Raw genomic sequence first — 60,948 nt, 5'->3', positions numbered from 1 at the left:
ATTTCTAAAATACGCAATCACATTCTGTGTGCCATCAAATTACTGCTTGCTTACTTCAATCATTTCTAAACAGGGAACTATTTAAATTAGCATTTGTTCTGGCCTGCTCAGAAACACCAATTACAGGTCTCTCTCACTGATTACTCCTGGTCTCATGCTCCTAATGACACTAATATCCCTTTTGGCTTCTAATCACCATTATTGTCACTTTTGGCTTTATTAGTAAAGTCAGTCTTTTCAGGAACAATACTGGGATATTATGCCTCTTTGCATTTACGTTATTCTGCTCATTCACTCTGAAGTCTTGGGTCTGAAGCAATGAATTTTTTTCCATGCACTACCCTGCAACCAGTACATCATCTACGGTATTCAACTTAACTCCCGAATTTCTAAATGACGGCACGGTTGTTGTAGTGAACTGTGACACAGACACAGAATTTCATCATCATAAAGCCTACTCCAGAACCGCTGATGAAATCATCTTGTTCCACGGATGAAAGCCTCATTTTTCACCAGCATGTCTGAAATATCCAGGGAAATTATCCAGTGCAAAAGCAGCACAAAAAACATACGCTTCTCTTACTCTGTCTCCTGCCCCTGGCAACAAAAGCTGCACAACACATGTCTGTAGCAGGCTTCATGTGAACCAAACACAACAGCCTCCAAAGCAAGGACCAAGGAAGGCTTCTCAACTACACAACACAGCAATTGCTCGTACCAGAAAACAGGAGTCTCATGAACTACACCATTGTCTTTCATTTGCCCTCCGTATGCTTGGGTTCTCTCTTTTACAGAAGGTTGGTAACTGAGAAGACCCCATTTCCTTTGCTTCTTGTCAATGCTCAGTGGCTTGTAATCCCTGGAGAAACATGTCCATGTAAGTCACTCTGCCTGTGAAAGCTACATGTTCTGGTAAAGGCGCTTATGCACAGATACAATGTTATTCCATCCAATGGATTAAAATAATGCATAGGTAAAAGGATTGAAGTAATGCATAGTTAAAATTCTCCCACCAAAAATTCCAGTTTCACCTAGAAGACCATAAAAATTAATCTGTCTCTCAAAAAGATTGATTTGGGCATCATTCAGAAAGTTGACTGATTCAACCTGAATGTTTTGGCAAAACCTTCCTCAACTGTAGCATTCAAGCAACAGCACAAATGAGGCATGGAACAATGACCGTAGGAGTCTCAGCCCAATCTGCCACCCATCCAAAAGGCTACAAAACCTACATGAGGCCAAACTGGAACACGTCCAGAAGACAAACCTCAGCATCCTCCACACAGGTGATTTGTGACAGACACGGCTTTTCCTCAATGCCAGTCTGTAGCTTCCCATTATACTGCTCCTGTAACAACACAGTCTTGAATAGGAATGAATCATCAATGTCTACATCTCCAGAAGGGAGATAAACACATCTCCCTATCTTACTGGGATAAGGAAAGGAAATAATTGGAAGTTGAGAGATGATCAAATAATATGATTGTAGAAGTAGTCACGATAAGGACTCTTAGAGTATCAGTATGGATTAAGCTTTTAGAAAGTAACAGTGGAACTGTCTGAAGTACTGTGTTTTGTGGGGGTTTTTTTAATACTGTTTAACTGATCGAGATCCAAATCTGATCGGGGGGAGGCGCAGGAAGCATACATAAAGCTATAACCAGGATTTTAATAAGATGGTTTGCAGTTTGCTGATGTTCCAGAAAGATGCAAACTCTGCAAGTTTCCTCTTGCAACTGTGTAATCTTATTAAAGGTAAATTATACTTGAACTAACATCCACTTCTGATAATCTGAATTAAGGACATTTTGTTCCATGGCCTTTTTAAAAACACATCATTAATATAACACAATAATTCTAGTCAAAGGGGAAAAAAATCAAAAAGAAGAGCATAGATCTATTCTGAAGTACTTTATTTGAAGAGTAAATTTTATTTCACGGTCAGCTGCATCAACCAAGACATAATACTTCTGCTTATGAAGAAAAATGAGAACAGAAGAAAACATGTGCCATACACTACATACACTTGGATACTTTTAACAGCTTTGCTACAATCAGCAATACTTTTCTTTCATACAGAAAAGCATTTACTTAATATACTGAAGACAAAAAGCTATCTGAAATCAATTAGTTACCATGTTTATTTTAAGGTCTCTCACTGCTGCAGACTTCATCTCTGTACGAAGAGTTACATGAAGAAAATGCAGCTTATCTTTGCTGAAGTTGCTTCATTCCTTCCTTTTCTTTGTACACTGTAGACCAGAGTACGGCAGTCGACATCTGCACACGTTTGGAGCTATGCATTTTCCTCCATGTTGACAAGGTAGTTTACATACAGCTGAAATGAGACACCAGATACATAGTATGTGTTCAGCACAGCACAGGATCATTTTTCTTCTTTGTCTCACTGTGCTAGCAGAATTGTCCCCTGGTGAGCACACTAGGACAGTATAAATAAAAGCATAATGGAAGAACTCAAAAGCAATGCCTCTCAATTTATTACATCACGGTCTTCACTGGAATACAGCCACAGTCTGTCTAATCTTATTCATGCTTCATTCCCCTTTTAAAATACTATCATTTCTGTTGTTCTTTAAGGCACAGGCTATTTCTGAGATGGATGCCTCCATGAAAGTGAGGGAACAATAAAAATTCCTGCTGAAACTTATTCAAGCTGGTTCTTGGATCCACATCCATGAGGAAACAGTTGCCACATACTAGCTGTCTGTTCCCTCCCCACCCCCAAAAGAGCAGAGGAGGACTGAGCGGACACAGCTTTAGTTGTCCCCTAGCTACACACCAGTTCCAGTAACAAGCCAGGGGCTGTAATTTGCTTATGAGCATCTGTACCAACAGAAGTCAAACTGGATGCATATCTAGTTAGTTCAGGAACAGTGATTATTTTGACATTAAGAACCTGAACATTTCTACTATTGCTGGTGCAGGGAATGGAGCTAAGCATTTTCTAAGTTCTCTGCATCTTCCATACTTACCTTTTAATATCACCCTCTATCTCGATACAGATGATGAATACAAAGGATAAGCATTTTGCTGGGTCAAATGGGAATGTTAAAGTATTATTTGTTAATGTTTGCTTGACTATATATATTGCAGAAGAACTAACACTAGCTGATTCGCATTCCCACAGGCACACAAAAATTTCAGATGCAGAGGACTGAATCTGGAGACGTTGCACCCATGATATCCAGTTCAAAAGCAATGCTTAAATGAGCTTTCTCGCAGTCTCCCAGAGAGCAAACAAAGAAACTTTCCTTTTTACAGTCTCAGGATTATTGCCTTTAGCATCAAGGCGGTGCTGTTATGAGCATACAAGGCCCTGCCAGAGAAGGGTAGGTTAAAGTTTTTATAATCATCATCTGCTTTTGTGAATCAAAATTTGGGAAAATACAAGTAGTTATTCAGCAAGAATGTCAATCAGTACTAATCCTGATAACAGCTGGCTTTCTCTTACTCGTTTAAGAGCACCTGGAGTTGATTCTGCTGACTTATCCTCTAAGTGAGAAACAAGTTTCAATTCTCCATGTCCATAAAATTTAATGAAGTTTCCAATCCACATCAGTAGTGATAGTGTTTCTGTAATGGCCATTTTCAGTTCTTTATACTGGGGTCTCAGTTTATAGAAAATATCTCAGAAATACTGACAAGACATACCAAGTAGTGAATTTGGTGACAACCAAAATCTGAATCTGAATTTACTTGAAGTGGAAAAGTTGTGTCTTTCTGACAAAATTGAAAAGCCATCTATTCCTTACCCATACTTGTAAGATGCTCAGTATGCAGAAGCAGTTCTCATTTACTATTCTAAGATACTTTCCTAGCAGCTTTGTTAGGCACTGAAGATTTGAACACTATATTGGTAAATCAAACAAGTAGAGAAAAGGATAAACGAAAAATATCAGAAGTCATTTACCTAAGTGACATGCTCCACCAACCCATCCAGCTGGACAGCTACAAATCCCAGGAGCCACACAAGCTCCATTATTCCGACAACCCTGGGGACAAATTGCTAGAAGAAAAGAACGGGTAAGTCAGCAGGATTTATAAAACTGATATAAAAGAATCCTGACAGAATTAAAGATTCGGGATGATACAAATCAAAATGGCAAAACACATTTTCTTCCAGACCAGATACTCAACTGGTATAACTCTAAAGGCATTTCCAGGACCATGGAAATGGAAAACAACATTTATGTACTGTGTTAAGAATTTTGGTTTAAATATTAACAGATGTACACTTCAATGCAAAATAATTTGACACTATTTTATCTGAGTATGTACCAATACTGCAGGTCCTTCATTTCTGTAGTAATGCAATGACATTTTTGTAGTTATTAGCCTCTTAATACTTTTTAAATGTTTTTGTTACTGCAGTTATATTTTGAATCAATATCAACATTTTCATGAATGTAGATACCTACCTTCTTGGCATCTTGATCCTGTCCAGCCAGAAGCACAAAGGCACTTCACAACTCCATTGACAGAGATGCATTCCCCACCATTTTGACAGCCTCCTTCACAGCTTACTGCAGAAGAACAGCATACGCAGTGCATTTCAGAAGCAGCATAGGACTTCAGACAATTATCCTTAAACAGCTGGTCTTCCATCAACTGCTTGTTTTATCACATCAGCAAAGACTAAAATTTCAACTATTCAGAGCAAGGCACAGTTCCATAAGGAGTGAGTGAGGATGACAGAACCGTGTCTGCAAATGCCAACTCAAAATGCCATTAAAATTAAACGTGCTTAAAAGCTTGTTGAGCATTTAGCCTGAGAGTACCAACAAACAAACATGAATATCACTATGGCACAGCTCCCCCTGCCCCAACTGTGAACCAACTGTTCATCAGCTACACCACAGTAACTACTAAGATCCATATTCTCATTGATCTTGCCAAATCACAGCTGGTAAGCCAGTAACATGTGGTCAAGGATTCACATATTTCCTTACCTGACAGGACCTACACATAACAAGAGGAAGAAGAGAAGGGGATATTACTTTGACTATAGTCAAGTTGAGTGGTGCCTTCCCAAAGGCCAACTATCTAAGTCAGCCTCCTCATTCCAGAATAGTTCTACACATCAAAGCCCTGAAGGCCTCACTAATGAAGCATTATTTATGCCAGACATATGATCTGAATCAACTGTGGTGTGCACCATCTTTGAAATATGGCATAATCACTGTTCTGTACTATCAAATGCATCCTTTCACAAGCATGAACGTAAACATATACACCGCCTTCACTGTATTGAAGAGAAACAACTGTCCTTCATTATATTTGGGATGTCTGCTTGATACTTGGTAGAAAAAAATCCAAATCTCTGTTCTATCACAAGTTTTGAGCATGATTTCAGCTAACAGATTTTTGGCACAAATGCTGAACACTCAAGGACACGCAAGTCAACTCCAGCACAGCTAGAAAAGCTCTTCAAAGCTTGTTTGCATATTTCTTTGTCACACAGTATAAGTTAATGTATTTAATACTGATTGTATTTGATCAATTGTGGTGACTGGGAGAAGTACCTGAAGATTGGAGGAAAGCAAATGTCACTCCAATCTTCAAGAAAGGTAAGGAGGACCCAGGGAACTACAGGCCAGTTAGCCTCACCTCAATTCCTGGGAAGGTAATGGAGCAGCTGATCCTGGAAACTATTTCCAGACACATTACAGACAAGAAACTCATGAGGAATAGTCAGCATGGCTTCACCAAAGGGATATTGTGGATATTGTGAGGGTGACCAAGCACTGGCACAGGTTGCCCAGTAAGGCTGCGGAGTCTCCATCCTTGGAGATATTCAAAAGCTGTCTGGACAATCGTTCTTGGCAACTGCCTCTAGGTGGCCCTGCTTGAGTGGGAGGGTTGGACAAAATGACCTCCAGAGCTTCCTTCCAACCTCAACCATGCTGTGACTCTGTGCGATTCTGTAATAGCACATTGCACCACACTGCAAGTTTGTACATCCAGGCTCCATATGCCACAGTACTCCACCTTAAAGGTAAGCACAAGAACATCCTTTGCCTTATAGGGATAACATGATAACAAATACAAGTAGGACCTCTACTTGGACACAAACCCAAGTCTAGACTGGCAGACTTTGGCCTCTTCAGGACCCTGGTTGGGAAAGTCCCTTGGGAGGCGGTCCTGAAGGGCAAAGGGGTCCAGGAAGGCTGGGCCCTCTTCAAGAAGGAAGTCTTAAGGGCGCAGGAGCGGGCTGTCCCCGTGTGTGTCGTAAGACCAACCGGTGGGGAAATCGACCGGCCTGGCTGAATAGGGAGCTTTTGCGGGGACTCAGGGAAAAAAGGAGAGTCTACCGCCTTTGGAAGAAGGGGCGGGCAACTCAGGAGGTGTACAGGGATCTTGTTAGGTCCTGCAGGGAGGAAATTAGAAAAGCAAAAGCCCAGCTAGAACTCAATCTGGCCAGTGCTGTAAAAGACAATAAAAAATGCTTTTATAAGTACATCAGCAATAAAAGGAGAGCCAAGGAGGATCTCCATTCTTTGCTGGATGTGGGGGGGAACATTGTCACCGAGGACACGGAAAAGGCTGAAGTACTTAACGCCTTCTTTGCCTCTGTGTTTAACAGCCAGACCGGTCATCCCCAGGGTACTCAGGCCCCTGAGCTAGAGGATAGGGATGGGGACCAGAATGGAGCCCACATAGTCCAGGAGGAAGCAGTTAATGACCTGCTACGCCACCTGGATGCTCACAAGTCTATGGGGCCGGATGGGATCCACCCGAGAGTACTGAGGGAGCTGGCGGAGGAGCTCGCCAAGCCACTCTCCATCATCTATCAGCAGTCCTGGTTAACAGGGGAGGTCCCTGATGACTGGAGGCTTGCCAATGTGACGCCCATCTACAAGAAGGGCCAGAAGGAGGACCCGGGGAACTACAGGCCTGTCAGCCTGACCTCGGTGCCGGGGAAGATTATGGAGAGGTTCATCTTGAGCGAACTCCACAGGCAAGTCCAGGTCAACCAGGGGATCAGACCCAGCCAGCATGGGTTCACGAAAGGCAGGTCCTGCTTGACCAACCTGATCTCCTTCTATGACCTGGTGACCCACCTGGTAGATGATGGAAAGGCTGTGGATGTCATCTACCTGGACTTTAGCAAAGCTTTTGACACCGTCTCGCATAATATCCTCCTCGGGAAGCTGGCAGCTCACGGCTTGGACAGGCATACTCTTCGCTGGGTAAAGAACTAGCTGGGTGGCCGAGCCCAGAGAGTTGTGGTAAATGGTGTTAAGTCCAGTTGGCAGCCGGTCACGAGCAGTGTTCCCCAGGGCTCTGTTTTAGGGCCAGTCTTGTTCAATATCTTTATCAATGATCTGGATGAGGGGCTTGAGTGTGCCCTCAGTAAGTTTGCAGACGACACCAAATTGGGTGGGAGTGTCGATCTGCTCGAGGGTAGGATGGCCCTGCAGAGGGACCTGGACAGGCTGGATCGATGGGCCGTGGCCAACTGTATGAGGTTCAACAAGGCCAAGTGCCAGGTCCTGCACTTCGGGCACAACAACCCCATGCAACGCTACAGGCTTGGGGAGGAGTGGCTGGAAAGCTGCCTGGCCGAAAAGGACCTGGGGGTGTTGGCAGACAGCCGGCTGAACATGAGCCAGCAGTGTGCCCAGGTGGCCAAGAAGGCCAACAGCATCCTGGCTTGTATCAGGAATGCTGTGGCCAGCAGGAGCAGGGAGGTGATTGTGCCCCTGTACTCGGCGCTGGTGAGGCCGCACCTCGAATACTGGGTCCAGTTTTGGGCCCCTCAATACAAGAAAGACATTGAGGTGCTGGAGCGTGTTCAGAGAAGGGCAACAAGGCTGGTGAAGGGTCTGGAGAACAAGTCTTATGAGGAGTGGCTGAGGGAACTGGGGTTGTTTAGTGTGGAGAAGAGGAGGCTGAGGGGAGACCTTATCGCTCTCTACAACTACCTGAAAGGAGGTAGTAGTGAGGTGGGTGTTGGTCTCTTCTCCCAAGTAGCTAGCGATAGGACGAGAGGAAATGGGCTCAAGCTGCGCCAGGGGAGGTTTAGGCTGGAAATTAGGAAATATTTCTTTACGGAAAGGGTGGTCAAGCATTGGAACAGGCTGCCCAGAGAGGTGGTGGAGTCACCATCCCTGGAAGTGTTCAAAAAAGAGGTAGATGTGGCACTTTGGGACATGGTTTAGTCTAGTCTGCCCTTGATTGGTTTAGGTGGGCTTGGTAGTGTAGGTTAATGGTTGGACTGGATGATCTTAAAGGTCTTTTCCAACCTGGACGATTCTATGATTCTATGATTCTATGGTTAGCATAAACTGAATCCTCACTCTGCTTTTTCTATTTAAGTAGTACTTCTCACCTTGCTTCTGATTTAGGCTCTTCTGAGATGGTCAAGTTCCCCCTTCTTGTGGGGTCCCTATCAAGACCCCACAAACCTACACTTTCAGTTGGCTTTTAAGAAATAATAATAATAATAAAAAAAAAATCCTTTTGCTGGAAAATGAAGCTGACTCCAGTTTACCTCACTGCTGTCAACACTGTTATGTATACTCAAAATGAACAGTTATTCCCCAATGCATTACACAACAGTACTGTGTTTTACAGTTCTTCATTAGAAGACACTTCCTTATCTTTCCTATTCCTCTATAATGCTAACAATTTTTATATCAAATTATTATCACTGGCAGTTGAATTCAGTCTAGCTAGCAGCCCAGAGCTACAGCTTAAGCTTCTGCAAACTCAGACTGATGTTACCACGTTAGGTACACTCAGGCCATGCTTTCTTTATAAAATACCAAATACAGCTTTATTAAAAAATAAAACACAACAAAAAAGCCCACAGACAACCCAACAACAAGACTCCGGAGAGCTGCAGAAGCTAGCTAAGTTCCTTCCCCAAGTACCCATTAAGTTACATTCCAAGTAAACTCTTGTAGCTATTTCACATCTGAAGGAAATAAAGAAAATGCCCACAGAATAAACATCAAGCACAAACAGAGAATCCTGTGAGGGGTTGCTAGCTGCTCTGACCACAGTCAGCCAGAATGCTTATTAAGTTCTCAGCACAGTGATGACTGCCCAACTACTTTACCAGTGTCTGTTCTAGAAATTAAGTGACAGGTTGAGGCTTTCTTCTGAAAGGAAAACAATGCTTTCTTTTCCTTCACTCTCTGGGGATATCTTGCCTACCACATAATTTTCTCCTCAAATATTTCAAGTTTGCTTCCCCTTTTATCCCAGAACTCAAGTTATCATCAGTACTCTGATCAGTTCATAACAACATAACAATGTTTTCTTGGATTGCCTTTTCCAATTCATGCATATATTCGATAGGCTTCACAAAACCAGAAAAATTGGTCTTTGCTACTCATCATCTCTGTCATCTCCCATTACCTATCAACAATACATTGCCACGCATATCTTTAGCAACTTGCTCTCACTATCACCATCTTGCAGATACTACACAAAAGTTTCAACCATCTAATACAGAAATATGTATCTATACAGTCATCTTGTTAAATTATTTAGAAAGAGTCTGTTACAGAGCCAAACAGCATTTGAACTACAGAATATTTACATAACACATAAACAAGATATTTTCCAAGGGACCAGATTCTCACAACAAATTTCAGTACATATATTCCACCTCATTCTCCAGCAAGCATGCAGATCCTCTAGGCCATGCATTTTTTGACAGTAAGGTCAGAAGTCTAAGGAATTAAGGTCATTATTTCAAAGAGCATTACATCCTGGACTTGAGGAGTCCTAAACTAATTTTGTCTGGTTTCAAACTTCTTGTGTTTCCAAGCTATCATTTGTTTGGGTTTTACTTACCTTTATGACAGTATCTACCCCCATAGCCAGGTGGACATCTGCATTTTCCAGGTCTGAGGCACTCCCCACCATTTTTGCATTTTGGATAACATGTTGCTGTAAGACAGACAACAAACAAACCTTGGATAAATATTGGTGAAGCTTACCAAAATTACTGCTTAAGTACATAAGAAATTTGCATTATTCTAGTCTCCGAGTACTCATTTTGTCTTCACACTTCCTAAGATATATCTGCCCTACCATCCCACATTGCCAATCAGGTGAAATAGTTTCCCTGCACAGAAACTGATGCTCTACCATTTTAAGCTTTTAAACACTCAAAGCTAAGGAAACCTTTGGACCCTAGACAGAATAGACAAAAGACAGTGCCATATTAAAAAAGAACAAAGGAACACAGCTGGACTGCCAAAGAAGCTTTTGATGACTGAATTCAAGAAATGACACGTGAGAAAACAGGTGAGAAGAAGAAATCTTTAGTAAAAAATGCTGCAACTTCAGTGGCACCTTCTGCTTCTTAAGATGTAATATCAGACTTAACTCTTTACTGGATTCCTACATACCTCTCCAGAAAAACTACATGCTCGTTTCCTCATACCTCTTCTCTAAAATGCCTCCAGAAGTAAGTCAGCACTTCCTTCTCCTCCACCCTCTTTTTTATTTTTCTGCCTTGATTGGCCTCTCAGACACCTTTCTGAAACATACAGTGTTTAGACTTCATCTGAGATAAATGTAACTTTTGTCACAACTGTAATTATCTGTTGGGAGAAAAGCATCTATGATCATCACAAATTCTGCAACTTTTTCATTGCTGACAGCTTGGACAGGCTGGGTAAGGCACAAATAAAAATCTTCATTTTGCAAAATTCTGGGTAAGTCCAGTCAGATTGAAAATAAATTACCTATTACACAGCCCTCCTTGCTACTCATAAATCGTTCCTGAACCAGCCCCGTTGTCTGAGAAAACATTTGTTTATTCACACACAGATTTTAGAAACCCATGTGTTTCAGAGAGTCTCATCTGAATTAACTGCAGGTGTGAGATGAGTTCTCTATATCACATCACTTTATCCTTTGACTGGATGGGTGAGAAGTCTGAAACAGAAGGAAGAAAAGGGAAAAGAGTAGCAGAGAGTAACACCGCACTGATTTTTGTGCTCATATACTCATTGCACTCTCAAGCAATCCAACTGAAGAACAGAGGATTCTTCATGTTAGTATCTGCAGAATGAGTATTTGCATGCAAATAAAGGACACAGGCATGTATGAAAGAACCATTCAGCACTCAGCTCTGCATAACTGTTTTACCAGATGCTTTCAGTTCATTGGAAATGCCATACAAGAGCCTCAATTTAAGAAAAATTCTATTTCTGCGTTACTTCACATGGGTTTATAAGGTTTACTTTACCTATTTATGCTAAAAGATACCAATATGGCAGTAGTATCCCAATGTCACTGTGAAGTCGCATACGCAGAGTAAGAAAGAGAGCAGCCCTGCCCTGAAGACGTAATACTTCAATTTGATACCACTTGCACAAAGAAAGGATACCAAGTGGGAAACACTGGCATGAAACAGGGGGAAAAGGAAAAAACAAACAAAAACTAACCAAACAAACAAAAAAAAAGAGAATAGCAAGGAGATACCAAAAAGTTAGCTGTGTGCACTATGCAGTACTGTAATCCTATTCTACTGTTCTGCTAACTTTTACTATTTGGACTGCCAGATACTTTCCCATGCAAAACATATATTTATAGGAGAGAGCTGAAGAAAGACTCTCCATCGGATACACACCTTTTAGAAAGCAGGACTTCAATAAAGGGCAGTGGCTTTTTGAAAGAATTAAATATTGTCCTGAAATCCACAGCCTCCAAAGCGCACTTCTTTTCCTTATGCTTGTTTTACCCTTTGCCAAAATATCTGCAGCTTCTCACAGACTTTTACGCATAAGGAAGACTCTATCTCCAGTGAATGGGAGGGATCTGACCTGCAGCTTCATAGCACAACATGCTACCAGTGGCTTCACCAGAATAAAGGTTATGCTGAATGCACGCTGAAGTATTTTACAATACACCCATGTTCAGAGACCTCTTAGGACTGCTCACAGGTATTAACAGTTCAGTCCACCAGAACTACTACACTTGACTCACATGTCATTGTGATCCCATTTTGACCAAGAAGACTAAGCAGGAAAAACTCTTTCCTAAGCAATCCAGTCAACTAGAGAGAACCCATCCTACAAAAAGTCTCACCCAACTTTTTTCCTCCATTATGTCCATGTTTTACAATCCCACAGGTTAGGGTATTCCAAAACCTATAATGCACATAGCATCTGTGTATGTAATTAGATCTATTTAGCTTCTAACCACAAATTCAAATAAGTTTGGAGATCATCTACTTAAAACCAGAGTGAATATAATTTTTTTCCAAATTGCCTTCAACTGTAATGAACTTCACCTTTTTTTAACTACAGAACAGATTTTTGCCTTCCCCTCTTAATCATCTCAATAGCCAGAAAAAGCTAGAGGCATCACAACCACTTTTTTATCCCACTATTTCAAGAAATGACACTTCAAGTAAAAAAATCACAGCACAAAATGGGACACCCCCCCCAGTCAGACAGATATGTCCCACCCTTCATTTGGGGGGGGGGGGGGGGAAGAGGAAAAAAAGTTAACTTATCTCAGTGAGTTTTCTTGACAGAACAAGGGATGAAGCTGCATTTATCCATTTTTTTTTCTGCATTGATGACCTTATCAGAGCAAGCATCCAGTGGTTCCCTTAACAATACCAGACAGTTCACCTCTCTAGTTCAAAAACAGATCTGCACCTCTGACAATCTTTCATACCTCCTCTAAACCCCAAAATGTCTAGGATCCAACATTGTTTGGAACAGTGCATACTGCATAGCTATTCATCCCCGGTACGCAGCGCATTAGGTGTACATAATTTGTCACCTGCTAGCCTTGGCTTCTAAATAAAACAACGCTCCCTGAATGATTATGGTGCTGAATGAAATTTTCAGCATCCCATTCAGAGTTTAAAAAAAAAAAAAATCATATTTTAGATGAAAGGCATTGAGAACGAAAACAAATACTGTACAAATTATATTATATTACACCTTCACACAGGATGTGATGTGAGGCAAAAGAACTTCTCCTGATACGGAGTGGTTTTTAGCAATTATTAGCCACAATGCTCTGTCATTAAACTTTTAAAGAAAGCAATGAGAAATTGAGCATGTTATATTAAACAAGGTTTAAACTGAAGCTCTTCTCGCCAGTGTTTACTTTTGCATATTGGGCGACATTTTCAAAAATACTTTGTCTTCCCAGGGAAACCAACAGAAACAGACTTCCATTCACCCTAGCTTTACGCCTCCCACCATGGAAATGCGATGTACAAATGATTCTGTGGGTCTGGCTCAAAAAGCTGTCAAGTTTCTAAAAGCATCATTCCTGACTCAGGCAAGTATTTAAACATGCACAGAATGATAAAAGCAAGCCGATGCAGAAGCCTGTCCAGGAAGTGGAGGTTTACCCAATGTTCAAATGTTCATTCCTGACTCAGGCAAGTATTCAAACATGCACAGAATGATAAAAGGAAGCCGATGCAGAAGCCTGTCCAGAAAGTGGACGTTTACCCAATGTTCAAATGGTAAAACGCTACCTACTGACAATATGTCCGTTTCCGATGGCTGGGTCTACTCGCCTAAGGTGAGTGTCTTCATAAAGGCGCCGGCTCTTGGTTGTGCTCTATCAGTTTGCTACCATTGCCTCGCCTCACCGGCAGCTGGGTGCCTCTACCCATCTTCCTCCACCCCACTACGTCTGCGTCCCCCCCGGCACCTAACCACCCCCGCCTCGCACCATGTCCGAACGCCAGCTCCTCAGCCCTTCCTGGAAGGATTACTTGCAGGAAGGCCGACAGCTCCAGGCGCTCACACACCGGCGCTTGCGCCCAGCGCCTGTTCAGGCCAAGACACCTCCCCGGGGCCCACCGCCTCCAAAGCGGGCCCGGCGGGCTCTCCGGCCGGCCTGGGGCCGGGGCCGGCCGCCGTGCGCGGCCCCGCCCGCGGCGCTTCTCACCTTCCCCCCACGGCGACGCGAGGCGCGGAGCGGCCTCTCGCCATCGCCCCGCGGCCGGCCCACGCCCGCCGAGGGACCCCGCCGCCCCCCGCCACCGCCTCCCCGCCCGCCGGCAGCCCCGTTACCGTGCTGGCAGAGCTCGCCCTCGTAGCCCTTGGAGCAGAGGCAGGTGCCGTTGCCCAGGCAGAGCCCGCCGTGCTGGCAGCGCGGGCTGCAGGCCGCCGGCGGCCCCGCGCCGAAGGAGAGGGCCGCCCCACGGGCGGGCAGGGCGCCGGCCTGGCCGCCGCGCCACAGCCCCCACAGCGCCAGCCAGAGCAGCAGGCGGGGCAGCCCCCCGCCGCCGCCGCCGTCCCGCCGTGCCATGGCCCCGGCGCCTCGCCCGCCGGTAGCCGCTGGCTCGGGCAGCTCGCCGCCGTTCCTCTCGGCTGCCCGCGGCCGCCTTCTCTGCGCTCACTCCCCTTTCGCCCCCCGCTCCTTCACGCCCCCCTCGCTTTTCCCCCTTTTCCGCTCCTCCACTCCTCCTCCTCACCCCCACTGCGGCGCCGGCCTCCCCCCCGCCTCGCCTCACCGCCCCCCGCGGCGTGTCACGGCGGGTGGAAGCCCCCCCCCCCCTCCCCCCGGGTGTCCGCGACAGCCAGCGTGTGCGGGCAGGGCCGCGGCGGCCGGCTGGAATCAAGCGGGGCCGGGGGGCCTGCGGGCCGCGGCCCGGCCCAGGGCCCGCCGCAGGCGAGGTCGCCATTTCCCGGGGCTACACTGTGCGCGGGGCACGGAGTCCGCCCGGGCGCGAAGCCTCGCAGCGGCCCCGCCGCCTCGGCCCTTCGCCCGTTGCCAGCGTGGCACGGCTCTCGCCGTCTAACTGGCCGCCCTCCCTCCCTTCCAGAATCGCGAGTTCTCTATTCACTTTCGTCTTTAAAGTCACCATAGGGCAGGAATAGCGTGGCACAATATTGAAGGGTGATGTGAGGGAGAGGACTGAGGTGCTGAACTTCTGCCGCTCTGCAGGTGGGAACGCTGGAGGGTACGCGTTCGATGGCGCTGCCTCACCCCGCATGCAGTCTCTGGGAACTCACGGCTTGAGTACAGTTCTGTGACAAGTAAAATAGCAATGCATTTCAGTTCAGTTGTGAAAACACCTTCAATTGCAAGAACACAGGCATAGGTGATCAGAAAACATTTTTCCCTCATTATTTCCCATCTTTCACAAGCGCTTCCCATCATTTTAAATGTTTCCCAGAGAAAGCACGCACTTTCAGTGCCACGACTGAACCCAAGGAAATTTTTTCAGATGAGTTCGACTGACCGATAGCAATAAAAGGATAATATAAGCACCTGTGCAAAGTGTCTAGAGAAGAGTGAAATAAACCTCATGCCCTTGGAAATACTAAGGAAAGAACAAGACTGCCTTCAACAGTGAGATTTGACTTTGAACTAGTTTTGCGAGTGGCATAAGACAGCTTAATTTGTTGTCTAGACGAAGCAGTAGTATGATCTGGTCACTGAATTCACTTTGACTGGAAATTAAAATTTGTGTAATTGCTTGATAGAATAAAAGGCAAAAGTACTTCTGTTGGAAAAGTGGCTTTGATCTCTTTTCACGCCTGCAGAGTGTGGAACATAGGCTTCCTAGAGGGAGTAATACACAAGGCAAATCTGTTACTGATCGTATGAGGTGCTGTCTGGCTTCTTGCAAAGATTAAGGCACATGTAATGTGATCTTCGCGAGGCTGTATTTAGCCTTTCAAGGAGCAAAGTAACATGTTAAATGATTAAACAAGAGAAGCCTAGAAGTGCAATACTAAATAATTGCCTAAAATGGGCACAATTCCCCTCTTGCTTGTACCTAGGCAACCAAAGCAACTTTTGCTTATATACATACATACAATTACGTTCACCCTGTGCAACTCCATGTTGCAAATATCCTTTCATGTACTACTGATGCTGCAGAAAAACAAGTGATCTAATTACTCATGCATTAGTTGCCATAGTCAGTAAATTTGTTATCTAGAATAAAAATATCCAAACCCTGTTCGTACCGCAGTTGCCATTGTGGTGGGGAGAACAGGCTCTCCTATTTTCGTATAGAGTATTCCCTCTTGCAAATAGGAGGGTAATTGCACTGTGTAGCAAGAGTACTCTTGGTAAAATTGCTTGTCAGAAATATATTGGGGAATAAATTCTTCCCAAAAGGAATAGCTTGCTTTATGCCAACCCCACAAGAGCAAAAGGAGAGAAGAAAAGAACTGAGACGGTGACTCTGGGCTGTATTGTTCTCTGGGTATATCATAATTTTACACTTCCTTGACTTCTGCCAATAATTTTGACCATACTGAGTTCTTGACAGAATTTTTTTTCCTATTTTTGTCTTTTCTCCAAAAGACAGTTTAATGTGTAAGTGTGCCTTTCTGATACTAATGCCTAGCAACAATTCATTCTTACAGAATTCTTGTCAGGTTTTAACAGCTATTTTTCATTATTCATATAGAGAGTTTGATTTTTAAAGTACTATTTATTTTCAGTCCCATATCCCAGCTTCCCTATTCCAAAGAGATGAATTCTGGTGGCTCGGGTTAATTATGAGTCCTTTTTTTTTTTTTTTTTTTTTTTTAATTTCTCTCCAGGTTTCCGTTGAGGGTCTTGAAATAATTAATAGGAAAGAAAAGAATCATATTTTGAAATATGGCAAGCGCCCCTTCAGCAGAGGTAATTAAATGCAAAGACTATATTAAATAAGTTTGCCCAGGTGTTTCATTGAATGAAATAAATTTGTTTAAACATTATCTTCTGTAGGAAGGATTAGGTTGCTTCACCATCTTTGTGCATCTAAATCCATCTCAGGGCTTATCAAATTTGCTGAGTGTGTGTCTGCATTTTAAAGGGATTGTGTCATGTTAACAGAGGTTCTCACTGGAAACAGAAATGTATCCAAGCATCTGACATGCTTTAGCCTTAGAAGCACAATCTGATAAAAAAAAAAAAGACAGCTGTTAATGGAGTTGCTAAGTATAGAGTTAGACAAAGAGAATTCACGTTCATTCATTCATGTCATAATGGTTATATTTGATACTTAGTTTCAAACTAAAAACAAAATAAAGGAGTTTTAGGACCAGGACATTCACAGGCTCATTTTTTGCTTATTTAAATGCTAGAGGAAGGAGTGTCAACATCCTTCTGCTGTACTGGCTACTTGCATCGTAGACAGCAATATGTAAGAGCCTCCTGAGGGGCACTGTTGTCCAGTCCAGAGAAGACAGGGAAGACATGAAACCTGCATTATAATCTGAGCTAAGGTACTCGGCAATCTATTGTGGGAATAAGGATGCTCACCTGAGTTTGGGATTCTGCACCCTGTAAGGCAGAGCAGGTACAAGGACTGGCCTCTCCCACAACTCCATGGCCACTCCGTAACCCACTTCTGTCCATCCTAGAGCGTGTGCATGTGCCTGTTGCTTATTTCAAAGACTTTTATTTCATTACAGTGCGAAAAATAGTCAATAACTGTAAGCTCAGATCTTCATGTGCCATGGGATTTTATGAGTCAGCCAGCCGTAATACAGCACAACCTACTCTCAAAAGTGACACATCTAAGAAAACAATAAGCCTAGAAATCAGGATATGAAATTTTAGAGGGTGCTTGCACAGTGGTGATGAGCAATAGTTTAATAAAATGTCAGTAGCTCATTAATCAAGTAGATTTGCTGGGGTGGGAGATAATGTTAAGAGGTGTATTATTATCGTGATTTAACCCCAGGCAGCAACTAAGCACCATGCAGCCACTCGCTCACCCTCCCCCCTGGTGGGATGAGGGAGAGAATCAGAAGGGCAAAAGTAAGAAAACGTGTGGGTTGAGATAAGAACAGTTTAATAATTGAAATAAAATAATAATAATAATAATAAGAAGAAGAAGAAATGTAGTGAAAAGGGAAACAACAAAAAGAGGAACAAAACCCAGGAAAAACAAGTGATGCAAGCGCTCACCACCCGCCGACTGGCACCCAGCCCATCCCTAAGCAGCAATCACTGCCCCCTGGCCAACCCCCCCCAGCTTATATACTGAGCATGATCATATGGTATGGAATAGCCCTTTGGTCAGTTTGGGTCAGCTGTCCTGGCTGTGCCCCCTCCCAGCTTCTTGTGCACCTGGCAGAGCATGGGAAGCTGAAAAAATCCTTGACTAGTGTAAGCACTACCTAGCAACAACTAAAACATCAACGTGTTATCAGCATTATTCTCATCCCAAATCCAAAACACAGCACTATGCCAGCTACTAGGAAGAAAATTAACCCTATCCCAGCTGAAACCAGGACAATTATACAGCTAACCTCTTTCCTAGCACTGCGCAGTTCAAAGCTCCGACAATCATAGCTGCAGTTACAGCTGGACTCAGTGCTGTACTTAATTACAGCTAATAACGTGTCATCCAGAGCTGATGCTTTGTTTATCAGTGTAGCATCACAATTAGCACCCCACATTTATAAGCACTTTTCAGCATAATTTGATCTGTATTCTGTCATGTATAGATGAGCCATCAGGTAATGATACAGTTAAGTAGCATCGATCAAAGCTGTATCCCAACTCCAGTCCATGTCAAATCTTTCAGATAATAGGGACTTATGACCAACATCAGTCTTCTTTGTTGACAGTTTGAATACTGATCTGTCTTCCAGTGCAATTGGGCTACAGTGGCATTTGAAAAATATGTATGAAAGTCACTATAATTCTGCTAAAAGAAGGAAAATGATATATGGGTTTATTTTCAAACATGCCCATGTGTGAATTAGGTGAGCAGAAATATTGTGTGTGTACAGGCTGTGTACAAACATTTGTCCACAACTGCCAGGCACATCTCTTGTTGGTGTCCAAAATTAAGGGCCTCTATGGGTTGTATATACCAATTGTCACCATTAGTGCATGTAGCCCCAGTTTCATAATATGAAGCCCTATTTTAATTTATATGAAACAAATATATTAATCTGAAGGATGCCAGACTTGTATGCAACTTCCAAGCCCATTATTCTGATAAGTAATTTTCTTCACCAAATGGCAAACTCTCAGCATGTGATGTTTAGTCAACAAGACTGATGTGCACGGAAGTCCTTTTTCACAAATTTATCTTGCATACTAGGTAGAAACGTGGAAATGGTATATGTTAGTGAGACATTACAGAATTAACACTTTAATCATTGCAATTAATTATAAATCTCTCCTATTGTCACCTTTCCTAGGCATTTCCAATTAGAGTGCAGAATAAATCTGTGCCTGGGGACTCTGGGTATCCCAAAGCAATACAGGAGTATTGTCAAAAGACCAGCCAGCCTCACTAGAAACAGTTCAGCTCTGTTTTATGCAAGACAAGGTCACCCAGTCACTACTCCCTCTTTTGAATCCTGGATGAAAATTACCTGACAGGAAAAGAAACAATGTTTCTTTTGCCCAATAAAAGAGTACTGAGCAAAAAGATCATGGCTTGTCTTATTCCTTGGCAAACAGCTCAGCTTTCAGCTGTAACCTTAATTCCTTCTTAGGTCTGATTCTGTCTTTCGGGAATGTTTGGTGATGTCTAAGCTAAAAACCCTTCCATTTCTACAAAGCGGGTAGGCCAGTGACCTTTTATCTGATTTCACAAACATAAAGCGTTACTTCAAAGTTGCAATTTTATAAAACAAGGCCCTAATCTTCTACTGCAGATCACCTTGGTTAGTTGCTGCAATGAGGAGGGACCAAATGTTTACACAAATATTGCCCAATTTAATTTTGAAAGCTGAGTCCAGACTCGCTATAACTAAGGAGTTTTCTGCTCACGCTATAGGTCTTAAGATCAGCCCCATTCTATAGACGCACCATCTGAAAGATGCTGAACAGATACCCATCAGCAGAAACCAAATCTGTGATTCATATACAAAAATGACTTTTAAGGACCAAAGTCCAGATAAAGCAAGACTGTGAAGCACTTTTAAGTATCATGTCCAGCTTCCTTTACAGCCATCTGGAAACGTCTTTATTTTCTTCAGCACTGTGGTATCAGGCCCTACATCCCAGCAAATAAAGAACATGATATTACAAGACACCAGGTACCTTGAATATTTTATTTGGCCTGGAGTTTAAAGGGCTCAGTATCTCACAATGCCATCAAAGTCAAACTGAAATAGTCCTCTTCCCATCCTCTTTTCTTTCTATACTGTATTCTGCTGAGTTGCTGAAGTGGGCTTGCAAGCAAATGAAAAGAATTTGATTTCCTTGCTACTCGTGAGCTCTCAACCATGTCCCTCATAAATAAATGATTTTTTTTGGTCACTGAATCTCACATTTTGCCCTCAAAGAAATTTGGCATAATATCCAATGAAAAGAATAATTGAATAGCACTTGGTATAACTATTGACTATAACTCAGATACCACACCACTGCACACAGTATAAATACCAGGGGCCTAATGTTCTGTAAATTAATTGAAGTGGAAAGTCCATATTCACAATTCATCCCGATGAACTCGAGGAAAAAACCCAAGAGGATAAATAAGAATTCTAAGATAGGGGTTTTTCAGTACTGAGTAGTGAATTTTATATTGTTCCAGTAGTTAAATCTCTGCCTCACAGAATTCAGCTTTATAACCGTCAACTGTCCACAGTATCAAATATTATTAATAATTTGATATTTATATAGCTATTATTGTACCGTAATCCCTACACACACTTATGCTGCTGTAAGCCAAAGCAACACAACTCAAGCTGCCCCAGGGCAAAACCAGTGTCTGTGGAAGCATTCAGAGAATCATCCTTGAGACATAAAGATATCACTTTGTTTGCCACAAAAATGTTGCCAACTTTAGGGTGAATGTGGCTACTGTTCAACAGGGCACAGCAACACAACCCAGCAATGTGGAACAGGAAATGAATAAAAAAAAAGACCGCATCTAATTGATATTTAGATATGGTAGGATGTAATTACTCATGCTGGAATTCATTCAAAGCATCAGCACTCTGAATGCTCCCTTATTAAAAAAAAAAAAAAAAAGGTACAATCAGTTCTTTACTGTCCACCAACAGAGAATACTTTAGTTTGGCAGCTGATGGTTAAAAAAATTGGTTTAATACAAATTTCTGTGTTTTTCATGTCATTGTTATGTTTGTTAAGTTATATTACCCCAAACCTACCTCTGAACAAAGAAAGAGGTAGCTCAAGTAAATAGTACTTAGAAGTTTAGCAGCACTTTACAAGTTTAAAGTTCATCGTAAATGTTGCCTGCTTGTGCCAATTTTCACAGCACCCCTGAGGGAAAATTAAATAGCAGAATCACTTTACAAATGGTGAGGCAACAGAAAGTTGTTAGGCAACTCACATTTAGAGCTAACAGCAAAGCTGGAGTATACATGGTATTATTTGTTTGGTCCATGTTTCAAATCATGACAGCATGTCTAATACAAACGTGTCTTCATGTGATCTGTGCAAGTCTGGTCAGGAAATGAATATGAAAAAGAAGAAAGTCAGGTAATAGTTTATTTCTAAAGAAAGCTGTCATTCGTCTGAAAACCACTGGTAGACATCATCTTTCCAAATCGCATAGGTACGATCATGTCAGGGGATCCCACCCCTAATTTAAACAGAGCTGGAATCTGGGTCCAAGAAACTTGAAAATTAAGAGTTGCTAACCTAAATCCTTAATGGCAACAGAGCAAACAGGTTGACACTGAATTAAAATTCCTGTTAGCCAACAAACAAAAAAAAGTGAAAATGATCATTAGTGTCAATGAAAATACCTCAAATCTACCTCTGACTCATGTATGTGTGGGTAACAGGTGGAGGAAATTAATATATCCAGGAAGTTTTAACATCTGTTGAAAAAAACCCAGCATCTTTGTTACTGTCATCTGTCTCTCTTTAAACACCCCATTAAATAGGCGATCTCCAGTGGATCAGCTCAGCGCTCTCTGCTATTCTTGTGCTGTGCTCCCATTTAAACTCAGTCCCTTGATGGACACTAATACTGATGGACAATTTTGTCTGCACTGACTGTGAAGATTTTTCATGTAGTATTTAGTAGTAACTGTCATATTTGTGTATTGATAGTATTGCCATTTGTGAAGGGTTTTCACAGTTTGTGGTTTGGTATTGGTTTTTTTCCTCCCCAAAATCCTCAGATTCTGGAATCCTGTGGGTAGTTTTAATACTCAGTTTTAATTTTAAAAGCTGTGAAAAAGAGCTAAGAATGTGATCCTAGAAAACTCAAGCAGATAAACTTCTTAATTTCTGCCAACTTCTTAAAAATAATAATTTTTTTTAAATCAGTATTTTTTTCGTGTCTGTCTTTTGAGTTCCTAGGGTTGGTAATACTGCCCTTAATTTCACTTGTTATAAATGTGAAATGGCAATTTTGTACATACATGCACAGCTCAGAACACATGTTCATGAAAACAGAGCTTGAGGTGGCCTGACATTCTAGCACAGACCCAGTCCAAGAATCCTGAAAATCGGACTTCCAAGACATAAGATTCTCCATTTGCTATTTTAACCATCACATCTGCAAGCATTACTAATGCAATCCCTTGCATTACCTTAGGTGGTTTGGACATTTGGCATTTTTAAAATCAATTTCTTAGGTCGTGGTTCTTCTGGAAAGCTTCCTTCTCCTTGTTACCAAACAACAATTACAAGTTATATTTAATTCTCAAGTGTGGATAGAGGACATTCGTGCTTTCTCATTTTATCACCTAATTATTCTGAGCTGGTTCAAATCCAGCACTAACAAAGCTCACATTTATCAAAGTTTCAGTGTCCTGACCACCACAACAGGCAATTAAATGTAAATAAACAAGAGACCTTTCTGCACCTAATTGTCAACCATTGGGAGACTTAAAACTCAGAGGTCCTTGGGTGAAATGTGCCCCACAGGTGCAAAATGATCACATCACCTCACACAGGCTGATCCTACCTGTAGCTGTATAATGGATGTAGAACCACATATATAGGACTTAGATGCTGAACAGAGGAGCGCAGAGCTGCTGCAAACATGACTCTGGCTTGAAACATGGTAGAAATAAGCTCAGCAAACATGTTTCAGACAATTGAAAACAAAATGTTGACTGTATAAATTTGACTGAGTATACTTGATGAAGATGAGCATAATAAAAGTCCAGCTGCTTAGCACTTAGACTTCCAGCTCACACTACTTAGGCGTAAGATTCTTTTGCTTCCAAATTTAAAGTTACTGGTTGGAGATTTATAAGTAGACTGGACATACTCACTATGTCATGTTTTAGGAGAAAAGACTAACAAAAGTTAAAAAAAAAAATTAAATCTGAAACCCAGCCTGCATGCTGCAAAGAGCTTGCAAGACAAGCTCTTCCTCTCTGCAATGGTTAATATTAATGTTGACATCGTTAATTTTTACTGATGTGATGAAAAACTCCAGTCCTGCATTACGTAACCTCTCCCTTGCCTTAAACAAGATGACTAGACAATGCCAGAACAGACCTTCCCCTTTTTAACATCTTTTTTTTCCCCAAACTTTCATTAAGAGTATTTGCAATTTTTGTAAGGCAAAACAGAATGAAACAGCATAAATATGATTTAATTAATACTGTCAGATTACAATATATCCATCCCCTCTTTAGAACGATGCCCAGTGGCAGCAGTTTCAATTTCTAAAAATAATTCCTAATCAATAATTGTATTTCATCATAGTGACAACTAGTAACAAACACAGTCCTGATAATATTTAGCAGCAAATTCTTTCAAAACATATTATATCTGCATAAGCAATTGTGCAACATTCTTTTATCATACATATTTGCTCATGTTTGGACCATATGGTTCTGTTTTAAGACCCTATTCTGGTTGACTATAGAAGTTAAAAATAGTTCAGTAGAGGATGTCAAGTGTTGCTCTGCAAAGTAATAAAGCCCTGTTAATGAGGATTGCAGAGTTAATGTGGGTTGCAGGACCCTGTTTTAGGACAAATAATTGTTAGAAGGTGATTGACTTAATTATTTTGGGGTTGATAGTTTTCATGCTTTATACTGTATTAGTTTATGGGCTAAAACAAACTGCATGGTGTGTGAACAAAAGGACAAAAGTTTTTGTTTCTGCTGTCTGCTGGAACTTCTAAAGTTGGTCACTCACCTCGATAAACTTGCTATCCTACTGCTCTGACACCTTAAAATAAGCCTGCCCTGGGAGTGAAATCAATATGTATTTGCAAGGAAGAAGGTGACAAAACAGTCATGCTCTTTCCTATAAACCATACTTCCTCCATTTCACTTTCTTTTTAATGGCACTCAGAGGAGCAGCTGGGCTGAAGATCACAAAAGCAGGGCCATCGCTCCCCTCCTCAGCTAGCTCAGAGGTGGCATGCCCGTGTTCCAGGCGTGATTCGTAGTGGCCTTTACACTCAGGAATCAATATGAAACATCAGTAATGTTTGACTCGCCATTAGAAGTGTTATTTTTGTTACATTGCTGAAAGAAGATGAGGCTGATGGGAACCTGCACCATCCCAATGGCTCCAAGGACACCGGGTCCCTACACTTCTCCTTAGCACTCTGAGCCATCCAGCGCCAATACCCTGCACAAACTAAAAGCTCCTAATGCGTAACATCAGCCTCTTAAGAACAGTGCGTTGTTCCTCAGAAAGAAGGCAAAAGATATGAAAGACGTTTCCAAAGCTTTTGTTGTTTACACCTGCATGGAATTTTCTTAGTGAAAACTTAGATACGCCAAATAACCCTAAGAAGGAAATATTTCCCATCATAAAAAAAAGTACCCCACCAGTGGCCCCTGGCCAGCCCAGTCTGCGAGAAAAAAAGGAGGACATGATCTCCTCTTGCGCAGCACAGTTGAAGCCAGGTAGCAATCATTTTGCCTACACAAAAATCATCCCACTGGACTCTACCCACTGCAAAACCAGCATTATTGCTTAGGTACTGGCCAATAGCGGGCCAATGCTACTGTTCCTGGGTATACTTATGGATATTATTTTTGTGAGTTACTTCCATTGCTGCAAAGGCAATGAGACTAATCACAGAAGTAAAATAAGTGGTATATAGTCAAATCCAAGCACGACGGATTTTAAAGTAGCACCAAACAAGGGAAGTTGCAAAATTTACAACATGTATTTACAATTATGTTTGGTTATATTTCTGTTTCATAATAAGAATAAAAATAATCTAATAGTGGTCTGGAAAAAGAAAATTTTATTTCCTATTTTCAGTGCTAGGAACACCTACATGGAATAACAGCATATTCATAGCTATTTTTCTTCTACCACTATTATCTGTAAGCTGACATGGGAGTCAATACACAATACAGTCTAGTGCAGTGAATGGAGTTATTGTGAGACTGTAAGAATTTGTGTCGTCTTTGCAATCGTCACATTCAGTATTGGCCATTATGGTTTTGCAATAGAAGGAGATGACCCAGCAATCTGCACAGCCCATATAGTACATCACATTGTCTCACTGGGGCTTGGTGAGTTTTCACATCTAAACTGTTCACAGTTTATGTATACAAGAGATATAAAATCGCATATAAATACCTTAATGTCTTCCTTGCCTATGTCATTCCTGAGCATTAGCTCTCCATCTGTAGAATATTGTCCAAGCTGCTACAGATACATCTATTCAAATATGTCTTAATTTTTAGCTGACTGTGGCTTTTTGACATGTCCCATCAAATAGCCAATAATGATGTATTTTTTGGCATTCCTAAAACTGTTTCCTGTGTCTCTCAATTACTTGCCCCCAGCAGAATGGCTGCAGTTATTAGCTTGTGCTTCACTGTGTCATTTCTGTTATTCTAGTTCCATGTGAAGTATGACTTCCTGCCATTTATTTGCTAATGGCAACTAGCTGCCTTTCTCCCCCGAGGTTTTTCCCTCTGCCAAATGTACTAAATTATTTGCTGGCCAGAAGCATAATTATTCTTCATTGTCAGTACATTCCTCATTTTCTTTAGGTTCTGTTCACATTCAGCAATATAGGTGCTAGGATTACATAGCAACAATTAAACTTCTAGAGTATAATTAAGAGGTATTTTCAAAGTACCAAATCCAAACAGCATATAATATATTATCCAACATGGACAAAAAATGCAACCTAGAAAAATGCCTTGGGACTTATGATTTTTTTTTTTTTTTTTTGTGATCATCTTATAGTCTTTAATTCTGAAATATAATTGCATATTAGCATATGCACAGTAATGATGCAAACAGCGTTGTCAGGGTTTTTTAATTGGTTTTGTGAAGAAGAATGAATTTTTAATTTAATCTGCTTGGAATCGGCCAAAACTAAAACCCACTGAAATCCACCCCTCTCTGGGTTATTTCCATTTGCCAGAAAAAAATCACAATTTTGTAGATATGTTTACTCAACCTCCATTAAATACTAGTTACTGAAAAAGTCTTTTGTGCATTTCTGGGCATCGCAGATTGCTAACCCGGAGTTTGCTGATGAACTGCTGGTGGGGGATTGAGAAGATTGTAAACCCCTAGCAAGGAATGAAAAAAAAGCCAAAAACCCTCCTGAAAAAAAAAGCTGAAGTCAGAAGGCAGTCAAAGCATGGAGGCAACAGAAGAGTGTGTATCCTATACAGTTGCATGGTCTGGCCTACTTCATTATTCCTTTTACTGTTTTGTGTATGCTCTGTTTCCAAACCGTGCAATTAGGGGATGCTCTGGCACTGTTTGTATATATTATAGGTGGGACTTTAGTATCCTAATATTTCCTGGCCTGTTCAAACAACAAAGTGCACCCAGACCTCTCAGTGTTCAGCCTTGAATCCCCCTGACCAGCCAGTCTTCCCCTCCATATTCTACTTGGGAAAGTGACACCTTTAATCATTCAAATCACAAATGGGTCGGGCAAGATGAATTTGGGATGTGGTGAACCAAGTCTACAGCTCAACAGCAAGAACCGGTATGAAACCGGCATGAAAATCATACTAAACATGTAGTTCTGTGTTAAACAGTGCCAGGGACTATTACTGGGAAATTGGTAAATTCTGTGTTGGTAAAGTGTTCGCGTGGTCTGCCTTGCTCTTGGCCATACCAGCCAGCGCTCTCCCAGGCCACCCCTAAGGACACGTACAGAGTTTGAACTCCTTGAGGACCATTCCCAGCAGGCAGTTTGTGCCCAGCCACGTTGTTTTGTAGGGTAAGACAGTTTACATAGGCAGGGTACATCATGCCTGTTGGTCTGCTTACCAGCAAACGGACCTGGATACTTTCAGTAACCTAATCTAGATGGAGCTTTACAGCCCTAGCAACCCCTAATGCACCACAGGGGTATCTGCCCTATGGCTTAGGCCAAGCAGATTCACTGTTATCCAGTATGTCACTGTATTAGGATTTGGAAAAGAGGAAAATCCCAGCTGTGATCCACCTCTGACCAAAAGAGCCTTTTAGTTCAGTGGAATAGCAACCAGCAGTTTAATTATATGTCAAACGCTATTGTATTTCTATGTTAGCTACACAGGCACGATATTGGGTTAGATGTGTAAAGTGCTAAATCCACATTATGTTGTCAAGGAAGAATTGCTCAGGCATTCAGATGGCAAACTATTTTACACAATGTTTAAGTTAAAAGGTTAATGATGAGAAGTGTGAGAGAAAGTGCTATAAACAGAGAACTGTTTAGAATAATTTGTATTAAGTGTAGCATCCATATGGATATTTGCTTTAATACCATTGCAGGCAATATTCTCCTCTTGTACATTTTAAGCTAAAAATATTCTACTTCTGTCTGGTCTGTCTATTTGAGACTAGATAGTAGGAAAAACATTCAAAGTACATTTTATTTATTACTATGACAGCTTTGAGAGGAACTCCATGGTTTGACATGATTTGGGGGAAAAAAAAGGCATCCACAAGAAAGCTTGCGGAAGAATGAGGGACCCATGATTTACCAGCTATTAACTTGATAATAGAGGCAGAAGAAAAGCACCGTTGGACTGGTTATCACAGCTTTTTAATTTCCAGTCTGTCCTCACAGTAACACACTCTCCACTTATGCTTTGCTCCTAAGATCAAGTTCACAGTCTGCAGCCTAAACATATAAGCAACATAGACAGAGTTGCAACCTTTACAAAAGAACACAGATTACTATTCACAACATTAATCAATTGTCCTATGTTTTATTGGGGGAAAGTCATCAGTGTAGACAATAATCGTTAAAAAAAGAAAACAAATCTGTCTCTCCAGCAGGTTCAGTATCGCTAAAAAGCACAGAAATGAGAAAACAAAACCAAACATTGTGACAACTGTTTATAACCAAGATAGTTGGGAAAAACAAGCAATTTGAATACATTCTGGAGGCAGTAAATGTCCCTCTAAATTGTGTGCATCTGAGAGTTCACATGTATATCCAATTCACATAGAAATCAATGCAAAGCTCTAACTATACTTTCTATTGCTCAGCAACTCGGAGAACCTCAGCATGAGTCTCACAGAAAACAAAGACAGGCTAATACTTTTATCTAGGAGCCTGAAATTTAACGTAGACTATAACCAAAATGGATATATTTTAAAATGTTTTCTTATTTGTTCCAACAAAATCTGAAGACAAAATGTTGTAGACCTCAGTTTGTGTTCAGTCCTGCTAAGTGTTAAGAAAGAAATCCCGGTGTCACCTCTGACACAGCGTAAAACAACTATCATCAACAGGAAACCTCATATCAACAGCACTTTACTCTTTCCAGGGTAAGGCCATATAACTCCTCGGAAGCAAATGCAGCAAAGCTTGGCTTCACTTTTAACACACATAACAAGTACGTGCTATAGAACAAAATTTACCATCTTGGTGCAGTGGGTGGTTTGGCCCCACTTACACCCAGAGCGAGCCCCAGAGCTTTGAGCATTTCCATGTAATGGTACCAAGGGAATAGTTGTTGGTAAGTGCTTCTGAACACGCACCTCTAACTGAAGGCTGCAGAAGCTCATTACAAGCCATACTAAATGAAAAGAATCAGAGGATAAAGTCAGGAGAGGTTAAATTATTTTAAAGCTACCATAGTAAGTTTTCCTATTTCCTAAAAAGGTCCCCTCCCTAATTCTGCAAGGGATGGAAAAATCTGCTTTTCTCTTGGCAAATTATTTCAGCTGTTAATTAACATCAAGGGTAAAACTTTGCATCTTACCTTGACTGTGATTTTTTGGGGGTCTTAAATATCTTATTGCGAGAAGACTCTTTTGGAGTCCTTTCTGCAGCTAAAATAAAGCCAAACAAAATCTGAATGTATATTGATATAGGCCTAGAAACTAGTCCTGGGCAAAGCCCCTACTTAGTTACACAGGTGGTATACCTGTAGCCTTTAAAGTCAGGGCATCTGTCTGCAAGGATTGCTCCTGTTTCTAAAAGCTACACTGTTAATTAAACAAAAGGTTTCAGGCTGGGCATGAAATAATGCAAGAACTAGAAACTCCCTGGCATAGCTCTGTTGCAAATAGCCTTCAATACAGTGACGTTTCAGTCAGGAAAATGTACCGTTTTGGTGCGTGGTACCGATGGTAAGAGGCAAGGGTAGTAATAAGGAGGCTGAGAGCTGCCCCTGACTGATGAGTAAAGCACTTCTCTGTTGTCTAGGAGGCCAGCAGAAATTGAGATGTTAACCCTGAACATTGACAGTGTCTGTGAAATGGCTACAGCTCCTCACCTGTGCAGGGGAGGGCTCTTGTATCCCAACACATTACAGGATGCAATCAGCAAGCCAGTGCAGACCGCAAGACACACCTTGTCCTTATTAATGCTCTGGGCACAATATAATGGAAGAGCCATGCAAACATGAAAGTGAGACTGGGAAAAGAGTTTCCCAGAGTTAACCACAAAAGAACAGGATTTATATTGCCTGCCACTACCATTTTATCTTACTGCCCCTGTGGCTTTGATAAGGCTTTGAGATGGTTATGTGTGACGCTCTCACCAGGAGGCGAGGGAAACGCACCGGGGGAGATGAGGCTGCTGCAGGGTGAGAGCAGAACTGGTTAGAAACATCCCAAGCCCTTACCAAGAGCTCTCTGGCAGAGTGGGAGCATGTTTTGCAGAGGGTTCATCAGTGTTACAGCCCATAGGTCTGTACCTTAACCTAACCCACATAAGCAGCTGTCATAGCCTGAGGGGAATCAGCTATCTTAGAAGATGTGCAAGAAAATTATGCACATGTAAATTGGTGAAGCAGTGGGATTTTGTGTGTCTGGTTGAATTTAAAATAAATAAATGAATAATGGTTTTGTTTGTATTGTGTGGTTTGCCTGATGTAATTTATGGCTACCAGCACATCCAGCAGCTCCTGACGCTGCAGAAGCAGTCCTTGTAATTCTATAGCAGTGTCCAAGTGACAGTAGGTGACAGCAAGTGGAACACATTTTAGAAACCTGCTTACGCTCCACTTGGGACTGCTGACTGCTTCAGCCCCTAGCACAATACAGATTTGGAAAAGGGTGGCTATGCCTTAAGGCCACCTTAGACCACATTCCCTTGAATTTCACCCACATGTTCCAGGGAATCTAGTTAGTGCTTCCCTTCTTAATACTAAAATTAGGTGAGACCTGATTAACCTGCTCCTGGTGGATATTCCACCTCATTTCAATGATTCAAAACAGGTCCAGCAGCTATGGCTTGCACAGTGAGGAGGAAGTAGGCAGTATCTTTCATGTTTAAGGGAGACTGTAGGTTTGTTCTTCTGAAGTAGCTGGTATTTCTGGACTTAAAAATAAAACCTGACGCCATGAAAACTGTGCATGTCCCACATTACTTGATAGATTTTCCATCACTCTATGAATACAGGAAACACTTTCAGCCCATTTACACCTTTGTGGCTCAGTAATGAAAGTCTATGTGAAGGAAAAAAGAAGTGTGGAAGAGTTAAGCCTAGAAGCTAGTCATTACTCTTCTTGTCAGTGGCTGTATCTCTCACTGAACTTTATAAGTAATTCATGATACTCATTTTTTTTTTTTCTTACTGCACAGCATAGTGGAACTATCCATTGAGACTGTGATTCCTTGTTGGGCTTCACAAAGAGTCGATGGTTGACCAAGAAGGGACAAAGGAGGTTTGTGAATCTGTGTTGAACTGAGGGGCTATTACATTTTTAGCTAAGTTTGAGAGGAGGAAAACGTCATCTAGAAACAAAAGGAGCATACTCAATCCATATGTCAAAGCCTAATAAATCCTATTTTTGATTTTGTGATTGTGAATAGATCAATTAAATGGACGTTACGTTCCTGAATGAACCCTTGTAGTTTTTATCCGTTTGTGGCACGAACACGCTTTCCTGAGTGGGAACCAGGGGTTCAGGAAACAAAGGGCTCTTGAACCCACTTTCATTTCCTTTTACCAAAGAGCCCAAGTCTGAAATGGTCTTCAGACGAAACCAGAAATTAGGACTCCACGCTTAGGCAAAGTAATGAATGAAGCCTCTTCACAACAGTCACACATCTGGCTAAATGATAAAAAATGTAGACAAAAGCTTTTCATTTGGAGCATTTCATGAGAGTATTTCTGAAAGGTAAGAGCACTTCAGAAGTTGAAGACCATTTGTTTCCTTCCTCTCACAAGCTATAATTCTTCTGTAGAATATGGAAAAGTGGCCTGGTAGATCATTTTCCTTCCCACCCTAGGGAAGGCAATAGCCACAGATCCAGGAAGACAGGTGAAGCCAAATGCTGACAAAGTGCCTGCAGCTCTGATTCACCTTTACAGAGTTACACCATAAACTGAGCAGTCACAAAGGCCAGAAGAGATGAGCATGCCAGGACCAGCATGAATTCCACTTCACATGATCAAGATGGAAGAGGAGGCTTCAACTGCTGCAGCATTGGCCAGCGGTGGCATATATTTAACAGAAACAGAGCTGGGAAAAAGGAAGGAAATGCAGAGGGCATCGCAGCTAGGCTCTGCCGAGACTCCCGGTGCCATGAGCCAGCCAGCTGGCTGCTCTGCTCTGGCAGCCGCCCTGCCTCAGTGGGCGTGCACATCAGGTCAGGAAGCTCCCCTTTTCTGAAACCAACCAGGAGTGCAACAATCCCCAAAGATGTATGTTAAAGACAGCAACCATGCTCCTGGCACCATGGCAGTTTCTCCCTCCTGTCTACGGCTGATTACACATCTCAAAGGCAGAGATTTCAGTTCCTGCCACTTGCCAGCCCTCTGCCTTCCACATTCCTCCCCAAGACTGGCAAAACACCAGCCACCTCCTCCTCATTTAAGAGCCAAAACTGGTACAGCACATGGATACTTGCACGCTGCAGTGACGAACACAGATGAAGTTAACTTTAATTTTGCTTATTTGTGTGACTGTCTGCTCACCTATGTGATGTCATTAACAACACCTGGGCTCTGTAGGTCCAAAAAGTCACCAACAGAACAGAAGTTTCAGCAGTTCCCATAGGAGACAAGTTGATCAGGACATTGGAGAAGAAAGATTAGTCATACATTGCATTTATATAAGGCTCTTCCCAAGTGTTCAGGCACCAGAAAAAGTGGGTTCATCTTCACCCCTCCCTATTTCAGGTGTTGGAAGACTACAATATAGAGAGAGCAAATGACTTTGCTGAGGTTAGTCTTGAGTCACCAGTGGAGCGGGACACAGATCCCTGGTGCTAGAGCTTATTCATACCGTCCTCTGCCACCAACACACAGTGACTCAGCAGTGAAGACAGTTTCAGAAACCAGGTCCAAATCTGGTTCATCAAAGTCACACTAATGAAAGATGGCTATGTATCTCATAAATAAGCTTGTTCATTCATACTCGCTTCATTACCATGTCCTGTATCTGCAGGGCACTGTGCAGAGAGATTGTCAGGTCTCACACATTCATATGGAGCTCATTTATTTGACTCCTGCATCATATAGAGCCCCATTTACAAAGGAGACTTGCCAGGCTTCTCCAAATCAATGTGATGCAAATCAAATCTATGGAGAAGCAGCTAAAAAGTACAGTCTTAATAAACCAGGGACTATTGGCTTTTAGCTTGGTTCTACAGAAACAAACTTAAGCATACACTCAGTATATCTGTCTGATCCCAACCTGCCTATTGCCTTTGACCCCATTAAACACCACCAACCAAACACAGAAATGAAGTCAGTTGAGATATCAAATCCTTGCAAGTGCGGCAAAAATTGATGGTTGTGGAAAAGAGATCTCAAAAATATCCCGGTTGTAGGAAGGATACACCTTTTATAGAACACTGAAGAATCCACATAGAAATGGTCCCATTACTAAATATCTAATATAAAGGATTTGCTGATTTATCTGACAGAGTAATTACTGCTTAAAAGAAAAATTGGAAAAGAGAAAGTTCCTGACAGTTAAAAAAGTTTTAAGGGAAGGAAAATTAGGGGTGCCTAGATTTCCAAGACCAGCACCCTTCTAAGAAATAAATACCAAATTAGTTTGTGCCATGAATAATCCCATAAGAGCCTATACTTCTGAGATTGTGGGCTCAATTATTTTTGCCATGAGAGTTAAAAGAGATTAAGAGGATAGGGGCACAGCATGCTGATTAAGGAAAAAGAAAAGTGGTTTGCTCAGCAGATGTCTTGTCAAAACCACATCCTTTAATCTGAAATACAAACACTAAGACCAGCATTGCAATGATCTGTTTTAGACATTAAAGCATATAGTATTCTGGGGCACAGCAGTGGGGAAGATGAAGGAAGTACGGTCATTAGGGTGTGGAGGAACTGCAAAGTAAACGTCTTTCTGTGAAAGAGTAAGCATCATTGTCTAGAGGGTTTTGCATCAGGAGGAACTCAAGGAGCTGGGCACAGCCTTCTCCGGTTGTTAACACTCTAGCAGGGAGCGTGGTCCCCCGGGGAGGCTCCAGGGATGGGCTGATCTCTCTGCTAGACCTTTTGCAGAGGAAGAAAGCTTTGTGCAGAACCTGTGAGCCAAGCAGCAGGCTGCACGCAGGATCAGTGGTGTGACTCCTACAGAAACCACTGCAACACCTGGGAAGCTGGAGGCAGAACAAACTCATCTTTCTGTGGAGAGCGTTGACAAGGGTGGCAGAGTGACTTGCATGTTGAGCTCAACTCCGTGGCCAAGACTTGGTGGTCTGAAGAAATCTGTGGCTTGAGAGACTGAAGATGGGGCTAAGAAAGAGGAAATCTTAAGTTCTGTCAGTGTGATTATTCTCATGACACGTAAAATTTTTCACATGAGAAAATCTTCACCTTTCATTTTGCCATCTGTCAGCTGTACTAAAGTGCTTTAAAATGCTTGTTCACACAGAATTAAAAATAGCAATTTTTTTTTTTTTTTTTTTTTGTCTGAATGCTGGATAGATTTAACATGCTCTTCCACAGTTCAACAGTTTGGAGGATGCTTTCTGCAAATGAGTACATGTACAGTCAAGAACCAGAGACTATAGACAGTCTTTTGCAATGTTAATTCACAGTTCCATCACAGTGTTGAAAACATAACATCAAGAAAAATGACTTTTCACAAAAGAGACCTGGGAAAGAAAGCCCACTGACATATATATACGCAAACCACTCTAGGACTTGGTTCAATTAAGCTGGCTGCAGTCAGCACGTTGCATAAAGCTAGCCCGATCGGGGAGGAACCTATGCTATGGCTCTCTGCAAACTCTTAGCCTAACAAATGTCTTTGTTTCTCACCCTAATGTAATTAAATTACATTTACAATTTGTCAGAATTTGCCTGAAGACTTGAATTTATGATGGGACACTAACTCATCCAAGCATATGTTGTTTAACAATATCAAACAGAGTGGGAATTGTATCCGCAGTATGAGCCCCCACAACTTCATCATTTGTCATTTACAAAAATGCAGATACATGGCAAAGAATGTGTTCTCTACAGTATTTTCTCCATCATATCTAACAGTGCAGAAGCCTAATTCATCTGGGGCTTTACAACATAACCCTATTTATGACAGTTGTTTGTCTGGTTTTTGTTTTTTTTGGTTTTTTTTTAAATCTATTCAGTTTTCTGAACAGTAGCTTGGTGGAAGTCTTACTAGGGAGTTTGATTAAATATTAACAGCCTATTACACATACATGTATTTTTCCAGCTAAATGTACAATGACCCAAGGGTACAAGGATGTGAGTGTGCATATAAGAGTGAGTAAACACATGCACAAAGTCACTGCCTTGAATGCAGGCATGGAATTAAGATTAAATAAACAAATCCCCGGAGTGACGGGGCCTGACAGGTGGGGTTTGTCACACTGAGTATAGCAGTCTCCTGAGGAAAGACTCAAGGGACTTTGCTGCAGGATGCTCACGAGGCGTGTAAGAGAGCACGTCTCTCCTGCCACCCCACATCGGTGGAGCATCTGCAGGCACATTCAGAACACCTGCTCAGGAAAGGCAGAAGTGTGTGAAAAGCCATGGGCACACAGGGAGAAGGCACAAAGTAGTGCAAGATGCATCTTAACACACGCCTCATGGGTGCTGTCTGCACCTGAAACTGAATGGACGCTCTGAACCCCCGGCAACGCTGCCCTGTCCTTCAGTCCCTGCGCTTTCCAACAGTGAACTTGACTGACAAGTTCACCAGATGAGCAGGCTTGAAGGTCCTTCAAACAACTGCAAAGCTAAGGGCTATTTTCCAGTTGTCCAACAGGACTGTCACATCCTGTACATGACCAAATGGAACGGGTCAGAGTGTCCGGACAGTACTTCACATTACATTACAACCCCTGGGTATTATTTGGATCTAGCAGCATCTCCTGTTTCACTCCGCCCCAGTTCCAGCTCTGTGCTGCTTCTGAGCAGAAAGCAAATATTATCATAGCTCTGGAGATGCCAGCCTTTCCAAATCACATCAAAATCATTGGCAGAATGATGATTGCCCAAACCAAAAATTTAAATAAGCATATTTGTCTAATCGACAATATTCATTTTGGCTTTAAAAGAAAAAAAGCAACATTTTTTCCTATTTAAATTATATTAAAAACTTTAAGCACTATTTTAACACAACTTTTGACCAAAGATCTAAAGAAAAAAACCATGAACCTCACAAAACTTTTAGTTTAATAAAAGTTATCTTTAAAATTTTAACAAAATAAATAAACAAAATTTTACCAAAAAAGAATTTCCTTGATTCAGGTAAAGTCTGCTCCAAAATCCCAGTTCAGTGAGAGTCTTCTGCTGACTGTATTGAGGCTTGCACCTAGTCCGTAGCTAGTTTGTAGTAGAACAATGAACATTTTATTCTCCATTCACTGTAAAACTTGATGTTTGCAGAATGCGACACAAAAGGATGTTTCTGACTGAATGCTGTAGGTTTGCCAGAGGTGCAGGAATAAGTTTTGCTAACAATTTTTTAATGAATATTATTGACCTCATATTGTTATTTGTGTTTGTTGCTGCAGATCTCCCTACAATCTTGTGTGTAAGTTGTGTGTTCTGAATATGTGCACAGGCATAGGTATTCACAAGAATAAATGAAAACAGACAATATGGAAAACAATGTTTTAAGCAATCTCCTGCCAGAAAAATGTGTAATTATTTTTTCTGGAAATGACAAAAATTTAGTGTAAGGAAAATAATCATGAGATGGCTCTGTTGGAAAGCACCCCAGCACAAAGGGGAACCAGGAGGTTAGAAACCTGTAAGGAGGAACATCTCTTTTCTAATCTAATTTCTTTCCTTCAAGTCTGTTGATGTGTTTTGTGGATATCAAGTAATTAATTCCCAGAACCTAGAAGTTTTTAATGTTTGTTCCTTCCTCCGTCACAGTCCCACTCCAGCTGCCTGCCTGGGCAGCCATTGCGGATCATCTGAAACTGTCAGGTCCTTCATCTTTGTGAGCTAGGCACAAAAAGTCTACCTAGATATGACAGTGTAGGGCCTGCAAGGCTGTAAGATGCATTTTGTGCCTGGACACATGGAAAAGTTTCTTCTGGATATCCCAAGAAGATACATGGGTTGCTTACATACATGTTAACTTTACTATTCACTTGCAATGCATTTCAAATGACAGGTAAGCTAGAAATTGTATTGCCAGCATCATCTGCCTGACATGTCCAGGGTTATGGCCTCCAGGCATTACTGTGGTTTTGCTTAATATGCTTTCAGATACAGCCTACAAGCAAGCCACTTCCATCACACGTCATGAATGGATCCTGCACCATTTGTAGCCAGCAATAAGGTCAGAGGGAAGTGGGAAAGGCTGTTGAATAAACTATGTCAGGAAATTATTTGGATAACAACACACCGAGGAGAGGTAATGTATATCAATATACAGAACCCGCCTTTAGCTTGATATACTGTCATATGAAAACTTCAGTCTGTATGTCAATTCAGTTTGGGCCATTAGCCTTTCTTTCCGCAGTCACCCTGTTCCGGAGGGAATGTCGCTCTAGAGACAACACTGGATGATACAGTCATTATTTATCATCATGACATCCCTCCTGGGACTGTTAACAAATGACTCCCACATGTCTCCTGAAAATCTGTCAAGACCATCAATATATTTCAAAGAAGGCAGAGATAGTCATTATATAATAATTCTTCTGCAAAAATATAGCTTAAAGAAGGCAATATTAAAGCCTAATAGCCTATTCATCAGGAAAAAACAGAATAATCCTTAGACTCATTGATACCATCAACGTTTATGACTTCTATCATGGGTCTTCAGTGCTTAATAACTCAAATGTGTGTTCATGTATGTGTAGATGTACACATATACACACTTCTTCATGTGCCAGGGGTCAAAATTACAGTGCACTTTTACTCACTGAAGAGAAACAAAGTCTACGGGTGAAGGCTGTCAGAACATCAGTAGTACAGGTACCAGCACTCCTCCCATGCAGAAGCTGAATGTCTAGCCTCATAGTTTTTATTTTTTCTAGTAGACAAACCAATCATAATGATTGGTCTCATATTGAAGCCTTTACCAAACTCAAATGCCTCTCATCTTGATTTAACCAACTTTAGGTCCCCAAAATCCTGGGTTCAGCTACACCTAAGAGATTCCTTAGAAACTCTGGTGTCTCTTTGTAAGCCAGATCCCCTGCTCATGAACTACAACAGGGACTGAAGCTGCCTGTGGGACCCTGCTCCTACAGCAGAGTAAAACACATTACCTGATAACATCCTTATAGTTTAAGTTTCCAAATTGCATTTTAATCAGAATATTGCTTCCTGGAAAATTCCTAATTTTTCTCCGCATTCAAAATAAAATACAAATCTTTCAATGAATACCAAATTTCAGTCAGCGCTGATAATTTAATGCTAAGGCTTAGGCATTTGAGCAGTAATCTGTAAATGTCTACAGAAGGAAAAATAAGGGATAAATAAGCCTATAAATGAAAGACCAAGATATTGCAATGACAAAAGCCAGATATGTCTCCAGAAAATTATTTTGGACTTTCAGTTTTGTACTACATTGATAAAGCACCACTTTTGGAAGTGCATTTGGAAGAACTCGGTTACAAAAAAAAATCAAACAATTTTCAGATAAAATCATAACAGTTTGGGAGTGCTTTAAGCTTTGAACTGTCCAAATGCATTTTTAAGATACACTGCACTGCTTCCTTCGTATCCTGATTATTTTACATTACTTTTTAATAGAATTAGGGATGCAAGGGATAAACCATCTTTTCCCCCCACTGTGGAAGTGTTGTGTATCTTTCTATCCAATAACTTGAAATTCTACTAAAATTATCTTAATTAGACTTCTTGCTGTGTTTGAATGATTGCTTTTCTTATGCTTGGCACATTTAATATTTCATTGGCAGGACCTTCAATTTTTCAAAATGACTTAAAATAATTTGTTTTATACTTCTAATTTAATGATTAAGTTGACAAAGGAAAACACCAAGGTATTTGTAACAGGCAAAAAAAAAAAAGCTACTGCATGTTTCTTCTTTCTATGGAAAAAAATAAGAAAAAAAAAACTGGAAAGGCGAGCTGAGAATTAGGTGAGTTGTTTTGCTAAACAATGCTGTAAGTTTGATTTTTACATCTACTTTACAATTCCTCCCTCTGACACCTACATGCTGGTAGCACTGTTATGCCGGAGCTCATTTTACTTTTGAGGGTTTTTTTTTAGTCAGTTCATTGGTAGTGATTCTTTGCACAATTTAATTTCTCCAGGTTGCACTGTTTCTTATCACCACCTGCCAAACAGAGAAGTAGAGAATTTAAATCTGTTAAATAAGAAGTAATATTCTTGCTGAAGAATAAAGCACAGAAGCCAGAAGTTGGATCAGACATGTATTCATTCATCTTTTAAATGCATGGCTTCATTTCAGAAAGTACTGCACAGATGCAAATCTCATTAGCTTTCTAGGGGATATTTAAAAACTGGCCCACTTTGTCAATATACCAAATATAGAGTCAGCATTTCAGCGTTAAGTACTAGCAGAAGTAACACATCTGTTCTTCCTTCCTGGTAGTTTCTATTGGGATATTTGTTATATATATATACACACACACATATATATCTTGTGTGTGTACACATATATTATTAATATATAAAATATGTATTATCCAAACCCATGTATTATATACAAATATATATGTATATTATTATATATATTAGTTATATATAATTTATTTTTTAACAACTGCTATTTTGTTTTCCAAAAGGATTCACCAAAGCACTTATTATGCAAAGTATCACATCAACTCCGTGGGAGTTAGTTTGCCATTTGGAAGAGGACTTTATTTACAAAAATGTAATATTTCAGTCATATTGTATGTACTTATATGTTCAGATCTTTCATGAATTATGACTGTGCTTTGCTAGTCAGACAAGGATTCAATATTTGTTATTTTTTTATGCTTTTGCCCAGGGATACTCGATGTTATTCAGTGAAAGTGCTCACTGATCTCAAGTTAAAGTTGCAACACTACAAGACCAGTGGTGATGAGGAGACTTCTGTACCATCATCAATTGTAAAGTCAGCTCTAAACTCCCCTGATGACATCACTATTTAGCATTCGTGCAATTTGAATAGATATTTTTCAGAGCAGAATTTGTTTACTTCAGCTAAAGAATAGCCACAGAGAAAAATGAAAAGTATTGTTCTACCTTCAGATGACAGACCCCAAGCCATCCTTTTCTGAACAGTTTTATGCTAACGATAAATTTTGCTGCTATGAATTTGCAGCATAGTATTCACAGGCTTAAAGGGGAGACTGCAAATGCAGCGGATCGGCAGCCCACATGGGAAAATGTGTGCACAGGCGCATGCAAGCACACACAGGCTGAATCACCAGTCACCTCATATACCTCCATAATAAAGTAATTGCTCTTCTTGACACTTCAGATGAGATTTGGGTCAGACTGTGCACAGCCCCAGCTTATGTCTCCTGGCAGTTACTTGCACACCTCCGTGCTTTGCACGCCTTCCGCTATCAATCAGCCATCCTAATGGAGTGACCACTGCCGCTCAAGGCAACGGCGCTATTTGCAGCGTGCTCTCCCGCAGGAACCCGGACCCCAGGAACTTGGGTACATTCATTTGTAAGTCTCTTTGGTAATTAGTTCAAATGATCAGGTTTGGGAAACAAAAATAACAACCCTCCCCTGCACTGCTGCACTATAGCAATTCATCAGAGGTCATGGCCATAGTGTCTAGCAATATGACCGCATCTGCTATACTCTCACAAGAGCAGCTGTGAACATAGATTCCAATTTTCCTGACGACATAATGGCAAAGAAACTCTGGATTGCTGGAAATAGTTAATTGTACATGCTTGGACTGTAGGTACTGAACAATTATCCAGAAGTAGATTCCACCCACTCATGGTTCGGTATCGCAATATTAGCAGCATGCAAACGCTGCCCAGATGATTTTCCCGAAATAAAATAGATAAGTTATATCCAGGAATGTATTTAGTGAAGCCCATCATGAGGGCATTCCATTGTCAGATCAAGGCTACACCAATTACCCTGTAAGGTAATACTGCTAACATTATCTATTATTCAAATAGCTTAGGAGACTAAGAAAAGAAAAAAAATCAAGCAAAACGCCATCCTCATCAACCTAAAATCCCAGACCAGTTTGTCTGTTGCATGATCACTGCAAATATGTCCTGCAACATCAGAGATGTTCTTCAATGCCTTATAGGCGTAAAAATTAACACTAACGAATCTGCTCACTGCATTTGGTGTTACATTAAACATTTGCATCCTCCCAGTGAATTTCCCCTCCCCCAGCTATTAAGAATAACTCAGTCACCCCAGGCTATTTTTATTGACATGATATCCATTTACTACAAAGTTAAGTGTCTACAGAAAACAGATGCCACTTCAGATACACTGGTACATGTAACTCTCAAATATACTCTTGTTCATAGCATAGGAAAATTGCTTTTCAAAATCTGATTTGCAGTGGTGATTAACGTATGTATCTTGAAGATATTATACCTTAATAAGTCTCTCTGTAGCGAAGGTATAAGAATATCTGCATTTTTAAAATAAGGCAGTTTGCTCTTTAAAGTTTACAATTTGAGAGCCTGGGAATGAATTCAGGAATTTTTTTGTTTCAAACGCTGGGTCGAAGCCATTAAGCAATAAATCTGATTTTAAATAAATTACTAGATACAAACTTCAAGTCTACTATGTGAGTGTGCTAAAAACTACACAGGGAGGCATGTCTGAGAAATAAGATTTTCCCAGGCATGTATTAGAGACTGAATTTGGGATAGGTTTCTCCATATACTATTAACAACTCGCTATCTAAGGATGTTCACATGGCAAAACTCAAAAGTCTGAACAGGTACCTTCTGTATTTCATTCCCTAGGTAGCAGTACAAAGTACCTTTCAAAGTTTATTACTAATTTCATGTGCTTTAAAATACCAGTGAAGACACCTAGTGGAGAACAGGGTCAGGAATTGATACCAAGATAGGTACATTTGCACAATGCAAGAAGTTTTTTTACATATTAATACTCCATAACACAATATCTATTTAAAGCCATCACTCTGACATGTTAAGGGAAACATGGAGCTGCCTCAGTAATAGCAGAGGTGCCCCTGGGACAGAGTCCGCAGCTATTGTTTTTAACCAAGATCATCTCTTAACAATGTTTTCTTAGTCCAGAAGTCTGAACAGAGTATCTCACATAAGCGCCTTTACATTTAACACACATTTATCTGATCCTACCAACGTTCATGTTAATATAATGGTAGGGATACGAATTGCTGTGCTGGTACCATGCCCTCCCACGGATTTATAGTGACCTTGCCCAGGACTACGTTTAGGAATGCTCCAAACCCACTGAATTCAGAGGCAGTTCATGGTTTCAGCAGGATAAAAGGTAGTGCTGATGAATGCAAAATTAAAATATTACATCAGCCTCTTATCGAGTCATTTTGAAATTGATAATTGTATAATTCCAACATTTCTGCCTGAAGGCAAGTGTATGCTTTCGCAATCAATTTTGATTATCCCAAATATTCCCACACTGAAATTTTCCCTTTTCTCGAGTGCATACTTCTTGCATGCGGCTGATGGAGTACTGGGACTCTTTCCCTTTCACTGACTTGAAAAGAATATTTTTAGAAAGGAAAGGTAGGGAGTACAAGCAAAGAATATATTTCCATATAGACAAGTCTTACAGCTACAAGGTCCAAGGTTACCCAAAATAAGTGCATGCTGAGTGAGTATGAAACAGTTTGCACACATCTGCACAGACATGCCCTGCTCTCAGCGAGCTCAGACCTCTCTTCCAGACTTCCCAAAGGAACCCTGGAACCTAACTCCTAACCCCCAGCTAGCGATGGAGAAAAGGCCAAAAAGTATCACAGCAGTTACTGGAAGGTCCCAGATCCTGCCAGTCCTACTGTGTCTTCTTGGAAGGGCTTGGAAACCCCTTTGTGGTGGTAGGAGAGCCAAGGGCCTTTAACCCACCGCTTGTTTCCCCGCGTGCTGTGCTGCTCACTGCCGTTCCAGAGGCATGGCCTCACCCTCCATATTTCTGCAGCCAGGGGTGCTGGGGGAATTGGCTGACGCCCTTGCAAGGTGTTTTGGGTCTGGCTGAGATGGAGTTAATTTTCCCCACAGCAGCCCTGGTAGCGCTGTACTTTGTATTGGTACAAAGGTGTGCACAACACACCAGTGTTTTGGCTACTGCTGAGCAGTGGTCCAACAGCATCAAGGCTGTCTCTCCAACATTTCCCCATCACCAGTAGGCTGGGGATGGGCAAGATCTTGGGAGGGGACATAGCCAGAACAGCTGACCCAAACTGACCAAAGGGATATTCTATACAATACGACATCTGCTCAGCAATAAAAGCTAAGAGAAAGGAGTGGGGGGTGGGGGTAGGGTGGAGGGGGGCAGTGGGGGTGCATTCGTTATTTGTCTTCTGGAGCAATTAATACGCGTATGGAAGGCCTACTTCCTTGGAAGAGGCTGGACATCGCCTGCTGATGGGAAGTAGAGAATAAATCTTTAATGTTCCTTTGCTTCTGTGCATGGCCTTTGCTTTATTAAACTGCCTTTATCTTGACCCACAAGTTTTTTTCCATCTTCTTTCCTCCGCTGCCATCCTGCTGAGGAGGGGAGTGATAGAGCAGCTTGATGGGCACCTGACGTCCAGCCAAGGTCAACCCACCACACGAGGCTGCTCTTTACCATCTTTGAAAGACTGTGGAGATCCGGAGAGGTCCAAAACAACTGGAGAAAGACAAATGCTGCCCTCACCTTCAGAAAAGGACAAAAGGCAAATCCAGGAGCTACATACCAGTGAGCCTCACTGGGAAAATCAGAGCAAGTCTTCCTGGAAGACATTCCTGGGAAGGAGGAGGGGATGGAGTGGGAGCAGTTGGAGCAGATTTATGAAGGGGATATCATGACCACCGTGATTGGATTTGGGGATGAAAGGAGAGCAGTAGATGTCATTTATCTCCACTTTAGCATGACTTTCGAGACCATCTCCCACGATATTCTTGTATCCAAGAAAGGACATTATGTTCTGGATAGACGAACAGATAAATCAGCTTAAAAACTGGCAGGAGGGTCGGGCTCAGAGGGTAGTGGTTAATGGCCAGTACTCTCACTGAAGGCAGGGGTCTGTCCTAGGACCTGTCCTGTTTAACGACTGTACCAGTGACCTTGAGAAGGTGACACACTGCACAATCATCAAATTTGCAGATGACACCAAACGGGGTGGGGAGGGCTAGCTGATATGCTCAAGGGGAAGGCCACCATTCCAAGTGACCTGGGCAGGCTGCAGGGATGGGCTACAAGGACCTGATGAAATTTGAGAGGGAGAAATGCAAAGCCCTGCACTTCTAAAGGAATAACCCCCGCAACGAGACAGCCCGAGTACCCTGGGGCTGGGGAGCAGCTCTGCTGAAAAGGGCCTGGGGTGTTGGCAGACAGTGAGCTGAGTATGAAGAGCCCAAGGCCTACCCTGGCAGCAAACTTCTCTGCAGCGTTTTTCTAGTCTTCTGAAAAAGACTGTCATCAGTACATTGACTCACTGCTGGTATACCATAGGCAGGGAACAAACATAGTAGGAGCACAAGTGGGCAATAATGGATTGAAAAAAAAAAACCCCAAACAGTTCAGCTTGAATGTCAAAGTAGACTGTGGTTACCAGGCCATCACAAGAAGAGAAAACAGATTTGAAATCTGAAAAACAGATTTTGAGTTTGGTAAGCCTTAAGTAGCTACAGAGACACAAACAGGGGTTGCTCAAGTTCTTTCACTAAATTAAAAGCATTGACACTGTATTCTCACTGCTAATCAGTTAATACATACTCAGGTCTCTTACATTTTAAAATCTAAAATAGACCTCTGAATAGGAATATTTCACACATTCAGAATGAAAATCATATACTGGATTTATTAGATTAAAACTCCATTTCACCTGAACAGTTCAACTGGGACAGCCCTGCTCTTTTCTGGAAGGTTATTTTTGCTTCTGGTTGCACTTAAATGTTGGGGTGGGGTGGGTGGTGAAGGGCTGGGGAGCAGAAACACCCTTTTAACCCGGTTCCCTTCCTCAGGGAGCACTCTTCAGCTCCCCAAGCATCACCTGAGCTGCACCCACCTCGCCGTGGAGGCTGCTGCCGCTGGCCTGTGCCGCAGGCTCCGGGCACCACCTATTGAGGGGAGGCAGCAGCGCACCCCGACCTCGGCAGAGTAGTTTTCCATCTACAAAAAAAAAAAAAATATTAAACAGCACCAGAATAAAAACTAAGGTGCCTCAGACTGCACTGTAAGTAGCAACCAGTTAAATCTGCAAATAAATTGGCAATGGTAGTGCTGGGGTTGGGTTTGTTTGGTTTTTGGGGGGTTTTAGGGAGTTTTTGTTTGTTTGTTTGTTGGTTGGTAGGTTTGTGGTTTGTTTTGTGGTTTTTTTGGTTTTGTTTTTTTTTTTTTTTTTTTTGAGGGGGGTGTCTTAGGGGCCAGGGGATGTTCTTTCTGGTTTTTAAATAAAGGCCCCTGCATACTCCTTCCCCTGGGTTTAGCTGGTCTCACCAAGGTTACTAAGTAACCTTGAGTTGTATTCAGCATTTCTACAGCTCTTTTGAGAAGGAAATTGAATGCCTCCCATGCTTGAGAAGCCCAGCTTTCCGTTTAAATAGGATTTTTTCAAGTATTAGCATATCAAACAATGTAGTTGTCAGCATGCAACATAAGATTGGCACATTTATTTTTTCTAAGTCTCGGCTTCCTTCTGTCCTACTATTTTGCATTTTTAGTGAGAACAAACCAAAGGCAAGCCCGGTAGCCAGCTGCAGGAGCAAGACACCCAGGTATGTCTACACAACAGCTTAATTTGCTTCCAGAAATCACAGTGGCTTAAATCTGCTGGGTGCCTCCATGAGCACTGCTGGCCCTCTTAAAGTCTACAAGGCAACACTTCAGTACTGGCCCCTGAGAATATTTACCAGTACCAAAGAGCTGGATCCTGGCATGCCACACTGGGTGGCAGAGATGTCAAAAGTAGCCAGGATCATCTCCTGATTGGAGATAGAGGGAGGGAGGGAGGCAGGCATGTCAGGTCATGTAGCACATTAAAAGCGACATGGCAATAGCAACTCTGCCTCATCTCTGGGCCAGGACTGGCAGCAAGCGAAACCAGTTGTAGATAGTACAAGTTTTAGAATCTATATTCTGCAGCAATATTTGACTTCTAAGGCTTATTTTAATATTTCTTGGCATATATTTGATGAAAAGTACACAAATTTAGTGTCAGCATGGAAAGTGAAATAGTTGCACTGATTGTGTCAATGTGTTCAAACACATTGAATGTAAAATTTGGTCACAATTTTATGGTGGGTGAATTGAATCACTTAAATGGAGCCCCATGCAGACAGATGCTAACATTCCCAAAACCTAAACTATTTAAGACAGACTTAACATTTAAGAAATTATATATATCCCAGTAGTATATAAGCCTCCAAAACTCATGAAAAACAGTCAGTAGGTCTTTACCTACTGTTTTTCTAGATATTATCATCTATCAAGGTAACCCTTATATCACTCCTCTGAACTGTACTACAACAGTCTTGTGGTATGATTGTCAGAAGGAAAGTCATACAAAGGCAAATTATGTTCATTTCTCAACCTCAACTATATTGCTAGGGCTGCTAGAAGTATTACTTGCTAAAGACCTCTCAAGAATGATATACATCATTACTTTTCAGATATCCATAACTGCAGTCCGTGAAATGTTACATTACAGTGATGCCGAAGCTCCTTAATCAAGTTCTAGTTTTACTGTATTAGGTGATTCACTGGCTCATGAAAAAGCAGCTCCATTATGGAGCGGTGTCAGCTCCATAGTGCCCATGACAGCTCATTAAACTGTGTGGCACCTGCTACCCATACACAGGAAACACGAGTGAGGCATCTCAGCTCTCAGGCTTCAGAAGCAGGAATTTCTGGAGAAGAAGAAAAAAAAAAAGGAAAAAAAAATCATAATAAAAACGTAGAGGGATCTTTACCTCATCTGACATCAAGAGACTTGTAGCAAAATTAAATGTGCGATTTGGTATTCCTTAAGTTGCCAGATAGACATCATCTTCACACTGAAAGGCAATTAGTGTCATTCATCACTAGTGTACCCAAAGTCCTCTCAGGTGAACATATTGGCACAAAAACGTATCCGGAGTATGTGCTCAGTTACACAGGTATATAGAAAGCTGTATGAAATTTTGAGAAGTAGAAGGAAAGCAACCTACAGCCAGCCAGGGAAACTTCCAAAATCTTTCAGAAGCTTCTGTCATTGTCAGGTCTTTGAAAGTAGGCCATTTTAAGATGTCAGACCTTTCAGGGGTTAGATCTCAAAAACATCTACTTTGGGTGTTCCAGAATAGCAATTTTGGGGTCTTTAAATTTGTCCAAATTCACATTTGTTTACTTATTCCCATCTGTCAGTATATTCCCCTTTAATCCTCTTCACACTCTCCAGACGGACAAGGTGATGTTTGAAATTTGCCTGGTAGGAATTCTCCTTGTACTCCCCTATCTGCTCTGTATGGAAAAAAAAACCACAGGAGAGGAATCCAAATAATGTAGTTTGAAGCATTTGGATCAAATAAAACTGTTCACTGCTAAAGACATACTTTTGTCCCCAGACAGGCAGAACAAGAGAGAAGCAGTTCTTCACATCTCTTCAAGCTCTTATTTATACACGCAAAATACTGCTTAAAGGTTATTATTCTCCAGTTTATAGTGTTCAATAAAGGGCTTGTCCAAATAGGAAAAGTTTGGACAATGGTTATGACAACTCTGGGAAGGAAAAAGGACCGTATGAAAAAGAAAATAGCAAACACGACTGTAATTACTGTCCCATCTAAACTTAGTTTAAAAAAAAAGCGCCTTTTTAAAGAGATCCACAAGCTGAAACAAAACAGCCAAAACACTGCCTACACACTAAGACCCCCATTAGTTATCCATACCAGAAACCCAGTGTAGCAGCCATGAATATACAATAGGTTTCTTCAGGAGAAACCTTAAAAAATCCTACCAAGGTGTTCCAAAACATCTGTGTAAGACTACCTGTAACATTTGAACATTATGAATGGTTTGAATGTTTCAAAGCTGTGTTCTTTGTTGTCCAGCTTTTAAAGATTAAAGCTTTTAGGCAATAATGGTTCCTTAAAATAACTTTGCAAATAGCTGTAGTGGGTCTGGCTGGGATGGAGTTAATTTTCTTCATAGCACCCCACATAGTTCTGTGTTTTGGGTTTGTGGCTAAAACAGGGCTGATAACACACCAGTGTTTTGGCTAATGCTGAGCAGTGCTCATTCAGCACAGCAATTTCCTTTTTCATTGCCTGTTCCTCTTTTTTCCCCAACTCTGCCCAGCCCTGCAGTGACTAGGCTGGGGGTGGTCAAGAAGTGGGGAGGGGACACAGCCAAGACAGATGCCCCCAGCTGACCAAAGGGATATTCCATATGGGAGTGTGCTCAGTAATAAAAGCCTGGGGAAAGGAGGAGGAAGGAGGGACTTTCATGGTTACGGTGTTTGTCTTCCCATTGTAAACACCTGCCTGCTGATAGGAAATAAATTCCTTATTTTGCTTTGCTTGTGCACACACCTTTGCTTCCTCCATGTATTGGGTTTGCATGGCAAGGTTGTGGTAGCAGGGGGGCTAGAGGGGTGGTTTCTGTGAGAAGCTGCTAGAAGCTTCCCCTGTGTCCAACAGAGCCAATGCCAGCCAGCTCCAAGATGGACACACTGCTGCCCAAGGCCGAGCCCATCAACAACAGCAGTAGCACCTCTGTGATTACATATTTAAGAAGGAGGAAAAAAAAAAAAAGAGGAAAAACCACGCTGGGACACAAACTGCAGCTGGAGTGAGGAGTGAGAATATGAGAGGAACGCCTATGCAGACACCAAGGTCAGTGAAGAAGGAGGTGAGGAGGTGCTCCAGGCACCAGAGCAGAGAGTCCCCTGCAGCCCCTGGTGAAGACCATGGTGAGGCAGGCTGTGCCCCTGCAGCCCATGGAGGTCCATGGAGGAGCCCACACCACAGCAGGTGGATGTGCCCGAAGGAGGCTGTGACCCTGTAGAAAGCCCACTTTGGAGCAGTCTGCTCCTGAAAGGCTGCACCCCATAGAAGGCACCCACACCAGAGCAGTTTGTGAAGAACTGTAGTCCATGGGAAGGACCCACGTTGGAGAAGTTCATGGAGGACCATCTCCCATGGGAGGGACCTCACGCTGGAGCAGGGGAAGAGTGCGAGGAGTCCTCCCCTGAAGAGGAAGGAACAGCAGAGACAACGCGTGATGAACTGACCACAACCCCCGTTCCCCAAGCCCCTGGGGTGCTCAGGGGAAGAAGATAGAGAAAAGTTGAGCCAGGGAAGAAGGGAGGGGTATAGGGAAGGTGTTTTAAGATTTGGTTTTATTTCTCATTACCCTACTCAGTTTTGACTGGCAATAAATTAACATGATTTTTCCCAAGTCGAGTCTGTTTTGCCCATGACAGTAATTGCCGAGTGATCTCCCTGTCCTTATCTTGACCCATGAGCTTTTTCATTATATTTTCTCTCCCCTGTCCAGTTGAGAAGGGGGGTGATACAGCAGCTTTGGTGGGCACTTGGCATCCAGCCAGGATCAACCCACCACATCCTATTAAACAGTCTTTATCCTGACCCATGAGTTTTCTTGCTTTTGTCCTGATTCTCTCCACCATCCCACCAGGTGGAAAAGTGTATGAGCAATGGGGTAGGGACTCACCTAGTGGCTGGGGTCAACCCACCACACCAGGCTAGGTTTTTAACTCAGTTACTTTAGTAGTCCAGTCAGACAACAGTAATTCATTCACATATGGTGCTTAGCTTTCAGATACTCCAGTTTATTATTATAGACTTAACACAAGAAAACATAGTATCAAAAAAATGGAATGCAAAGTTTTCACATCATGGAATGCCAATAGTTACAAAAATTGAAATCATACCATTGAAAATACATGAAAGCTCAGAGGAAAAATATGGGGAGATAAGGGGAAAACTTGTGGGAGATAGGGAAGGAGGAGAGAAAAAGTATTAAGTCAGTTTAGAAAAAAGAGATACATGACACAAGCTTTTTTTTAATAGAAAATTTAATATCATTCTTTGAGTCAAACAATCCTGTCTAGAAACATATATTCATAATGAACCTAACTCCAGATTTTGAACCTCTAAATAACAAGATCCCAGTTAACTTATATTAAGATAGCTTCTGTGTCCTACAAGTCATTCGTAATTACCCCTTGACTTCTAGTGTTTATCATGCTTAAATTGATAGATTGTTTGCTACACAGTTACAAGAACAACAGTTTACAATTCTTAAGTTACAAAAATAGTTATCACTCATTAGTATTTCTATACATATCAAGTTATTATATGCACACTCTGTACAGTGGATGTTAACAGTGGTTAAGTTTGCTTCCTTAAAACAAACAAAGAACTAAATCACTGACAGTCAGACCCAAAGTATTCAGGCACCATAATACACTTACATGTCTGGCACTAAATATCCCTGCCCATGCCAAGCAAAAGCAGTTTCAGTAGCCAAGACATCCGCATCCAGGCTGTAAGACCCTTATGATGGTGGGTGGAAGAGGACAGTGTGAGGATCAGTACATTATTGCCACCAAACAGTCTCAAACCACGCTGTAGGGCCCAACACTAATTTTAATTGTACAGATTCCTTGCAGACAACCATTCCTGTCCAACAGCCCTGTCTACAGGCAGAAAAAGCAGGTTTCCATGGCAAAAGCTGTAAGGCAGCACAACAAACTACCCCAAACTACCCCTCTGGTAACGACCAGAATTCCCCAGCTAAAGGTAAAATAGGAAGGTGACTTCTCAAGTAAACGAACACTCATGTTTTTGCCATAAACAAATTACTGTTTTCAACAGGTTTTGGTTGGGTTTTGGCTTGGGTTTTATTCCTCCCTCTCAAAACCAAACAAACAGTCTAGATTTTTTGGCTTGATCAGGGCCAACACGAACAAATGTTTTGCTGGTTGCAGTAGTCTGTTATTGAAGTACATTGGTTGCACTTACTTATCTTCTCTTTCAGAAGTAACAGAAAGGCTGGAAGCATTGCTAGTGTTGTGGCATTTTGTTAGACAGGCAAGTAAAAAACTTAGTTCTTAGAGCTATTACTGCTAGTCTTACTTAACTCTTGAAGTCCAGTCCAAATGATGTTAAGCTTCACATAGCTGCCCAACTTTGAAACAAATCACCCATTCCAGAAGGTGCTGTCTGGGAACAGATGGACGTCCCACTAACAGATTTGAGAGGTGGGAAGAAAAGCAAAACACAACTAACTCCCCACCACCAAGAAAAAAAAAAAAAAAACACAAAAGGAAAAAAGGAAGCCTTAAATGCTGAATAACACTATTTTTCTTTTAACATTTTCTGAATCTAGAAATCTCTCTCATACTATACTACTCCAAGCACCATCCTTTTCATCATGAGGGCACAACAGTCATATGGTTAAAGACCTTAACAGTTCAATCCAAGCACTTAAGAGATTCAGCGCTTAAATGGTTAGCTTTATACACCACACGCTAAAAAGCCCAGCGTCATGTTTGCAATGTACCACTATGAAAAAATTTATTCACTTGCAGATCTTCAAGGACAATCTGGAGCAAAGTCAACTAAGGCATGTACTTAAGTCTGCCAACATAAGGCTGCAAAATATAAACACCACAATGTTAATATCAAGGTCATGCACACATCAGAATTGCATTAAGAACTTCAAAGCTATACCACACAGGAAAAAGATAGCTATGCTTGCCTTCACAAAAGATTAAGAATTAAGCAACTATCCCCTAAATATCAAGATGAGTAAACAAATATGAATGAGCTTCTACTGGCTTTTCCCCACACCAGGAATTCAAGAGAAAGTGTCAGGTAACTACATCTTTTAGTAAGAGCGCTTCCCTTCAAATCTCTCTAAATGCATATTTGGTGGTTAGATCTTTTGAGTTCATTTGGTGGCTTTATTAATTCATTTATTTTTAAAGCATCATTTTTAAAATGTAAAATAATTTTGTTCTCCAGGTCAGAAAGGCCAAATAGCCAACATTTCTACTCATTTAAGTGTTCCACACTAATTTACCTTAAGTTATAATTTTGAAATTTCACAGTTGTTCTATACAGAATACATTCAGTTTTGTTTTTCAGTTGTGCCATTACAGTGCAACATCTGGACCACTGTTTTAAGAGATAACTAACAGAGCTTCCATTTTAAAGTGCAACAGGTTTTGGTACAAGAATTGCTACAAAGAATTCAAGTGAAAAGAATTATACTAGAAATAAACCCCTTGAAACACAACACTACAATGCCAGTATATATGTATTTGATAGTATTGGAAGATTATGGGGAAGTTACAAGTGAAATATGAATCACTTCAGAAGAAATCCTTCAGAAACCATCTTACACACAGGAAAACAAACCAGGAAAAAAAAATTTACAATTCTTCAAGATGACCTTCTGGAAAGAATTTGTACTTATTGATTTACAGTGAACTGAAAGGCTTGCCTTTTTTATTTTAAAGTTAAGATAAAAATAAATGTGAAATAATTACTGGTCTGTCACTTGGATCTGTTCTCATAATTTGTTTACAAAGTTAGATGAGTTAATACTGACTTCCTTTGCTCCCTCAGCATGTTTCCAAGCTCAGCTACAGAAATTAAGTCTAAGTATTCAAACAGATGTCTTAACGACTAATTTTAATACATCTCTTCAGATAAGCAGGTAAGTTCAAAATCTTGCCTTGTGTGATTAGTAATATGTTGACAGTTTTGCAAGGACATACTAGCACACCTGGAACCTTAAGCTTTTGATTCTCCTGTTAACTGACTTAATTTGAGGATTCATCAATAGGATCTTTACTCCAGCCTTAAAAAAATAAAGGTAAGAACTCTTAGTCACTCAGTAAGTCTACATCCATTACATATCCCAGATGACAGACATTAAAAATAAGAGTTGTATCTTCCTCCTTCTGCCACATACATGGAAAGAATAATTCTACTCATAATTCTTTATTTTAAATTAGCCAATACCAAGCATTTCATGCAACGTAACATCCACAGATTTAAGTATGTATTTTGCTCAGCATGTCTGCCAAACTTTCAAGGTCAGTTTGAGTCTTAACACTGCATGAACAGTGTAACCTCCCCCACCACACTTGTTCAAGCAGCATTCACTGTCATCAAGTAATTTTATCATTGTGCTCTTCTGGTTATTTTAGATTACCTTTTACCATTTGAAGAAAAACTTGTTTTAAATTGATAAAAATACCTGCCTAGAGCTGTTTTCTTCTTTTTCTACTTAAAAAACCCCCACAACAAACCCAAAACAAACAAAACCATCACTCTAGGTGTAAATGCTTAGGCCTAGAAGAAAAAACCCATATTACTTGCTGGCTGACTTCAGGTCTGACATGGTTTAAATCAGAATTCTCTCCCTACCCTCCAATATAAACACATCTTTCTACAACAGGTAACATAGTAGAGTTTACCTCTCTGCTTCTAACCAGCTCCCCCCTATCCTGGTCTTTAGTTATCACATATATTTTCAGACTATCAGACAAGCTTCTGTATGGATTTTATCAGCCACAGGACTTAACCTCATCTGTACTCTAGTAATATTAAATTGTGAACTAGTTTCCCTTATGATTGTAAGCTGGAATAAGGACTGTTTACTTTTAAGTGTCCCGATTCAAGAATAATTTTCAGAATGTTAACTATTCCAGTTCCAGAAGTTCTCCAAAGCCAAAAGCTGACATCTTCATCTTACCAACAATTATATGAAACTGACAGCTTAGGTTCCAAAATTCTTCATAGACATTCAAAATAAGTGCTCATAGCATTCAAACAGAGGAGGTTCTTTTTGTATGGTTACTTAATTTCTTTTAAATCAGTCTTACATCACTGATATTCTTTCCCCTACTCACCCAATTAGATCCACCTAAGAAAGGCCAATAAAGAAGAGAGTAATAAAGACATGTACCTTAACTGAAGTACTGGAGCATAAGAGATTGTTAGTTGCAAGACATTACTCAGCAACCTTTTTCCATAGTGTTTATTGCTAATTGATTTTATATAGCTTATTTCCAGGAGATGGGCAGCATAAAAACCGCAACATCTATTTCTAAAAATATATTATTTGTTACAATGCAACAGTCTCAATAATACCTTCTTACTGCTGCATCTTATCTAATTCAGAAATAAAACAATCCTAATCTAGTTAATTAAAAAATTTTGTACCCTTAGAACAGTCAGCCTTCAGAAGTCCAGCAACTTTGGACCCAAAATTTACAGTCACCATGTTTGATAATAACCCCGGAAATTCTCACTGTGCAAGCTATCCTACTGAAACTATTTAATAGCTTTGTTATAAGTCAGTCTCATGATTACATCAGCCTTTAGTCTTACAGAAAGAATTACTTTATTCTCCCTTACATAACTTTGACGTGAACTGTGAGTGCTCTGGAGATTCAGGTAAGTACTGCATTGCTTACTGAGCCTGCGCACTAATACACACACCCCAACATATTAACACTTACAAGTAGCTTAGATACACAGTATATTAAAACAATAAAAATGATGAAAATTTATATCAAGCTGCCCAAACCCATGCTCAAAGTTTCCCACCTACTTCCAACTGCACAATCTTGATTTTAATAGCTGTACTCAAAAATTTACTGAAAAACAAAGTAGAATGACACCATCAAAGTCTTTCCCCATTCATTTTCAACAGTCTTGAATTTTTCCTTTATCAGTAATGATTCTGGGGTGGTTTTTTGTTTTGTTTTTAAACCCAACTTTAAATCTAACAACATACATTCTCCTTATAACATCCCAGAGGTAGCAGGAGGGAATATGAAAGAAAAGATACCAGATTCTAGAAGTTGGACATTCAAGTATAGTGTCATCCAAGAGAGCCTTCCTGGCTTTCACAGACTGAATGTCATCTCTAATCACGTATAGCAAATGAAAAGTAGAATCCCAAAATAAAGAACTAATTGCCACTGGTTTACTAATAGAAGTTTCACACCCAGATACCTCAAGGTAATTTGTTACTTAAGTAGTAATACTGCCAGTTTCAACTGTCAAATACCAAGAACGGAAGTATAAACTTAAAATTTATGAGTATCAATTTTTCTAAAATGCTCACATTTCACCTAAACACAGACATACACACAGTTACTCTAAGTTGATGTACCACACTGTAAGGAAAGGCCCCAGTTCAGTTCAAGAATCTGATATTCTCCCTCCCACCACACAATTTGACAGAAGTGCTTACAGTAATAGAAAGCAAACAGAAGGGGAAAACACAACATTTAACAAGTGCATCTATATACATTTTGCACCTCTTCCCTCCTTGCATCTAAAGTGAACAGGTCCCCATGTTCGCTATGCTTTACATGCACATACTCTCCCCTTCACGTAGGACCAGTCCTATTCAAAGGATCTCTGCAAGCATCAACAGCAGTCATTCCACACTAACCAACAGGCGTTTTTATTGCGGAGGCTGAAGTACATTTAAATATTCTGACTGGCCCAGCTGGTAGGTTGTGTTTCCTCCACAGTCCACATACTGGTATCTCTCCTGGGATATTTGCTCAGAGTGGCCAAAGTAAGAGGTTGTCACTGTCACTCTTAAAAAGACAAAACAGAAGAGATTAGTTTTGTAATGGACTTGAGTTCCCTATTCTAAAGATCAGTGTTTCTACATTACTAGGATTTTTAAGGAGAAAGTTTTGCAACAAAATATGTAATATTATTAAGAAGGTGGTTTTAAATAAAGTTAAAACAATACTAGTTTACCACTACAGATTTTCTCCATGAAGGACACTTGCTTTCCTGAGCACAGGCTTTTTTTCCTAAAGAAGATGGTAAGGCTGAGGTTTACTCATTAATACGTTGCTTTGCAAGGAAAAAGCAAGTGATGATTAGAGAAGCTACAGCCACAGTCTGTCTATACCTCTTCCTCCTGCTCCCCTCCTGCAAAAAAACCCAACCCTACCATGCTGCTATTTGTGTAATCAGTCACGAAAAGTGGACTCTGGCAGAGTACCAGGAGCCTGTAACCACTTCAAGATCATGAAGATCTCGGCAATTTTTGAACAGTGGCTGATACACTAACTCATTCAAAAGTATTTCAGACCTTAGTAGCTCCATGGCTACAGCCCAACTGCAGAGCAGATACAGTAACAACAGTTCCACCTATTCAGGTGTCTTTACACCACCACAACCTGTCGAAAGACACAGTTCAGTTTCAAGAACTATGAAGCTACAACATTAGAAGGCAAATTGATTTTGCTTTATCTATGATGCACAGCCTCTAGGATTAAGTATTTCTGAGTAATATATCAATGAGAATTACATGGCTTTTAAAGTTGTTTCCAACAAATAGCAAGTTTCCATACTTACTGCATCATCACTACTATGTTATGCACTTTGATAGATTCTAAAGTACAAAAGTCACTGCAAAAAAGAAAAACAACTGTTAGATTTGCATCAAGATTTTACAGGTAATTATCTAAAAAGCAAGAATTGCGGCTTCAACTGGAAATTCTACTATCTGTGTATACAGAAACTACAGAGTTGCTAGCAATGGCAACTAAAATACTTCTTCAAAAACACTGCCTGTGACTGTACACTCACCTAGGTCTACTTTTATGTACATAGTATTGCTTTCACATGAACTATGTTCACATGTGCTTGCTTACATGTGATGCTTGCCAGCAAAAGTACCCTGTGAGACAGCGGTCACTCTATCTTTCAGAAGCTAACCAAAGTTAGCCTGAACAACTACATTAAAGCATGTCAATACCACTTCATCACTGATGAAGACTTTTACTATGAAGGATTATAGACAAAATTTGCAATTTCACTTTATGTTATCAAATTTATATACAGAAAGGAAAAGTTACAACAACAGATCATGTGATGCCAATTTCAGCATCTTTTCATGCAAAAGCAGCAACTGCTATCAACAAAAAGTCTTGAGGGCTTGCTATTCTTGCTCAAAAAATATCAAGAACTTAGGAAAGTCCCTTTTTTTTGCACTCATCCACTTCTCTATTTTGCAAAGTGACCTTTAACCAAACTGCAGAGATTTTGAAGTTATTGTCAGAGTTATTGTTTTCTTGCAAGATACCTTTTCAGACTTACGTTTTCCGGCATGCACCTACATACCAGTTATACAGAGCACTATGTAAGTATTTACTTCCCCCCCCACCCCCTTGTTAAATCAATTGCTCTTGGTCACAAATTTATCAGCTCTGGAATGAAAGGCGTGTGATCAGTGCAACAAGATTACATGGCAGCCACCCACAATATTTGCATGCCATTGCCATTCTTTTCCCCAGCACCAACAAGCATATGATTAATTAAGTATTGAACAGCGAATGAACAGAGGTGATTAAAATTATATGAAAATACAAATAAAACAGTTCAGTGTTAAAAGCTGTTTTATATTTGTATCTATTTTAATGACAAATATCTGGATTTTTCTCCTGCTAGACTTAAAATGGAATTTAGTTAGACCATAATGCCAGATATTCTCAGTTATTATAGTCTTCTAATCCAAAATACATACAACCTGTAACATAACATAAAGCCAGCGTGTATCCAACACCACATACTGGCTGACAAGCAGAGAGGTACAACACTAACACTGTTTTTTTAAGTCCAGATTATCTGGAAATAAATCCCTTTTTAAGAAGACCAGAACACAGTAACCAACCAACCCCCCCCCCCCCCCCCCCCCCAAAAAACCCCAAACGTACCACAAAGCACAGAAATGTAGCTAGGAAACTACACTGAAGGTGAACTCCACATTAAGCCAGCTCTCTAAAATAAATGGGTAGAAATGCCCTGTATGATGCTGATTTCATCATACAGGTCTGCTGAAGCCAGATGATTCTATGCAGATACTTCAGGTCTTTAAGATCTCCTATATTCAAACTAAGCTGATTTTTCAGGACACCTACTCTTCAGGATCCAAACAACTGGCTAGTTATGACTAACACAAGACCTAAACTGACTAGCTGGGCAAACACAGAAACATGATCCACTGTACAACCCCCAATGCTATAACCCACAATACTATCTGTATCACAAAGATTATCCCAGGGCCTTCACTGGAAAGTTAAATATTTGTGTGTGGAGGAAAAACCCAAAGACAGTAACAAAAACAAAACCCCACTTAGATCAGCTGAAGCTATGTTGGCTGTGTGTTCAAACTAAGGAAGCTCAATTGCTGTCTCCAGGGTTGCTCCATACAGCAAACCCAGGCTTTCAAGACTCACAATACAGTGAAAGAGCAGAAACCCATGAACAACAATAACTGTCAACAGGTCAGGAAGGTCAACTAACACCAACTGTGTAACATACAGAAAATCTGGAGAAAATACATGAACAGCTATAGTTTTGTGTGTGGCTCAAATTCTGTTTAGTACATTTAAAACACATCACAACAAAGCTAGTGAGTGCTACTCACAAGTACTAGGACCTTGCTGTATCAGCCTGTACAAGAACTTAGATCCTTAACTGACACAAATTTCTATAGTTATGGGCCTCTTATTACCAGTTATAGCCCATGCTTAGTGTCACTATGCTGAAGCAATGAATATTTTCCCATGTGTACAAACCACCTATTAGTCTGCTCTTCTAGTAACGTTCACAAACACTTGCTGTCCTGAAGGAGGGCAAGTCCACACTACAGACTACTGGCACTGATACATAACAGTTTCTCTGCCTCTACTCCAAGACTGCACAATCTATCTCCAAGCTGGACCAGCAAGCACATCATTGTTCCACACTATTGCCAAGGCTACAGCCATCAAGCAGAAGAGCCTGAAATCCATTCAGTTCAGGCCACAGGCAGAGCAGCTGTAACGTGTCCACATCTCTCTACACATCCAAAGTCACCCAGGTTTTTCTAAGGTTAGTCACCAGCTTGCAAAAGTTGCAGCTATTGTTGAGAACAGACTCTCAACAGCATTACTGAAATTAAGGCCACAGTACTGACCATGAAAGAAGTTTCAATGCATTATTGCACCAAAAGCACAACTAGGTAAGTATCAGCATGAGTTCCATGAAGGCCACATTTATCTGTTCCTCATGCACCCAAATGGTGAGCAGATTCACAGGATTCAGTGTTTACATAAAGCTAACTTACATACCTTTAAGAGGTGACAGAACTACAACACTTTGTGTTTATTTAAAGTTAGTGCTAATTTGCTATTTCATACCTATTTCAATTTATTCCAACAATTCAAAGCTATAAGGTTCCCTCCCACCTCAAAGGGGCTGGCAGCCACTGGAACTGCACACAGACCTGACATCTCAGTAGTTAACTCTTTCTGTTCAGTCTGCATTTCAGTGTAAGAGAACTAACATTTAGTTTTGTTACCAAGATGTACTGAGCTAATAGTCTGTCGGTCAAACGAACTTTCAAGAAGCTATGAATGTAACTACTTAAACTTTAAGGACAGGCTGTAAACACTGCTTACCACTGTATACACATGGTCTGAAGAAAAGTAATACAAATTAGCCTCTAATTTGTATAGAATTAATAACTAATATATAATTAAATACAAATTCCCTGTACCACCAGAGAAATTTGTGGGAAAGTTACTAGAGAACGTGTTAGGGGAACACACCTGCACTTTTGTCCCCCAAAGCAGCGGGTCCTAGCTATTGCCAAGGCCTAAAACATTGGGATAGAGATACCATTCAACGTGCTGAGAGTCCGGTACAGCAAGCCAGTATGTGAAACTGTTAAAACAACTGCAGTCTAAGTATTTTTCACTACTATTAAACTCACACAAAGAAAATGCCACAACACCTCCGCAAATACACTTCCACTGACTTTGAAGAAAGTTGGTTTTAGCACCGTCGTAATTTTTAATAAGACCCATGTGATATTTAGAAATAAGTACACTTACAACATGTAGCTCATTTCATCTTGTATGACCGTGGGCACCATATAGTCAATCTAAAAAAAAAAAGGCAATGTAACCGCAAATGAGTAGATTTATATACAAAGATTAACACGTATTCAACTTTGAAAGCCTATCCTATTTACCTGTTTCATATCCAGAGGACCAATATTGGTGATGTTGTTTAACCGTGCTTTGCCAATAACTGTTTTTGAAAACTGAACTTGGGCTGTGATATTTGCCACTTCAACAGAGTAATAATTGTTGTTCGTTATATTTAGTGTGTTCTGAAAAACAAAACAAAACACTAAGAGCTATCCATTCTGTGTATCTTGATGAGCACACATTTTTAAATTTGTGTCTGAGACAGTAATACCTGAAATTATGCAAGTATATTTTCCTGCCTTCTAGGACTGTGGGGGGGGAAGGGTGGTAAGGGACCATCACTTAACCCCTTTCTCAGGTTTTTTTGGTGAATATAGTGAGCAGCACAACTTCCCTCCACTGCAAATACTGACCATTTCTTCCTTTCCTCAGTTGTTCCTTCCAGGAAATTTAGCTATCACAGGATCCTTTTCTCCCATGGCTGCTTTTCTTTATTTAAAATAAGGAACTCTACCAAAAGTCTTTAGATAATACTGTATTGACTGCATTACCAAGACGTCAAGAAGCACATGGAAAGAACTCCTTTAAGATGGATAAGACATAATTTTTCCTCAAAACCAATTTTGACAGATGCATAATACCAGGACAGTATTTAAGAATATTCCTACATACACAGATACCACATTTCACTCGTATTCCAAAAATAATGCAGAGAACTCCAAAGTCACTGTTCCCATGAACATAGAAGTCTTGATGGTAGCTTGCAACTACACCTCTATTAACTACAGCTAGAGGAACCAGCCACAGCAGGTCTAGTTACATTTTTCAAACTGGTCATTGTATCTACTTGTATTTCTTAAGGCACTAAGTAAGCTTACCAGCTAGATCACAATTTCTGTGTATATTAAACTGTCACAGTAGTAGCTCTTTTTTGCATCTATCCATTACAAACACCCAGACAGCTAGACTTACCGTAATATTTAGATATATTATACGTCTACCCTGTTCGTAAGTGACATATACTGACTTCACGCCAATGTATTCAACGTTGATTGAGCGAGGAAACAAGAAGAATACAGCCAGCCCAGAAAGTAGTAAACATA

General features: G+C 40.9%; 2 protein-coding genes across 3 annotated transcripts in view; both read right to left on the bottom strand.

Annotated features, from left to right (window-relative positions):
- Positions 1–2,228: 2,228 nt before the first annotated feature.
- Positions 2,229–14,274, bottom strand: LOC104026132 (uncharacterized). Its single transcript, XM_075706487.1, has 5 exons — positions 14,037–14,274; positions 9,829–9,924; positions 4,440–4,544; positions 3,932–4,027; positions 2,229–2,338 (listed from the first exon to the last, which is right to left on the bottom strand). The coding sequence occupies exons 1-5, from the start codon at positions 14,272–14,274 to the stop codon at positions 2,229–2,231; spliced, it is 645 nt and encodes a 214-aa protein (XP_075562602.1).
- Positions 14,275–54,431: 40,157 nt separating this feature from the next.
- TMEM106B (transmembrane protein 106B) overlaps positions 54,432–60,948 on the bottom strand; it is a 10,844-nt gene continuing 4,327 nt past the window's right edge. The window contains exons 3-7 of one of the 2 annotated variants that reach the window (XM_009484148.2): positions 60,818–60,948; positions 59,887–60,027; positions 59,747–59,796; positions 56,223–56,276; positions 54,432–55,447 (exon numbers count right to left, since the gene is read on the bottom strand). The exon at positions 60,818–60,948 is cut by the window's right edge and continues 29 nt beyond it. In XM_009484148.2, the coding sequence (XP_009482423.2) occupies positions 55,309–55,447; positions 56,223–56,276; positions 59,747–59,796; positions 59,887–60,027; positions 60,818–60,948 (515 nt within the window). In that variant the 3' untranslated portion in view covers positions 54,432–55,308. The remainder of the gene's footprint in view (positions 55,448–56,222; positions 56,277–59,746; positions 59,797–59,886; positions 60,028–60,817) is intronic. The other variant, XM_075728248.1, reaches the window with a different exon arrangement.

The sequence above is a fragment of the Pelecanus crispus genome, chromosome 2, assembly GCF_030463565.1.
Source record: "Pelecanus crispus isolate bPelCri1 chromosome 2, bPelCri1.pri, whole genome shotgun sequence".
Lineage (NCBI taxonomy): Eukaryota > Metazoa > Chordata > Aves > Pelecaniformes > Pelecanidae > Pelecanus > Pelecanus crispus.
This window is presented reverse-complemented; position numbering and strand designations above follow the sequence as displayed.

What these genes read in the sequence shown, in the direction of transcription:
- LOC104026132 (XM_075706487.1), bottom strand. Translation starts at nt 14,274, where the DNA reads ATGGCACGGCGGGACGGCGGCGGCGGCGGGGGGCTGCCCCGCCTGCTG. An exon ending in GGGTAGATACTGTCATAAAG is followed by an intron (nt 4,545 to 9,828) that starts GTAAGTAAAACC and finishes GTTCTTCTGCAG; the next exon opens with TAAGCTGTGAAGGAGGCTGT. An exon ending in AGGATCAAGATGCCAAGAAG is followed by an intron (nt 4,028 to 4,439) that starts GTAGGTATCTAC and finishes CTTTTCTTCTAG; the next exon opens with CAATTTGTCCCCAGGGTTGT.